General features: G+C 41.7%; 1 protein-coding gene across 4 annotated transcripts; it reads right to left on the bottom strand.

Moving 5' to 3' along the window:
• Positions 1-36,586: 36,586 nt before the first annotated feature.
• On the bottom strand, positions 36,587-67,427 carry Btbd3 (BTB (POZ) domain containing 3). 4 transcript variants are annotated; one of them, NM_001025431.1, is made up of 5 exons: positions 67,257-67,427; positions 44,754-45,045; positions 44,172-44,262; positions 43,520-43,638; positions 36,589-40,553 (listed from the first exon to the last, which is right to left on the bottom strand). In NM_001025431.1, the coding sequence occupies exons 2-5, from the start codon at positions 44,894-44,896 to the stop codon at positions 39,521-39,523; spliced, it is 1,386 nt and encodes a 461-aa protein (NP_001020602.1). In that variant the 5' UTR covers positions 44,897-45,045; positions 67,257-67,427; the 3' UTR covers positions 36,589-39,520. The 4 variants fall into 4 exon arrangements, with proteins under 4 accessions (XP_030106377.1, XP_006499357.1, NP_001020602.1 ...); XM_030250517.1 differs by lacking the exon at positions 44,172-44,262 and having other exon boundaries at positions 36,587-40,553; positions 67,257-67,341; NM_145534.2 differs by lacking the exon at positions 67,257-67,427 and having other exon boundaries at positions 44,754-45,518.
• Between the last annotated feature and the right edge of the window lie 4,662 nt (positions 67,428-72,089).

Here is a 72,089-nt window from a genome sequence, read left to right as displayed (position 1 = left end):
TGTGATTTGAATTTTACTATCACCTACATTTGAAAGGGTCTGCTACAGATTCTAGAAGATAGGAGCTATAACCTTTAGAATCTTCGTGGCTTACAGATAAGAAGAGTACCTTATGGATTCACTTCATGATGGCTGCATAACTTAATCTATTCAAAAAAGATGCTCCAATGGCTGAGCGTTTGGGAAAGTACCACAGTGAAAAATTTCTGTCACCTGGCATCTGACTGTGGAAGACTGCGTAGCAGGTGACACTCAGGCAAGGCCATTCTTATTCTGTTATTTTCCACCGTAGGTCTGGAGTTCTGATTCCAAGACGCTTTGAAGAAATATGACTCGGTTTACAAACTGACCTGTGATGAAAGAAAAGTCCTTGTTCCTGCAGTACATTCTGCTTTGTATGCTCTTTTCTGGCATTTTCAGAATGTTTGTGCACTGCCACCAGACTGGCCTATCTGTTGGGTCCTTTTCCTTTCCCTTACATGGTAGCTCTGCAGCTCCAATTCAGGCTCAGGTACCTGGTGGATTAGAGCTTCTCTAACTTTGATATAAACCCAGATCCCCTGGAAATGTTCTAGTATACAGATCCCAATGTGCTAGGTCAGAGACACACCTTGAATAGCAATCATCTAGCACTTTGATATTTCCTCACCCCAAACCACCATCTAGGCATTGAAAAATGACTATCTGACCACAATAATTCAAATGAGAGGGGCCGTGTGCTGTTTTGCTATTCTTAAGACTAGTTGCCATTTTACAAAACTAAAAATGCATTGCCAATGGAGATCTGGCATTTTAGAATCTAGAATCCTGGTGCTGGAAGCAGTTTCAATAGGCTCCAAGCAATGCACAAGCATGGAGCCAAGGGTACAGACATACAGCCCCATAACTGAGGTGAAGGAAGAGGGGAGATAAACACAGGGTAGATCTCGTCACACAGTGAAGTATTTGCATGTGTGCTGTCGATTCTGGGTCGGAACCATAGAGCAGGAAAGCATACCTAACCACCTGCTTTTGAAGCTTAGCTGACCATAACCAAGCCTCCTGTTACACCAGCTGCTGAAAAGACCTCCGTGCTCGGGTATGGGGTCATTAAACCCGTCCTACTCATGGTTTTATCATTCAAGGCAGCTGATGGGACACTGCCTATGAGGCTCCCCTCCCCTCTCTAAACTGTATTTTCTCTCTTGTTGTTCTTAAGGCTCTTTTTATTTATAGCTAGGAACAAATAATTACCTACAGCTGTGTTTCTCAATTGCAGGCACTTAAGACAGTTCTTCCTCCTACCCAGTCACCAGCCCAGTTCCTCATCCGAGGACTTCCTGGCATACTTCAGTTGCATGAGGACTTAAATTATCAGCCGATAACCACAGGGACCTCGGTGCGTTTTCTGAAATCATACGATTGATTTCTTTATTTAAGCTCACTACCATGGGATGGATTTAAGAGACAAAAGACTCCCCCACCGTTCTTTCTTATAGTGATGAGGGAGGCTTCAGAACGATTAGTTTCAAGGAGTACTCAGCAGCTAGAGTGGGAAATGCACTCGCCTTGGAATCCAGGTCTACAGGTTTCTTCAGCTCTGTTTCCTTTTGTGTTCAGTGTGGAGGAGAATAGCGCCAACCCCAGTGGTAGAAAAATTAAATCAGTCCAGGCAAAGAATGTACTTTCCTGTTAAAGCTGAGGAGGTACCCAATGGCTCGGGGCAAGTATTGGGAAAGGGTAGGAAATCAGAACTATAGAATGAAAAGGGGAGTTTCCCTGAGGGTCGTCTAGACTAGGAAAGGTTCACTGCAAAGGTCAGAGAGCATGAGCCTCGGTGGAAAGATCAGATTTGTCAGCTCCACTTGAAGATGATAGCATGAAAGAGATCACCAGAGCCATAGCATCCTTATCTCTAGGAAGCTCCCTAGGTGATACTCTCAGCATGAACCACATCACCTCCCTTCCTGATACTGCAATCATCCTTAGCCCGTTCCTTCTGTGAGATCCCTGGCCAGCACTAGCAGGCAACGCCGAAGATGAGGAAGGAAGGGAACAAGCCCTTGGTAGTGACCCATAGTGAGTCGTATGTGAGATTTCAATGTGTTACCTCATCCTCACAAAGAACTTGTGAGGTCACTCACTGACGTTGTTTCCGGTGTGTGTGTCTGTTGCTTGGTCGGTTTAAGATGGTGAAATTGAACCTATAGGCCACATAGAGACTATCACACAGCAGTGTTAAGGGGCTCAAATTTATGGCGAGGTAATGCCCAAGATCTGAGGCCTGAGATTGTTTTATCAGTGATGCAAATGGGAACCCCTACTCCACACCACTTTTCATTGTTGGTTGACTGGGAAAAGTTAAAATAGGTATTTATATTTATGCTGAGGTATAGTCTTTAACCACAAACTCACTAGCATTGGTGATCTCTTCTTAGATTTGATTAGAGTAATGATTTACTTGCTTCTAAGACCTTATAATGATTAGGCAAGTTCGAATCCAGACTGTGGGTGTAGTTGTAGGACTTTGATCGAGTTTCCAACTTCCCTATGCTTCTATTTTCTTAGCCTGTAATGAGGGCTAACATTATACCTTCATCAGAGCCTTGCAGGCAGGAGAAAACGAGCTAGGGCACGTACAGAATGACACAGCAACTTCAGCTTTGGCTACATGAGCTCTGTAAAGTCCTTTGTAACTACAGGTCTTAACAACCAGACCAGATCCCACAATGATATCAGACAGCACATGCAACCACATCTTTGTTTTCTCAGAAGTGTCTTTTCTAAAGTCTTGGCTGATGATGAGAGGGGACGGGTGAACAGAGTGTCAGCTGCACCTGTGTAAAATGTTAAAGCAAAGCAACTTCTGTTTCTTTGCCAAGGTGAGTGTACTGCACTTATTTTGAGGGAGAAACTCAGAGTTATTCAAGGTGAGGGATCTGCCCATGCATGCCCCAGCCAATGTGCTCCGAAAACTCCAGAAGAGTGAAGAGATGGGAAGATAGGAATTACTGTATCGTGAACAGGCAGGTAGCTTTTTATTCTTTGCCAAAGATAACCTTCAGGGACTGGGGCAGAGTTCAGTAGTAGAGTGCCTACATAGGAAGTCATCCCCAGCACATGCTCACCCATATCACTGAAAAAAAAAATATCAGAATTAAAGAACGAATCCAAAGAGTAGGACTAGGGAACACAAAATTAATTATACTTCCTGCTTCAGCTGCACTGACAGAAAAAGCTGAATTTCCCCTCTGCTCCCTATATCTCTACTCTGGGCAGAGTGACATTTCTGCCCTCCCCATCAAAAATGGAATCTGTTTCCTCAGCCTTGAATTTGAGGTTCCCTGTGTGACTTCACTTTGTTAACTGGAAACAGTGGAGCTGAAGCAAGAGCAGTATTGGGTGTGAGCCTGAGAGGCATACATCCTTCTTGGAACTTCATCAGAAATCATCATGGATAAGCCCAGGTCTTATGCTGCTAGGAGGGACACACACTTTAAGATAATCCATGGAGGCCATCCAAGGGCAGCAAGTCTTTGTGCAGATTCCCAGATAATTGTTGACTCAAGGTCTGTCTCCAAACAACAAAACCAGGTAGTTCATCTGTAATCTACAACCAAGATCATTGTTTTCTCTTTTTGAGGGTAGAGGATGCCTGTCGCACAGCCTGAACTAACTGTTACATCTGCACAGTTGATAAGAAGAAAACAGCAGTAACATTTAAAAATTCATTAAAAGCTAGGCATGTGGCACACACTTGTTTTCCTATAACTTAAAAGGCCATGGTAAAAGGACTGCAAATTCAAGATCAATATAGATAGCAAATTTTAAACACCAAAGTCAGTAATATTTATTTTTATTACTATTACTATTATTAATAATAATTAAAAGTTGTGTCATGTAGGCTAAAAACTTTATTAAGTATTTCTCAAAACTTAGGCACTATATTTTAAAGTTTTACAGCTCTATTTTATAATATGTAGTGTGCTATCTCTGTATAATATATATTATACTATTACATGTAATATATATTATCCCCATGATAAAAATGATCAAATATATCATGAATAAACTGCTGTTGAAGGAATGGGAAAAGGTCAGTAGCTAATGGGAAAAGCATATAAGCTTAGATAAAATTGGCTTCATTATACTGGTAAGAACAAGTAAGAGAGGCCATCCAATGGTAGCCATCCCCTGGCCAGTCCCTGTACTCACTATGACAGGAATATGGTAGTAATGACAATCACCAACATTAGCCAAGTACTAATAATATGATAATGCCATCATAATGTTCCAGGACCTTATCATACATTATCTGAGTGGATGAACCAACTCATACAAGCCTATGAAGAAGATTTGATTCATTCACACAAAAGCCAAAGCACTCTACAACACAGGAAGCTAACCAGAGTAAAACAGACATCCAATTGCTTGGTCAGAATTTGAATCATAGTCAACCACACAAGTGTCTTAAGGAAAGGAAGAAGGAATAGTAGAAATTGAAAATAGAGTTTTCCTAAGCACAACTCCAGTGATATTCTTGCATCTTTTAACATCTTCTTTATAATTTTTAGGTGCATTTGTTGCTATTATATGTGTTTGAGTGCTTCTCCTAGATAGATGTAAAGACACCATGTTCATACTTAGTGCCTACAGAGCTCAGAAGAGATTGTGAGATCCACTAGAACTGGAGGTAGGTATAGTTGTGAACTATCACGTGGCTGTTGTAATCTCAACCTGTGCCCCCTGCAAGAGTATAGAATGCTCCTAACCACCGAATCATCTCTCCATCACTTTTAACCTCTTGATAGATTTCTCTGGGTTGTTAGACTAAAGGTTTCTGGTTTTATAAGGTCTCTTTATTCACAAAAGGAGATCTACAGTCTTTCCTTATCCGTTTCCACATTCTCTTGTTTCCATTTGAGAAGCTAAGTTAACTTCCTCATGGAAACTTGGCAGACGAGTCTGTGGGGCCTCTGGAGAGTCTCTATAATTCTCTACAGAGACTGTCACTGAGCCTTGGGCTTTCCATTTTCAGCATCACAAGTTGGCATTAAGGCATAATCTTTACAAAGCTTAACATTGATTAAATTACATGAACTTAAGAGACAACAGATACCTTGAGAATACAATGGGTGTGACTTAACAGAGTACAGATGGGGTGGAATAAATTGACACACTGAATACTTGTCCTCTTTAAATATGGGCGATGGTGCTAAGTACTATAGAGCTGGTGCCATCGCTGTGACAGGTGTTTGTATTTTAGAAAAGAAGACAAACACCTAGATCCTTGTGAAGAAGGAAGGAAACTGTTGGGCAGGCTAGAACTGGCTCACAGGAGGCAGGTTTGGAGTCCTGAGTCCTGTGTCATGTTGTTAGTGTAGGATTACACCGAGGGAGGCTCCTGCCTTACAGATATCCTCATCGCCAAGGATCTGGTTGGGTTGCAGGATCTGAGTCATTGGAATTGTGACCCAGGTATCTAGGTTATCAATCCCTTCAGGAGATTTTTACCCATACCAAGATAAGACTGCACCGGAAGCAAAAAGAAGCAGCTGTGCAAAGTCCAGACAATGGGGGTCTGGTATGTGGCTGTGGCTAATGGACAAAATTGTCTCTAGTCCTCAGAGTCAGGAGGAGGAAAAGTACTGGTACTGACACAATGCAGGAAGGCCTTTGGGAGTACAAAGAGGACTGGTCCCTGAGATGTTCTGAGGGCCCTGCTCATTATCTTTGCTCCTCTTCTAAAGCCAACACACTGGACTCACCAAGCCAGTGGCCTCCTCCCATCCCAGACCTCCAGAGCACGATACTTTATCCCGTATTTGCAAAGCATCGTCAGCACTAAATCTGTTCAGAAGCGTATCTCCAAGTTGTCACCATTTATAGCTAATTAGTCAAAGACATCCATCTGCCTGGAGGCTCATCACACTTTTCATATTAATTTTTATGCAAATCCAGTGATTCTGGGAAGGAATGAAGTCAAGTAGGTCAGTAGCTACCTTACTCACGTCAGCATAGGATGTATCCTTAACAGGCAACCTGTAAAATCTCCAGGAAGATCACATTGTTCTAAGTCTTGGTATGGGGGCTCCCACACATTGAAAAATGACTTCAATTAAAATTATGAGCTATATCATCCATACATTTTGTGTGTGTGCATGTACAACATGTGTATATATGTGTGAACATGTGTGTGTCTGCTCTATGTAGTTTGAGTTGTGTAAGAAACTGCCCAGAAAGCCACTCCTTCAAAGTAGAGTTCAATTAATTTAATAATTCTTTCTTCTTTTATTATCTCTTAGTTTTTGCTTATTTAAATCTAATTTTTTTTCTATATTATGATATTTGCTGCCTTCTTTAGAAAGGAGCTGCATTATCTTTCAAGAGCAAATCTCATTGAAACGTCAAGGACATAGGACAAAAAATTAAAACCTAGAAGTAGTTTGAAATATTAACGATAATTTGAAGGAAGGGTCAATTGTCCAATATTAATTCAGTAATAACTGGAGAGACATTATTCTTATTGCTTCTTTCAAGAAAGAACTATTTGGAATCTCATGAAGATCATTGCCATGACAAAGGAGAATACAATAAAAGTTGAAGGAAACCATTCCTTAACCCAGTGATAAACCAACACTAAGATTCTGCCTGGAGATGACTTAAGCTAAAATTAGACCTGGATGCATGTAATCTCCTCTCTGTGTCTGCCCCGATGAGAAGGTGCTGCTAGTCTGTGACTGGCCAATGCTTAAACAGTCTAGAATGATTGTTCTTTCTATAGACCAGTTACCTACCTAGACCCTAAGTTTCAGAGTTCCCTGTTAAGATGTGATAGGAATTGTTACCACCCCAGACTCTCTAATGTCCCTTCTGCTGTCCCTAATTTAATGATACTTACTGCTCTCCTGCCCATGTCGCCCATCTTGTACCTTTCTCTTCGGTACTGAGAAGTGGAAGCACCTGACCTCCAGCCAAGATTATGAAAACCTAAATCCCTTATTTTGATGGGAATAAATTTTGGTGGCTAATTAATGCTCCAGAGACATCCAGGAGTCATATTGAAGCTAAGGAGTGTCCCAAACACATCTTTTGTTCAACCTTAAGCTTTCAACATTCTGTCCTCCCTACTCATTCTGAAAGCATGTTTCTTATAGACCATTAACTCAGGAACATTCATCTTAGAGTCTGATTTCAGCATTGTAAGCTAAGGAAGATTGTCTAACCCAGATGTTTCCAAGTAGCACAGACCAGATCTGATAATCTGTAATATATATATGCACAATATGTAATTACATATGTATATATTGCATATATACATATATAATATATTATGTAAAATATATTATATATAATATAAAATATATTGTTTTTTAATAAATAAAATCTCATGTGAACCTGGGTAAGGGAAGGGTGCACCAATGATCCTAGCACTTGGGAGGCGAGAGTTTTATGAGGTCCAGACTAATCTGAGTGCCATAGCAAGATCCTGTATCAAAAACAAGAAACAAAACCAATACCAATACAAAACAACAAAATCACACAAAGAAGAAATTCCTAGTTCCAAAAGGTTTTTCTTAAGAACAAACACTAACCTCACATGATTTTGTATGTGAAAAGACAAATATCTCCAGATGACAAGACACTGGTCAGCAGTCACTCAGCTAAGAGGATCAGGACAAATCCAGGAATTCTTCCATCTACTTCTGTTCAGTACAATCACTAAAAGCAGCTGAGCTTGCCTAAGAATCCACCGCATCTGGAAAGCTGGTGTGGAGGACAGCGCAGTACTTGGCTGTGGTACTGATTCTGACTTCTGCTGATCCTCTCCATTATCCACTCCCTCCTGTTCTCTTCTCCCCTCCTCTACCCCACAAGGTCTTCCTCCTCTCTCTGTCCCCCTCCCTCTCTCACCCACTACTCTCTTATCTGTAGCCTTTTCTCCTTCCCTCCCCATGCTATTTGCTTTTGCTCTCCTGACCTTCCACTATCTCCTGCCCTGCTCCTTCCTTCCCTTCCAATCCTTCCTTCTCTCATCTTTATCACCCTTCCATGAGTATCGCCCACAGCCTCTTTCCCCTGAATCTTTTCCCTCATACTCATTTCTGTTTATTTCACAAGTGAAGACTTGTGAGCCAGCAATTTGGCAAAATATGCAAGTTTGAACTGACAGTCGTGAGTTGGCTGCTCAGAGGCGTTTCCGTCAGCCGGAATGCCATCCTGGAGATTCATGGCCTGTGAAACAGGGAAACAGCAACAGAAGCCCCTTTCTAGCAGAGGAATTTTACTGGCAGTGCTGCTCACAGATCTGCAAGGCCTGATTTAGCGGATGGGAGATCAATGTGAAAATATTGTCAAGCTTCTGAAACCGGGAAGATATTTACATTACTTGACTCATGGGCATCATAGTTTTATAGTTGTGAAAGGAAAAAGAAGCAGTTGGATTATAAATTAGAAAAGCCTACACGAAAACCCCATCTTTTCCAAATTCAATCATTTACAACTCTTCTTCAAAAAGCTGAGCACTACAGTAAAGACTCGCCTTCAATTGCCCCCCCCCCACCCCTAGTAAATTCTTCTGGTCTTTCAACAGCTCTTTCCAAAGACGCTGCTTTCAGGTACTGGACAGGGCTCCCAGAGTTCTGCCCAACTATTACTGCCCCTCTGTTGCAGATTCCCTGCCTGAGGACAGCCAAGAAGTTCAACACATAACACCGATTGGGAGCTGGTGGAAGCAGAGGAAGTTAAATCTTCTCACTCTCTCTCTCTGTAGATAAGGAAAGTGGGGCCTAGGAGAGCATAGCTTACACGGAGAATCCAAGAGATAAACCAAGAGCCAGGATCCCATGATGGTGGGTAAGTTGTCCTAAAAGTTTGTTCATTTTCCTCAAGCCAACTACTTAACATTTTGTCAGTCAGAATCACTAAGGATAAAAAAATGTCCACAATTGCGTGTGCTTCCCTATATCCACGCTCTGCTCTGGGAGCTCCACTGTGTGTCCCACCAAAGGGTGGGTTCCACTTTCTGCTGTCACCTTAGGCAGCCTTCTAACTTGCTCTGATCAAAGGCAGGTAGCACCCGTGACACTGCCTATATCCTCAGAGCTGGCCTCAGACACTTGCACAGGAAAGATGCCTCTGTTGAAACCTGCTCGGTCATCTTGGTCTGGGCTGGCTTTTCAGAGGTGGGTTCCCCATGCTGGGAGGATAAACCATGTGGCTGTGGTCGCCCTATCCTGGTCACTCTCAATTGACCAGGATCTGCCCACAAATGCACAAATTTAGCACAGAGTGACGAAGCTGTCCTGCTACACCCATCCTAAATTTGTTAGCCACACTATCATGAGCTAAGTAAATCACTGTTATTTCAAGTCAGTGACATGGGATGGTTTGTTACGGAGCCAAGTTTAGCTAACAGAGTCAGTTCTTCATCTATTTGCAAAGATGATGGAAGATAGGTTTCTTATTTTAAGAATTCATTTGAAAGAACCACATTCACAGCAGTTTAAATCCTTCTGAGTTTCTGCAGGGTAGCCATGTGGCAAGTTACAAGGCTGGCTAAGAGGACAGTGTCAGAACATGGAACCCACCTTTTGACAGGACACACAGTAGAGTTCACTGCAGAGTGTGGGCAGACACAAACGGTAACATTTCCTTATCCTTGGGTAGCCATGTGGCTGCTGAAATGTAAACTTACCCATTACAAGGAAGGAAAGTCAGAGTTGAGTTCTCAGGGCTGGCGAAATGGCTCAGTAAGTAAAGTGCTTGCTCTGCAAGCAAGAGGTCCTGAGCTTGGATCCCAGCAATTATGTAAAAAGTTGATTGCAGGAGCACAAGTCTGTGATCCTGGACTGGGAAGGGAGAAACAGGCAGATCTCAGGGGCTTACAAGCCAGGTGGTGAGCTCAAGTTTCAATAGACTTAAAACATAAGCTGGAGAAAAATTGAGGAAGACACGTAACTATGACCTCTGGTTCCATCCACCTACACGAATACACATATGCACTCACTCATATAAACATATATACAAACATACATCAAACACATACACACATATGCACGCGCGCGCACACACACACACACACACACACGTACTCATGCACACGAAGGAAAAAGATGAGATGAGTTCTTTAGCCATACTAACCATGATTCAAGTTCATACCTGTCACTGGCCACTGCACATACTAGCACAGATACAATGGCAAGCCTACCAGCAAACAAAGATGTTGTCTCAGAGCCACCTGAGACTGCAAATCAAACACCCCAGAGTCACCACCTCCTTGGAAAATTTCAAACCGATATGGGATCCTCTATTTTACATAAAATAACTACATTACTGGGGAATGTTTGGACTGGCTGTAGATTCGATCAGTATTGCAGGAAGAGAGGGTGAGAGTGGGGCTGTTAATGAGTTGGGTTAGTCTTTTCCATGTTGAAGGAGATCTCCCTCCTTCAGGGGATTGCCCTACATTTTATTTTAAGCATTTTTTTATGTCGATAAGGTTGATATCTAACTTTATTTGAATTCAACCCCCTAAAAGAACCAATGGAATTTTTTTAAAGTTTGACAGCTGCTTCTTTCCAATTCTCTTTCCAATATTTTCTCCTCTCCCTCTTCAGTGCAGCCTTTGACTTCAAAGAACTAGAAAAGACTCAGAGGAAAATGGGTATCTGACCTAATTAAGCACATGGATTGAAATTTTCTCTTAACTGATGAAATATTCCCTTTTTCTCACCAGCCTCATTCGAATTTCCTGGAACAAGGGACCTCGAATACTGTCCCCTTGCTGCTCCATGAAAACCTACAGCCCCTGCCAGGAGCATCAGACAAGCAGGCAGCAAACAGGGGACAGCCCATGAGAAAGTAGAGGGGAAATTATACAGTGCTCTGGTCCCAGCCCAGCCACCTTCACCATATGGTCTAATGATTTAACTTCCCTGTGGCTATATCTCAAATTTTTTATTTTTGCATAACAACTTTCAATGACTGGCAAGGATTTAGTGGCAGAAAACAAGGGGAGCTGCAAACAAGGGAACAGTGGCCTGCACAGGGTAGAGCAAGGATTCTATTGTGTGAGAGTGCCAAATGGCAGGCTAATGCCTTAGTCAGGTCTCCAATGTATGATTTCTACATCCATCTTCAGTTCCTCTGATCTGTGTTGCTAAAAGATGTACCTACAGCCTGAAGCCTATCTTAAGGTCACCCATTTCACCTGCAAGGACAGGGGTCCAAGCTAGTGATGGTACAGAAGCCCTAAACCCCAGGGCTCTTTCAGGAAGACCAAGAGTAAACATACTCTAGAAGGCCCCATGGGTCTTCATCCTAGTGCTAGTTGATTTGAGTGTGTTTGGTGTGTTAATCTTCATCAGGCTAAAGTATCTTACATGATCCAAAATTATTGCTATGGTTTAACTAAAATTAATAAAATGAATAAGGAAAATGGAACCCTTGCTATGTCTGGACCTATGATGGTAACAGTATTAACAGAGGTGTGATAAGCCTGAGATAAAGAAAGAGTTAAACATTGAACCAAGTCCTCACTGGTCTTCATTGCCCCAAACATGACCTACTATATTCAGTACTTATTTTATGTACTCGTTTGAATTTGCCAGTTATTAAAACTTGTGTTATGAAGACCTGCTATGGAAATAACTTCTCTGATTATTGACAAATATTCAACCTGACCTCTAATTTTCTGGTTCCTTCTTTTTAAAGCTATTTTTGTTGTAACAATTGCCTCTTATCCACAGTGTGAAATAACAGGTCAACTGTCTAATGAGGAATCTGACTTCCCAGGTTCCCTTGTTTCCAGGTGTGACTATGTGATCAAGTTTCTCCAGTTGAAAGTTAGTGGAATGATGGTTGGCTCTCATCTTCTGGATTTGTGATGAGGAAGCAATTTCTTCTACTATTGATTTACAAAGATACCAGGGTCCTATGGTTGGTGGATGGACAGAGCATGGTGTCAGAAATGGACACGTGGTAAAAACACCATCAGCTCTTAGGAAGGCCAGAAAGCAAATCCCAGGTGGTGAATCAATAGTATCCTATTTGGGAAAGTTGCTGAAATATACTTGGTTCTACTGCTCACATTACAGTGATTAATATGTTTTCATCCTATGGTTATTCATGCATCCATGCATTTGATAAATATTTATGAAACTCTCATCTGCAAGGCACTGTGCCAGATTTCAGCCTTCAAGGATCTTATCTGCTGGCTTAAATGTGAGGACAGACAAGTAAGGCTTATGTGCCTTATTAGGTGGCTGGCCATGTATAAGTTACTTCATACACAGAATAACAGTCAACTATCACACTACACTATAGATGGTACAGCCTGAAATGATAAATCGGAAACCTGAAGCTTATGATATGCATGAGACAGGACTTTGCACTTAAACACGTATGCCTTTTCAGCCCATTATACTGCTTCCTATAATAGGGGTTAGATAAATATGTGAGAACTCTTAAACTAGTGAAGAATACATGACATACAATGAATAATGTTTATATGTTGACAGAGACGTCTATTTTGATAAAAATTTCATGCTTTACACAGGCAATTCTCTGCACGGAATCATCTTTCTGTCAGTGGCCTAATGGACTTCATCCTTGTCTTCTCCATTAGACAAAACACTCATCAGCATCATCACCACCATCATCATCATTGTATATGTATGGAATATAACCTGTATGGATGGTGGCATTCTGTATGCCATGACATATGTGTACAGGTGAAAGAGCCACTTTGTGGAGTCGTTTCTGCCCTTCTATCTAACTTACACAGACTCTGGAGCTTTAACTTAGGTTACTCGATCTACTCTGTAAGTGCCTTCACTCATTGAACCATCTTAGCAATGCCGTCTTTGATGTCTTAGATGGTTATGTTTGGGGGTTCAGCAAGATCCACAGACTTCTCCAAAGTTCATTGTTACATAAAGCATTGTAAAAAGAAGAACTTAGTGAATCAGGAACTTGCATATACTTGCTTCTCTATTCTACTTGAGTTTTAAAACTCGATTTTCTTACTCTACAAAGTAGCAGGGCTATACCCTCTTCCAGAGAATGAGGGCAGGGAGAGAGTGTGTAAAAAATGCTGAAGACCTTAAAAAGCATACATAAATCTTTTAGTTGTTCACATTTATTTTATAAACAATAATGTAATGTATCCTGTTTTCCTGTTCATATACATAAACTTTCTACATATCTTAGTTAATTTCAGGCACACTCTACCTAAGAACATATTCAGCATCCTAACTCAGCTGTAAAATCCAAGGCTTTTCATTTGCCTCAGATGTAAATGCCAGGGGGGGAAATCACAAACAGTTAAGAGCCCACAAAATCTTCAGATCTGACACGTTTCTCAGCAACTGGATGGGAGTCTGAGGGAAGTGGATGACCCACAGACTTCAAGGCTTCCTGTCTTAGTTAAAAGAGATACAAATTGCTTCCCCAGTGCACCTTCTCAGGGGAGCTTCCAGGATAAAGTGCTGATACTGCATGAATCCACCTTCAAGCAGAAACCTGAGGGAGATGCCATTATTTTTTTCATGTCTTTTTAATGGACCTGATTTCAAAAGACAGGGATGTGTTTGTGCTGGGTTCCCGGATCCTTTATCCTGGGCTCTGTGATGGCTCTTTATGATAGCACAGCAAGCAAACTGGGACCCTGTGCTTCTTAGACATTTAATAGGTACTACTCCCTCGGTGTAGTTACTCACCCTGCTCTTCTCTGCTTTCTACCTGGTTCAGAAACATGTTTGTTTGCTCTCAAGTCAACAAGCATTATGGGGCACCTGTTTTATTTGGTGCTTTCAGCAGAACCCTGAAAATATTCATGCCATGGAGCCATTGTCACCCTCTGTCTTGTAAAGGGCTCACTTCTGCGGCCACACTATACCCATGGTGCCACATACTTCAGTTATCAGTACATCTCTGAGAAAGGGCTCCTAGAGAGGCTGGCTTGTACTGCGGGACAGGTGCTCCATGAATGTGTATTGAATGAACACTGAAATGTTTGTCAGGATAGTTTACACACATATTATGAAAAAAAAAAAAAACTCTATTTCATACAAGCACCTCTCTTCCAGTATCTTCTAGAAACTTTTATTTTAGTTCTATAAGATAAACATCAATTCTTTTATTCATTGGACAGCTCTTTGTTGACCACTATGTGCTAATACTATCTTGGTCAATATAAGTAACTATAGTAGCAGAGCTACTCTAATTTTTAATAGGGAGAATAGGATATGAGAAAAAAATCAATCAATCAATCAATCAACCAGTAGACAATGCAATTTGGCCATACTAAGTAACAGATAAAATAATTAAATGATGTTTCCATTGCTACTTCAAGTCACCCCATAAGACCAAAAAAAAAAAAAAAATCACCTATTGCTTATAGATTACATAGCTGAAGAATTTGAACAAGGCACACTAGGGGAAGACTGTCCCCAGAGCATTACCCAGGACTTCAGCTTTAGGCTGCTGTGCTTGATAATGGGTGCTTGAGCTACATGGACACATCTGGTGGTAAAGTTTGCTGTTACCTGTGACATGTATTGAGTGGTGACTGGAATATCTCCATGTGGAATATCTCCATTTCCCCCAGCACGGCAGCCTCATGCCTCCTTACCATCACCCCCACTAGCTCAGAGTTCCAAAAGCAAATGTCCCAACAGGCAATGTGAAATCTCTATAACACTAATACCTTCCTAAGTAAACCTGGAGGCTGTGGTGTCCAAGATCAAATCACTGGAAAATTCAGAATACTGCTCGGAACTTGGAAAAATGTACCTGCTTACTGCGTTCTCCAGAGGGGAGTGATGACATGTGTTTTCATGGCAGAAGGACAAGAGGGCCAAAGGCTAAGTAACCCATCTTTAATGAGGACCAAAATTCCACTAATGAGGGAGGAGGAGCCCTCATGACCTAAGAAGTTTTTAATGGTCCTCTTTTAATACTATCACATTGGTCGTTATGTTTGAACACAAGAATTTTGAAAGGAATACATTAAAATCATAACACACAGCCTTAGCAATGAGCAGGTCCAGTAATGGCATAAACTCTGTGGGTGGCCTTTGTCAATTGGAAGGTCATATGGTGCCAGCTGCTACATCTTGTTCTCACAGAACATCTGTGCTGCCATCAGCATGCATCCAAAGGCCGCTTGGCAATGGATGCTTCACTGGCTGTGGTCCAGAAACAACCCATGGTAACTGCACTAGTTATCTATTGTTATATAACAAATGTAGATGCTTCTGACATCAAATAGCTGCTGTGGTTATCGATGAATCTATGGGTTCATTGAACTATTCTGTGATCTGGAGTCAGGTCACCTGATCTGGGCAGGGCTTGTTCATGCTTCCAAAGGTTAATATGGCAACTGGAAAGGCCTTAGCGGGATGTCTTTTCTCCTAACTTCATGTCTTTCAGATCCCTCCATCAAGGTGGCCTAGACTCATTCTTATAATAGGCATTACAGAGCAGAAGTAATAAGTTCAAGTTTCTGCTTGTGTCTTGTTAATATTTGGATTTAAAATGTCATACATAAACTTATATTTTAAAGCATTGGTCTCCAAGTTGGCACTATTTTAAGAAATTTTGGAAATCTTAGTAGGTGCGTCTGGGAGAAATCTGTCACTAGTGGTAGGTATTTTAAGAGTATAGTCTAACCATTGGTTCTTGTCATGCTCTCTGCTTCCTGGTATTCCATAATGGGATAGACTCTGCCACAAGTTTCCCACCATGAATGCCACCATGCCACCATGTCTTTCCCTACCCCAATGAACTAATACCCTTTAAACTGTGAACCAGAACAAAGCTTTCAACTACTTTCCATATTTCTATGGATCAAGTATATTTTTTCATGACGCAAAGGAAACACATAGATCACACACACACACACACACACACACACACACACACACACACCAGGATGGCTAGAAGTAGTTCAATAATTTGAGACAGCCAACAAGAGACAGAGTTACTGCATAAATAACTGCCCTCTCTAATCTCTCTCTGAAACACAGCTCCCAATCCCCTAAGTGTGAACTCTACAGATAATATGATGATGGAGTAAGACACTGTCTGCCCCAATGCTTACAGATATGTCTTAGGTTAGGGTTAGGTTAAGAGACACCAAGACCAGGACAACTCTTATAAAGAAAAAATATTTAATTGGGGTTGAATAACAGTTCAGAAGTTTAGTCCATTATCATCATGGTGAAAAACATGGTGGCATGCAGGCAAACATGGTGATGAAGAGATAGCAGAGAGTATTACATCTGGATCTCCAGAAAGCAGGAAGTGATTGACACACTGGACATGGCTTGAGCATCTGAGACCTTAAAGCCCACTTCCAGTGACCACTTCCTTCAACAAGGCCACATTTACTCTAACAAGGCCACATCTCCTAATAGTGTCACTTCTTGTGAGCCTAGGGGATCTCTTTTCATTCAAATCACCATAATATCCTATTCCAGACTTGGCTCTGTTGAAAATCCTCTGTGACATGTCTGAGAGGGTTTTTTTGTTGAAGACACTGTGACCCAGGTTCTAGGCTAGTTTGATTTAAATTATTTAATATTTTCAGATTAAATGTCTTTAAAATTTGGGATCCAGGAAAGCTATAACTACCTTGAAAGAGACTGTGAAGATAGTAAGGCCATTTGCACAGTGTGGAGTAGTGAGAAAATAATAAGTTAGAGCATTTACTATTATATCTGAGGACAACACATATTTTCCCTAAAAGTTGACAGTGTAAGGAAGGCATATGTGGAGACTCCATCACAGTGATGGGTGTCCATAAAACCTCTACATAGACAGTAGAAAGGCTGCTATCTGTGAAGAAAGCATTTCTCAAGAAAAGGAAGAATCATGTTTGGCTGGTGATAGCTCCTGAGAAACAACCAAAACAACCGACTGGATAAAGTGAGGTGAATACTACCTCTTTCCTTTCCAGCCATAGTCATTCTCCTGGGAGAGGCTTGATGCAAAATAAACAGGGGCACTCTCAATAAGTGACTCTAGGCCCACATTTTTTCTTAGTAAGAAATGCTTTGTATTAGTTACTTCCCAGTTGCTTTGATAAATCATCATGACCAAAACCAATTATTATGAAGAAAGAGCTTTTTTTTTTTTTTGCTTAGATTCCCAGACAGAGAATCCATATTGGTGCGAGAGGTTTGGCAGCAGGCAGCTGGAGCAGAAAGATGAGAGATCCAGTCTCCAACCACAAACACAAAGAGGAGACAGGAAACTGGAAGAGGTCTGAGGCTATGAACTCTCAAATCCTTCTTCAATGATGTATATTCTCCAGCAAGGCCATTAAACCTCCCCAAACAGCACTACTAACAGGGGACCAAGTGTTCAAATATTTGACCATATGGGGAACATTTCTCATCCAAACCATCACAATCTTAGAACAAAGGACTGAAGCATAAGATACACAGAGCTTATTAAACTTGACAGCATTTCTAAGCAGTTGTTTAACAAATAACACAAGGGATGTTAATACACAGCTACCACACATAGGCTGATTATACACTGTGTCCATACAAGTGCAGGGAGATTCATTTACTTCACAGTCTATATGACCAGTGCTTTTGATATTGTGCAGTGTATATACAACACTGATGTGCAATACAGTGATGTATGTGGTTATTCTGCTTAAGCCAAACATTCTACATCATTGAGCTGAGATGGAAATTCTCAGACGTTCACTGTTACTCAGTCTTTATATTTGAAATATTTACAAACGCTTTCTAGACTAGACCTAACTCAAGCTTGATAAAAATTTGTTCACAACTTTTCTTCCTGATACTTAGATCTAAAATTGTGTATGACTTCCTATGTTCTATCACCACATTTCCATCCATGTTTGACCTCTTATCATAGTAGATTGAGAATGCCTCCTCCGTCTTCAGAGCTGAACCATGTAATATTATTGCTTCTAGTGATGTTGAATGTTGAAGCTTGATACATTTACTTATTGTTAAAATGAGTAAAGCGTGACTAACAGAAGCCATGAATACTTTGCAAAGATGTGTTTCATTGTTCTCCGTGAATCTACAGCATTTAACAATTGACTACTGGGGCTGGGTATAGTGGCACACAATTTCTGCACCCGAGAGGTAGATGCAAGTAGCTCTCACTGTGTTTGAAATTTAGTCTACATAGCAAGTTCCAGGCTATCTAGTGCTGTCTCAAAACAAGTGAAAATTTTAACTACTGAAAATATGTGTGTGTATTTGTGTGTGTGTGTCTGTGTGTGTGTGTGTGTGTGTGTGTGTGTGAGAGAGAGAGAGAGAGAGAGAGAGAGAGAGAGAGAGTTTAATTCTTACAAAAAAGTATTTAAGAATCTTAAAGGAATGGAAAGTAAGTTCGTGGCAAGTACACTTAGTATATGAATAACATTTATGGATATAAATACATATTTAACAGAAATCTTGACTGGAGGAAATATGGAGAAAATAAACTGAAGGAACATTTCAGAAGATGTAAATTAAAAAGAGCTCGAGTAACTGTCTACTGAAACGTGTAATTTCTCCCATAAGAGACAGTAAATTATATCTGAAAATTTAAGTGACCCTTTCAGCCTGTTGAATATTCCATAATGCAGGATTAGAGTCACTGATATGAGTTTCTTTGGAGTAAGCTCTCCTGCTATTCAGTCCTAAGATGCTGATTTTCTTATTAGTCACTGCCTTCGACAATCCTGTACACTCTCTTCACTTCCACAGAAGGTCCTCGGTTTTCGTGGGTGGGGAGGCACTACTTTAAAGAGAAGTGAAGTATTCCTTCACTGAATTATGGGACCATTTGTGTGTCTGTGTTCTAAAAATAAAACACCAATCCCACAGGCCCGGATAATGTCAGAATTGACTAGTGTTATCTGTAAGATCCAAGGAGGGATATGGGTTGTTGGCCAATACTCAGGAGTAAACAATATCATGGGAGCTTCAGTACTTTCCTCTTGTGCGTCTTGCCTTATTTCTCACTGTGTGTTGGCTTGGTCCTTTGGCTGGCTTCCCTCCTAGTAGGAGTGAAGATGCCAGCAACACTGGGGGCTCACATCTACTTTCTTTATATCCAGCAGTGAGACAAAGAGAGTCAATCTTCATATTGACATTTATCTTGACTCTGGAAGACTGCTTGCAGAAATGTCTCCAATTTTCAACACTTCTCTGAAGTTATAACCTTTATAATAATAACCTTATGGTTTCTATCGGCACAAAGTACAACCTCTTTCCTTACCTTTTGAAGTTTTCTGGTCTTACAGCTTATACTAGCCAACACAGGATGGCAGATGTGCTAAAGTGATTATTTGGAGCTTAAGCTTCAAGAGAACTTCATAGTCACTGTCTCAAAGTGCTTACTACCTTGAATATGAGGACAAACTAAAGCTATCCTGATGGGATGTGAGAGGTCACATGAAACAGAGATAAGTCACATCAACTGGGCCCAACCCAGACCAACCTATAGACAGCCCACCCTCAAACACAAGAGAGTGTCCTTCCTGGACTGCTGTCCACAGGCACACAGGAAAGGTCAGCTGAGAAGAGCTGAATAACACATTTATGGAGGTATGACTTATAACAAACCCTAAGTGTTTAAAATGGGGGTTCTCAACCTGTGGGTTGCAACCCCCTTTAGAGTCGCATATCAGATATCCTGCATATCAGATATTTACATTACAGTTCACAACAGTAGAAAAATTACAGTTGTGAAGTAGTAATGAAGTCATTTTATGTTTGGGGGTCACCAGAGCATGAGAAATTGTGTTAAAGTGTCACAGCATCAGAAAATTTGAGAACTATCAATTTGAAACATCTGAATACTGTGGTAGTTTGTTACCTGGCAACAGTTAACTGATTCATAGATTTTCTTAAGACAGTCTTGACTGCATGTTAAATCCTAGATTCTTCTGCAACCAATAAGACAGTGGACCCAATCCATATGATGTCATCTACCTGGAAGTGTAATGCCAAAGAAGAAATGAAGGCCTTAATGAACAGCGGGGAACACTCAGCAGGGTGTAGGAGAAATGTGGGGAGAGTAGATTATGCAGTCTTTGAGTGGATATTGTTTGTCCTCTTCCATCATGGCTTCACCAGACTTCCCAGGTGGATGAGGATGGAAGGAGATAGGTGTGTCTGAACAGCTCCACTGGACTGAGGGCCTCTAACTCAAAACACAGCATCCCTAGAACCTCAGAGGAAATGCTTGCTTCAACAAAACTGACAATCACTGGCTCTGAAGGCTCAAGTTACTGAAAATTCTTATCTACATCTCCTGGTACCATTTGTTAAAGTACTGACAGGTTCTCACACTCCGTGTGAAAACAGGCCAAATCTCACACCTTTGGAGCTCACAAAGCCTTCCGAGAAGAAAGATGCCATACTTCCTATGAATATCCAACAACATACAAGGCCACTACCACCCATGGTACTTTTTCTGGAAGGTTCTATAACAGATCAACCTCCTGTAATGGCAAGCAATGCAAGGAAACCTCTAGACAACTTTACTTCAAAACACTGTCAAGTGTTGCTTCAGTCTGTTTCCTAGTGTTTATGTACTATTGTGTTTCCTTTTAATACACTGGAAATAGATTAAAATAAGTTTAAAACCATTAAATAAAAATATAAAAAGCAGGAATATACATTAGATTCATTGTATCCTGGCAGGTAGAAAATGTTGTCTAAACACAACTCAGTATGAAATCACTTCTGGAGGCTCCATTTCAAAGGGCAGACATTGACCAGGAACTGAGGGGACAGAGGCACCTTCTAGTACAGAGAAAAATAATTGTGGGTTTCTGGTAGCAGGTGGTTTTCATCTTTGTTTCTCAGTGCTGCTCTTAGAAGCAAGCAGGAAGGAACTTGTGTGTGTTAGAAAAGTAGATTACAGCTCTAAGACAACGGTGTAATGGAATTTTTTTTTAAATCATATTTGTAAGTACTCAGATTTTATTAGCAGGTAGCACATCAAAACTTATGGAGAGTGTAGCAAGAAAACAACTCCAAGAGATTTTGATATGAATATTGGTGGGATGGACTGTTAAGGACTTTAAACATTATATGTACGGATTTGTTGATTGAAAATGAAAGAAAATTAATGATGGAGATATGGTTCTGCACTTAAGAACACTGGCTATTTTTCCAGAGGACCTGGGTTTAATTCCCAGAGCCCACATGATAGCTCACACCTATCTGCAAATCTATGCCCAATGCCCTCTTTCTGGGGTACAGAGACATACATGAAGACAAAGCATAAATACACATTAAAATAAACTTTAAATATTATAAATAGTAGAATAAATTAAATTGGATTTAACATCTATAGAAATTAAACAGTATCGATAACCCTAGTGTCTCAATTGCCCGCATCATGCCCTTGTGTATCTTTACCTCACCAGATGACTACATTTGGTCTTTTATTTTAAACAATGGGACAGTAATACATTTGACACAAGTAGAGGATTGAAAAGTGTGTACAGTTTCCTCCTCCTGTCTTAGACTCCTCTTGCCATATTTATGAACATAGCCTTTTATAGCCTCCTGAAGCAGAACTCAGTCATCTCAGCCTACTGGAATTTAAACCAATAAAAAAAATATGGAATTCATAGAATCTGGGAGAAGGCACATCCTGTCTGAGTTTATTTGGGTTACAAGGTCTGTATTGGTTATCCCCAACTGGTTGTCTTACTGTTGTAGGGGCTTAAATATTACAAGTTTATTACCCCCATACACTTTATTTGGGTCACAAATCCGGGTCAGGCTTAGCAGGGAAGTTCTTCTTGGGTCTCACACTAAGATATAGGCTAGGTGTGAGCTGAAGGTCTGACTGGGATAGAAAGGCTCTGCTTCTATGATGACTCACTCAAGAAGCTGGTAACAACTGCTGTTAACTGATAGCAAAAAAGTCACCTTGGTCCCTAGGTGAGGTGCCCTAGGGTTATAGATACTTCCCCTAGAACACCTTTTCAGATAAAGAATCAGAGAGAGACTTGAAGGAAGGTTAAGCAAGCTTTAAGGAAAGGGGAGAGCAGTAAGAGAGCAGAATATCAAAGAGCAAGGCAGGTTAGACCAGGAAAAGAAATTAAAGCCAGTTGTAACCAGTCTTCATCCATTCATCCCCAGAACCTTTTACTGAGGTGGGCATAAAGATGGCACACTGCCCTGGATGGCATGAGTGATAGGCAGGAAAACTGCTTCAGCCCTTCGACCAATCACGGAAGAAACGGTCAAAAGTATTAACACTGGTCTAACCATTTTGATCGGTTAAGAGTTTGTGGCCACAAACTCAAGATGAATGTCTGCAATACACTTCTCCTTATGAATTTATCTTTCAGTTTTACGTAGCTGTGAGTTAGGATGGCACGGCGAGTTTGATGGCCTGGATGTGGTTTACCCATCATCTTTGGGGGCTAGTTTAGGGCCCCAAGCTGCTGGTTTGCTTTAGTTCTAACTAAGCAACAATAAGCAACTTAAGGACTATTTGTCAAAATATTAGCATTTCAAAATTTTACACTGTGTCGTTGAGAAGCTGTCTTCTCTCCCAACTCCTGAAAGCCTTGCCTGGCCAACAACCTCACATGCTTTCTGGCTATTGGAAGAGGTTTCAATTCCAAACTATTTGCATCTTTTCACAGGAAAATTACCTTAGTCCTTTTGTGAGGATGGCTGTTGGCTTTCCAGAAGTGTGAATGCCGCCAAAATACAAATCACATGTTATGGTATCTCTTCTTACAGTTGCTAATGCAGCAGCATCCTATGACAGCCTATTAATGCAGACCATTCAGTGTGCAGGAAATCACATGGCAGTTTGAGTCCAGTGACACAAGAATCATCCCCTGCACACCATGTAGGGGGAGGGGACTGCTGGAATATCTTCTACATTTAGGCCTACACCTTAAACCTGAAAACTTTGTGTTTTCTTCTATATGAGTCTCCAATATTGCCTGAAATAAATGCTCCAGAACTTACACATTTATTTGGCAGGGACTGCTACTTTGATACCTTGTTCTGGATGCTACAGATTCAGTGGCTACCACACACAAATGACAGGATTCAGATCTTTCCTTTCTTGCAATTTCTAGCACTCACTCGATTTGTCAGAGGCTGGTGTCTCCTGTAAAGCTCTTTGTAACTTCTCCCTCAGCAATAGTTGCCTCTCATGCCTCACTGGCCCACATGGCTATTATTGGATAGCCCCTCCATGGGCTCTTCTTTCTAATGATATGGTTTCATTGGTATCTGAACTTGTGCCCCGCCCCAAATCCTCAAGTGGCCAAAGGGGTCATTCTGTCAGTGCCCAAGTCCTCCCTCAAGCTCTGATATGAATGAAAGGAGTGTTTCTTCACACATGTGCATGTGTGTTGTTGTTGTTGTTGTTGTTGTTGTTGTTGTTGTTGTTGTTGAAGTACTTTCCTAGGAAGACTCTAATAGGAAAAAAAAAATCATCTATTTAACCTATGGGAAGAACAGGAATCCTTCAGTGTGTGAAGTCCTGAGTGGGTGTGTGGCTTTAACAGGAGCTGACCATGTCAAAAACCTTCCTCCAGCCTCCAGCCTTCAGCCTCCAGCCTGAGTGCAAATGTTGCTAGTGTGTGTTGAAAATGTCTACTGTCGTTCCCTCATGCCTTCATATTGGAAAATGTATGCCCGAAATGCTACACACCTAGAGCTGCTTCCCCTACAGAGACTGCTCCCATTGAGATTATAAAAACCTTCCTACCTGATTCAGCTGTATCCCATCAACCCTGTCTCCTTCTTCAGAAGTTGGCAACAACCCCAGCTCGCTGGTCAACTCAGCATATATAACAACCTGAGCTTCTGGGTCGCCATGGCTTCTCTATCAGAGTGCTCTGGCCACTTGATCCCAGCTTTTCTGTGCCCACATTTCTGTTGTTTTTATTAAACATCTATCCTTTCTTTATTTCCTTGCCACCTCTAGACAAGGTTCCAAGACCCGCGGAGCCATGTAAGGCTGTGACATCACCTCAAATAGAGAAGGAGCTGGCAGATCAAAGAAAGAGCTCCTTCCAGTTCAGAGTGGCAAGTAAAGAAGGCTCCGGGACTCTTTCCAGGACCGTGGCTGACTCCCGAACAGTAGCACTGCTGACAGGTCCCTAACTCAGTCTAATTTCGTTCTCTTAGGCACTTCAACATTTTTAAGATCATGCTTAACTAGGAAAAGGGGTCTAGACTAGAATCTGGGGTGATGGGCTCAGTCTGTCTTCTTTCCATCCACAAGGGAGAGTGTCATTTCCATGGTCACACACTGAGCTGCCTAGTATGTATTGCTTATTTTGCTCTCATGACTGCAGACCAAGGTCTCCTATAAGTCATTACATCATCTTAGCTTCAAAATGGCTGCATATTATCAAGCTTTGGGGAAACATACACTAAAATAAGTGTGTGTGTGTATTTGTGTATGTGTGGACTTCTGTGCTCATGCATGTGTGTGGGCATTTGTGTGTGTGTGTGTGTGTGTGTGTGTGTGTGTGTGTGTGTGTGCTCAAGTATACATACTACTCTATTTTCTTTTCTGGTCATACATATTTTGTATGTGATCACAGGTTTGCTGTTTTAGTTTTTCTAGTTCCATGCCTAAGATTTATTACTATTAAAGGACTGCGGAAGTGTGGAGCAATTATGTGTACACCCATTCACTGAGCTGTACTGTCCAAACCTAGGGATCCTGGTGTACATTTCTTGGGTGCTGAATGAAAAGCATTCTCTGGATGTCAGGAGAGTTGTTCCAGCTAAGAGACAGTGCCAGGAGAGCTTGCATGCAGGTAGAGAAGATGTGGAGAAATGCACAGACTGGAGATCTATTTTTATTAAGGAAACAGCAGGATTTACTAATAGATTAGATATGGCCAGTGGTAGAAAAAGAGCCTTGCAACTCGATTGGGAGTCATGGCATTTACTGAAAGTCTAAACAGAAGCAGGTACATTCTGGTGGTGATGGTGGTGGTTTGTTTTGTTGTTTGGTCCAGGAGTAGAAGAAATCAATAATTCCCCTGGAAATTGATTTTGAGATGACCATTTGGACACTCAAATGAAGTAGCAAGAGGCATCTGAATGCACTAAATTGAATCTGAAGTGCTGAGCTCAGCATCAATGTAGGGGCTATTATTCGGCATTTCTCAAAACTTAGTGCAAGGAACACTGATGTCCTTGTCTGTTCAGAACTCTGTGAATTCATATTGGACAGAGTAAAAATATATGATGATCTCTGTTTCCTGATATCTGACCATTCAGCTGAGGAGTAACTTGTGGGGAGCCGCCCTCACATTCACTGTTACAAGATGGCACTGACATCCTGTGTTCTAAGTAGTATACAAATAATCTGCCCATGTGCCAGGGGTAGTTCTTCACTCCATGTGCTCTGCCTTCCCCGTGACGACAACTCGGCCAATGGGCTGCAGCCAATCAGGGAGCGACACGTCCTAGGCAGAGGATAATTCTCCTTAAAAGGGACGGGGTTTTGCCATTTTCTCTCTTGCTCCTGAAGAAGTAAGCAATAAAGCTTTTGCCGCAGAAGATTCTGGTTGTCCTGAGCGTGTTCTTGCCGGTGGGAACAAAAGCTCGGGCAATAGTAACTGGAATGGCTGGGACAGTAACATCTTGAAAGTAGAGAACCCACTTTCAAGCTGTCTTCTTGTCCATGTCTTGTTACTGCCCTAAAGGATGGAGTATATAACTGAATATAACATGTAGCTGCTCCCCACGCCCAACATAAACAACTGTCTCATCGTAGTTGTCTACCCCATTATCACTAATAGTTCTGTGGGTGTCTGAGGTCGACAGTGATCAAGACCTTTGATATGGTCTTCAAAGTCACAGAGCATCGCCATTACTTCTGTTGGATACTATGAACCAGCAAAGTTCAAAGGAGTAGAAAATGATGCTGCTTCATACTGACAGAGCAGCAAACAATTCGAGATCATATTTAAAACTGACACATCTCATTCATCATATCCTCTCGCTAGAATGTAAGTTCTGTAATAAAGGAATTTTTGCCTGTCTTGTCCACTCATATTTGTATTTCCATTCATAGACACTGTTCTTCAGATGAACAAGAGGGCTTATTGTTGAAATTGAATCATGTAATATTAGAAGTCAAAAAGTAAGCTGGAGGCCAATAAAGCCACTAGTATAATTCAGTCCAGGTCTTAAGGCTTAGAAGATGGGGCCACTGTTATAAGTACCTTATGGACACAATATGAATGCCTGAGGATACTGGCAGTAAGGATGACATGACCATGGATAGAGTGGTCAAGGACAGAAGAATGTGGGCATCTTAACTCAAGGAGAGAGGTTTTGCCCTTCCCCTCCCCTTTATTCTTTTTAGAGCTTTCAGTGTATTAACTGATCCATATTAGTGAGGGTGGATAGTGGGTCAGATTTTTAATGTTATTGTTTATTTAGTTTTATTTTACAATTTGATCTATTGGTTCAATGATAATAATTCCTTCCAGAAATACTCTCACAGATGTACCTAGAAATAAAATTTTATCACGTATCTGGGTATCCCTTAGGCTACTCAAATTGATACATGAAATTATCCACTATACCTTGGTAGCAAGAAAGATGCATATCTATTGAAAAAGAGAAAAACAAAGGCTATAATTATTAGGTATAAAATAAGAAGTCTATGAGGCTTGATAACAAGCCTGATGAACACTTAGCCTTTAAGAGTAACAAAAGAGAACGGAACAACATTTTCCCCACAGTGCCTCTAAGCCTCTTAATCAGGGAAGCATGACCACCTAGAACCCATGTGTCAAACCTCCGCAGCAGGTGGTATGTGGACTCCGTTTTCTGAGTCCCAATGGCATCGAGTTACTTTCCTCTTAAGGGCAGGTCATAGCACCAGGATGTTCTCACATAGGTGGCAGAGATTGTTCTTGGGCTATAGTGGACCAATCTCAACGTATGGGTAGTGGAAACCATGAATGAGTAACATGACGTCTGTTCTTCTAGGCAGAAACAAAATGGCTACAAGCTCGGCACATGGGCCCAGGATCCCTTAACCACATTCCTAGGTACAGAGCACTGCGGGGCCAAGAATTTGAAACTTGAACCTGACCTCTAGGCTGTTACAAAGAATGGTCAAAATGGAGTTATAAGGCATGTTTTGCTCAGCCGAGCATATGATAGTTTGTAAGCTTAACTAAGAATTCATGTTTACACATAGAGTGTACAGACAAGCATTTGTATGACTGTCCAGAGCACTGTAACTGTGAGGCACAGCTAAACAGAGTCTGTGCTGGAAGGCACTGAGCATCGCATTCAGAAACCAGAGGATCTGAGACTCATCTCAGATGCTCATAAACCTTTGCTGCACTTGCAATTAAGATTTGCTAAAATTAGATTATGTTGCCACCAGGGGAGCTGTGCAAATGCCCTAATGAAGTCATGATCTCAACTTCCAGGCTTCTCCTAAATATGATTAACAAAGATCAAGAATTTAGAATGCTTCTCTATTTAATTAGGAATTTTATGAACTGGGAACCCTCATTTTTAGCAGCTGAGCAAAAGTATCAATCCATACACTTAGGATATATTAGTTAAGCTTTAAAATTCAGGAGTATGGAAATCTAGTCTATATTACACAGTGCTGTAGTTGTGGGCTTTCCTATCTATTCATAAGTTCCCCAAAATAATGACTCTGAGACTTCTTCTATATGGATAAATACCTAGGTCAATAGCTTTGGCTCATTTCCACTAGCTCATAACTCAATTATCCCTTTTAAAATAATCTAAGCCATGACACGTGGCTGGTTACCTGGTCCTCAGTTTTATGTGACTATCTTCCTCTGTGTCTGAGTGAATCGTCTATCATGTGACTCAGTCCCAGAATTCCTCTCTCTCCTACTAGTCCCACCTCAGCTCCTTGGCCAATCAGCATTTTACTGATAGGTCAATACTTTTCCACAGTGCACAAGAGATTATCTCTACATATTGCCCCAGAAGAGTTGACCACAAGGCCCCTTTGTCCACACAAGAGTCTACAACAAGCCGGGTTCCCTCTGAAATCGTGTGTTTAGTTCAAGTTGTTTAGAGCACATCCTTTTAGAACCACAAATTAAATGTAATGAATAAGTTACCTCTGCCCAGGAAGTGCAACTTATTTATTAGCTCTGAGAACCTAAGCCTTCCTTGGTTTTAAATAATTTTTTATAATGGAAACTTCCAAATGCACAATGGTGGATTTTACAGTGAGGTGCACATCCTCTTGGGGAAGTTCAGGCTGTAAACCTTTGCTTCCGTTTGTTTTGTTTGGTGGTAACAAGTCAGGCCTCAGGAAAAACTTCCTCTGCTGTGGAAACAAGCAGGGGACGCATTTCTTAGTTTGTGTTTGCTTCTCTGCTTTTGTCTTGGTACCTGAATGAGATTCATGGTTCCACCATCCTGAATGATGGAAATATGCTCTCTTGAAGGACATCTCTAGATGATAAATAAACAGTCCTCTCTCAGTTAGAGGTTTCCCAGTGCATGCAGGGTTACTCTTGTCCACTGATGACTGCACAATGTTTTCACTGTGAACCAGAAAGAAAAGTGCTTGGGGAAGAAAGGGGACCAGTGACATCAATTTTATACAGACTTTCAGGGTTAGCACAAAATGATAGGTCAGCAGGGATTGGTCAAATGGTTTTCCTTGACCAAAAAAAAATCCAATGATTTTGAGAGCTGCTTACAATCAGGCATGATGTTGAGGAGACAACTCTAATAATGTCCAATGAGGGACTGGGTTCTGGCTGTACACAGTGATATGTCTGTCTACCTAGGATGCTGAAACAGGAGACTGGGAGACTAAATGTTCCTCATGTAATAGAAGTCATATATGACAAGACTCAGCAACTAGACCATTCTGTTTATTTAGGTTCTAAGAAGCCATTTGATAGATCTGGTGACACACACTAGCACCACAGCCTAATTCTTACCATTGTCCCAACAGGGCCACTGTAGCCTTTTCTATCAATCTGGCCCTTCTTTATGCTTCTACTTCTGTGAAGTGACCATTTGATTTTGAGGTATTAATGTTTTTTTTTTTTTCACGAAAGGAAGTTTCCTTAATCTTAAATTTTTGCTAATGACTGAGGTGAGGGCCAAGCAGGGCATGGCATTAACTGGCCAAGGTCAAGAATTAGAGCTGGCTTGAGCTGAAGTCATTGAGAAAAGAAGGAAAGTCATAATAGAAGATGTGGGGACACAAAAGGACCTCTGGCTTCCTGTGTGAGGCTGATGACAGTCCGCCAGGGGCAGAGCTAGTAAGAGCAGTAAGGAGATTTCAAGTGTCTGCTGGCCTCAGGGTATACTTGAGGCTGTCAGGGTCAAGGCCTGGCTCTTCCTGGTGATCAGGAAGCTCACGAAGCTCACGCATCTTTTCAGTCTCAATGTGTCTGCAGGGCAGGATTCTGTCATAACCTGTCAGAAATGGCCTTATTTCTTGCCTCATCCCTTGGCCCTGAATGGGTCATGGGTTTGGCTTGCACTTTGGACTCCCTTGGAAGTCCAGAAGAGAAAAACAACACCAGGCAAATGCCTGGAAAAGGTCATCCATTCAACTGTAAGCCAAAGGCTGAGCAAACCCACAAACAAATCCTTACAGGCTTTGGGAGCCAGGGCAAGAAGACCTAATAGAACCACTTTCAGTAATCTTCATAGTATGGCTCTAGGCCAGAGCCATGCCTGCCGCCAAGGAACCTGAGCCATTCTTTCATCCTTCCAAAGTCTTCCCATTTAGGAGGATAGTGTGCCATGTTGTCTAAAATCTCTCCCTCCTTCCCCCTTTTACTTCCCTACCATCTCTATCCTCCCCATTTTACTTGGTGTTGGTATCCTGAAGACTCCCCTGCTTATTTTTGGAACTTTGCTACATCAGAAGCCAAAGAAAGTTGCTTATATGGATGGATAGAATATATGCATCTAGTCATTGTTCAACTGAGAAGGTGGGCATTTCTTTTGAGCTCTGGGGAAGAGCTTAGTTAATTTGTATTGTCCTTTTGCACCATGCCTTCAAAATGAGACATTAAAGACATTAAAGAGTGATGAGGAAACCTACTATAAATGTTTAATAAAATAAACGCTTATACAGTTTTCTTGCCCATCTAGTTAATTTGTATATTGGAATATTAGAATAACCATTAGAGCTTAGTATAGTGGTCCCTGCCTTTAATCCCAGCCTATGCAGGCAGAGACAAGCCTTGTCTACACAGTGAGTTCTAGGACAGCCAGAGACACACAGTGAGACCCTGCCTAAACACAAACAAACAAATAAACAAACAATAAATTCTACTAGAATAGATGTCGTTTCCTCTGCTTGGCTAGATTGTTTTGAACCATGATCATTATGAGGAGGCATTTTCTTCCTGTGCAGAGAAGATAGCTAAAATGGAAACGGGAGCTTTACCGTTCTACAGCTAGGAAGGTTTCACCTGGTGTTCAGCTGTGGCCCCAGTTCCTCCATCACCAGTGAATAACTTTTGGAAGCCACCGGCTATGTGGGGTTCTCATTCAGCTCAAATGCTATTTTCAACCAAACCAATACCTACAGCCCTGGGCTTCTAATAAAGAGTGACAATACTCATTAAATATCAACAAGCTCTACATCATTGTTCTATTTTGGTGTTGAACATGACCCTAAGTACCCATCACAGAGCTTTCCATGTTGGACACTGTGGCTCAGGCAGGAAGTCCTGAGGAAATCAAGAAATGGGTACAAGAAGCGGCAGCTAAGCTATACAAGGCTTCATGGTAAGTAGAGTCCCTAACTTCTCCCTCCCCAGGCCCAACCTTTGCCCAGCTCCTTCTTACAGCAATTGGGTGGGCTGTTAAGGAAAGCACAACTCCCTTCCTTCTGACTCTCTTGAGTCAGAACTGAGTGCGTCCTCATTATTCTGTACCTGGACGAAGCCTAGGAACATGGGAGATCTTCAGAGAGCAATGCTGTCACTAAAGATGGGCAGAGAAACACAACAAAACTCCAATTTGTTTTCACATCTTCTTATTTTGGCTTCTTAAGGAAGACGGAACAGTGGGGTCCACAGGATTACAGTTGAAAGTCAAGCTGTGACTAGGAAAAAATAAATATGTCTGAGGTGTTCATGGGCTCCAGGTAAAATAGGGATCTGAGAGTGATGGAAAACTTCGCCTGGAGGGCAAGAACTGAGAAGGATGGCTTAGCAGAGCCCTGTGGAGAGACAAAGCTGCCACACCTGTATTGGGGAACTGAAGTCATGGTGGAGACTTTACCTTTCCCCTATCAATTCTTCACCATTGGTGATTTTAGTAGGTAACTCTATGTGAATCTAGTATTAGAATCAGAAAGACCATAAAATCTATTCATAGGCCTATGTCAAACCAGGTGGTGGTGGTGCATGCCTTTAATCCCCGGTAATCGGGAGACAGGGGCAGGTGAGTCTGAGTTATGATCAGCCTGGTCTTCAGAGGTAGTTCTAGGATAGCCAAAGCTACACAGAGAAACCCTGTCTCCAAAAACAAAACAAACAAACAAAAGACCTAGGTCAAATGCTACGTCCTGGTGACTGTGCTCATGGCCCAATCAGTCACCCTGTTCTGAATCCATGACCCTAGTCTTGTATCTCTGAAGCATTCCTCAGTAAGGGGTAAGGCACTTAACTCCCCACATGTAGCTGAGTGGCCTTGTGACCAGCTTTGACCAACAGAATGCTGTAGAAATGATGATTTCCAATGTAAGTCTTGAGAGATGAGAAATGGTCCTTCCTGTTGTGGGTCATTTTCTGGTGCCATGAGAATGATCCCCCAGGAGGATGAGAGACAAAGTAGAGCTGCCTCAGCGCAAGCAACCCACTTCAGGGGCTCTCTGCTTGTCAGCTGCTCTGGGATTCCGACCACTCCTCTCAGTACCACATAAATCAGATGCGCTCCGTCCACCTTCTAAATACAAATCTCTGGAGAATGAATTCCTTCAAGGATTCTTCTAGAAAAGAGCAGAGAATCTAATCTGAAGGAACAAAAATGGGAGGGAGGGGGCTCATTTCCAGATGTCAGTACCCTTGCGAAAGAGGTCTGGCTCTGGCTGGCTGGAGTGTAGACATAGAAGGAATGGAGGCACTCCCAGGCAAGGTAGACATTATTGCCAACAACTGTGGGGCCAGGCTAGAATTGCCAGAATTACTGAGACACCTGTGGTTACTCAAATGAATGTAACTCACCATTAAAATTCTGATACCATTCATATCCATCTCGGTAAAAGTCAAACCTGCTGCCAACAACGAACAATAGCAATGCTACAACTAGTTTTAATCACATAATGTTTGCAGGAGTCATATCCCAAATCCTCCAAGACTGCATTATGAGAAGAGATTATTTTAATTAATAAAGAATTAAAATAAAAACCTTCAAAACAGACTTGTGTTGGAAAATGCCTAAAGAATCCTTTATAGCACCCTCCTCCAGCTTTTACAGTCATCTGAAGAATCCTAGCAGAGAAGGCATCTGATGTGTCAGAACCATCCACACCAGAATAAATCATTTCTGTATCTCATTAACATGATAAAATTAAAGTTCGTATTAGAAAGCTAATTAGAGTATGAGAATTCCTCAACAATACAGCCCATTGTAGCTTTACAAACTAGGTGGCTACTGAGTGGGAGGATTTAAAACGGCAGCACCAAGGCTTTGTCCAACTCTCTACATTGACAACTCGCTAAAGGAATGTGTAAATTGAAAGTGCATATGCACACATGAGGAACACTTATGGTTTACTCTGTGACTTTTCATCTCTGGTTTTGCTGAGCACTTATAGGTGTATTTTCTGTTCAACAAGCATTGCCACAGGAGTGTTGGGATATTGTCATCGCCTATCTCTTCTAGGAAGGGATTATCGCCATTTTCCTGGAAATATGAGGTTTAGAGGCAGAGCAACTTGCTTCAGGTACCATGCAGATTTAGTCAAAGTCTAAATGTGGATGACAATCCAGTTTCAGGTTGAGCCACTAGCTGCTATATCACCTCTACATTTTATTTCAGTTTCTTTAAAGAATGGAAGGGGAGAATCTCAAAGGGTTTCTCTAAGACAACTACTTAGTTAATGCAAAACTCCCTAAGAATAAATGTAAGGCAAGAGGTTTCTCCATCTTCATTAAGTTGCTTTATAACGGTTATTTCAAAACTCAGCCATACCCTGGGGATCTCTCTATGCTTTCAAATATTCATCCTTTTAACCATTTCCTAGCTGTTTTAGTCTTCACTTACATTATTCTTTCAACCCAACATTCTCCTGGCCTCCAGCCTGATCCAGTCTCTCCTGCCCAGAGATCTGTGCCTAAAAGAAAAGCTTGTCCTATCTATTCTCAATCCTCTTCGGTATCATTACCTTATTTTGACTAAAAAGCCAGATAAATGAGTCTTACCCATAGAATGCTTGCTTCCTGCTCCTGCTAGGTCAATGTCCTATTCCAAACCCAGCACACAGGCTGTGGCTTTATTCTACATGGACCCTTTACTGTTGGCACACTGGGATGTCTCAGTATTTTTGTTGTGGGATTTCTTCTGTAATAGTCCACACTACAATTGACTATTTATGCTAGCAATCATTTTCTCTTCCAGGCAGAAGGTAATGCTAATCCATGTTAATGATTTGCTAGGAGTTCCAGCCTTCCTCTCAGCTCTGCTGCTTCGTACTCACATAGCCCTTTGTGGGTCAGCGATACTTGGTGCTATCTGCAGACAGCAGCAGTAGCATTGGGAGGAAGCCTGTTGGATATAGTCACTTGGACACCATTTTGGACTGACATCAGAACTTCTGAGGGAACTGGGTTCAGTCACCCATGATTCTTCTATATCCAACATTAGAGCATCCTTGACTTCAACCACAAGTTCCCAAAACAATGTAGCACTCATCTTCCTGGCCTGCCTGCCTGTACCTCTGACTGCTTGTGATTAAGCAAAGGACCAATAAAAGATCAATGACTGAATGAGCAGTGGGTTAATCCTCTGAATGACTCATTAAACCTTCTGTGTCTTATTGGAGCCAGAAAGACATTGATCTCCAGTCCACTACTGTCTATAACTATTCTTAGAAGTGGAATTTTTCCTTAAGAGTAAAGATTGATGATGACTTTCAATTTCAAATTAGTTAAGGATTCATGCAGTTTCAACACTGTAATAAAAGATGCTGAAATACTTTAAGGTTTACAGTTTGGGAAGCACAAAAATAAGAATTCCATTAGATGCATAGAATGTCTCAAAAGAACATTCTCAGGCATTCTGCAGGATAACAGAAGGTGGTACTCTCTTTGAAGGGTATTCACATACCCTTAAATAGTCATTACCATTCTTTTGAGAGGAAGGCAAATGCAAATTGGATAGCTCTTGTAAAGACTGGCATATATCAAAATATCTTAGATTATTCTGGTTTCACACAAGCCTTCATGTTAAAATTAACAAGGTCACTCAGATGACTTGTTTTTATTTAGCTTTTTTTGTCAAAAGTTCTTTCTTCTAAAATGACAGATGAAGTAGTTGACATAAAAGGAAGTCTCTTAAATATAAAACTTTCCTCAAAATAATAAAAACCAAAGAATGTCCTAACTTAAGTCACTTTTTATACTACTATGGCCTTAGTGAAGGAAGAACTCCCATAAACCTTTAACAAACCACTCTGCTCATCACCAGCAGCTCAGAGAGATGTGTAAAGAGCCCTACAGAAGGCCGGGCGGCCTTTAATCCCAGCACTTGGGAGGCAGAGGCAGGTGGATCTACAGAGTGAGTTCAGGGACAGCCAGGGCTATACAGAGAAACCCTGTCTCAAAAAACCAAAAAAAAAAAAAAAAAAAAAAAAAAAAGTCCTACCGAGGGACCCAAAAAAGCAGATATGGCAGGTCTGTTCAACTTAGCTCGAGATTTGGGGCTTTTTAGACTTAAGAGCATTAAACAGTCTTTGAGCAAAAATGCTTTCCACTGGACATCCAGTTAACAGACAACTAGACAGTAATCACAAGGACAGAGCCTGCATAGTGGAAATCATCACTAGTCCACTAGAAAGGCTCAGAAGAGGCAACCGAGGGAAGAGGTTGATGTGAAGGAAACAGGGCCCGATCCTCAGATGCCCCATGGCAGCAGCCAGCAGCATGCACTCAGCACCGTGGCATCCTCAGAGTGGCAGTCTCAATCCACTTTTACAGTTTCATCTGGGTACAGATTCATTGGGTACAATGCTGGCCCATTTTCAGCTGGGAACCTTCCCACTCACCACTGTTGGTTATGGAAATAAACGCATAACCTCTGTTTTGAAAGAAAATTCCCCAGAAGTGGTTTTATTGGAATATATATTATAAAAGGTAGAGGGAAGAGTTTAAAACAAGAAAAACAATTGGTCAGTAAGCGGAAGATGCTGCTGCGAAGACCATAGGAACGTCATACCTGGAAATGCAAAGGTGTGATGAGCTTCCACTGAAGCTTCTCAAAGACTCAGCAGATCCTTATAGCCCTAGCTTCTATGGGCCCCTACATTTTATACTAGTTTACTTTGCAGTTTTCTCTCAAGTTTTGGTCCAAAGTCTTCCAAGGCAATGGAGTCAACCCAGAGGGTGTAATTTAAGTGCCATGGTAATCTTGGGTCCCAATGATGACTCTGGATCTTTCCCAAAGGTCTTGGGATAATGAAACCAAACCTGCGGATTAACTTTAACTAGCAGCAAAGAAGAGATAAAAGCTGAGACTTTGGTGGATTAAAGATCTTTGCAATTCAGGTTGTAGCTGTGGTTAAGCAGTTGAGGATGGGGTGGGGTGGGGTGGGGTGGGGTGGGGTGGGGTGGGGGGTTCTAGTTCTCATACTTAGGAGTAATTCCAAAAATCTTTTGAGCAAGTACATAGTACAGACTGAACCTGGATAGGTGAAAGATTCATAATAAAGTCTACAGAACAATTATTGGAAAGGTACAAAGAAAATATGTATGTGCATAACTATGTATATAATTACGAATGGTTATATGGCTGTGTTATGAGCGAGATATACGTGACACAGGGATATACATCTGATTGTTATCCAAAAGGCCAAAGAGCCCTAAGGCTGGGAAGCAGTATGGGAAATGAAGTGAGTATATAACAACTACACTAAAACTCTTATTTGGGAGTTTATTTTATTTCTGGATCCAATTAAGACCTTGGCAAACAGCAATGCAGGTCCTGTCAGAAGCCAGATGAGGTTCAGTACAGTACTCTCTTAGTACAGTGGGTACATAGAGAGAACTATGGCGACTACAGCTCCGAATGCCAGCCAACCAGGAACTCCATGACAGAAATATGCACGCATCCACTCACTCACTCACTCACTCACTCACTCACTCACTCACTCACTCAATCACTCACTCACTCACTCACTCACTCTTATTTACTGAGCAGTCAGGCTTCGAACAATACAATTGATTAACACATTCATTGTCCTCTCATGCTTTTGCCTCAAACTACACCTTCTTTAGGAATCAAAGATATTGAACACTTTGCAAACAAATGTTCCCATGAAACAATCGTAAATGCAGTGGCACCAAAAGTGACAGAATTAATTACTATTTCAAGGGCAACAAAAATACTAAAAAAGCAAATCTATGAACCAGTTTTATTTTATTTGCATTTAACATGATTATACACATTCATGTGTCTAACAAGATCTGCACTGTTACATTAAAAATACAGTACAATAACATTCAACATGAGGTACTTCATATTTATATTTTCCTTCATAAATAATGCGGTAAGCTGCTAAAGTCAAGCACACTGATGCACGGTTGGATGCAGTGTCCTGAATTAGCTGAGCTTATTTAAACACCTTAAAAAAAAAAAAAAAAGACAGTTCAGTGCAATAATTATGTAGAAATTAGACCATTTACTTAAATACTATCTTAAGATATGATTAAAGAATGTTGCATTAGAACTGCTAGCCTAGTTACCCTTATCCCCAGTATGAACAATGATGAAAACTGCCAGGTATGCTGGGCAAAGCATCTACAGCGTTTTCTGCTTAATGAAGTTGTGTTTATACACTAGAGCTGCCAGCCCTGTCAGAACAATGATTTTTATTCTTACAAACTACAAGTTCAAAATTACCAAAGAAAACCAAAGCAAGCGCATTATCTTTCAGTTTGCTGAAAATGCATACAGGAGAATAGGTTCAGAACCTAAAATTTCTTACGTTAGGTACAGCTTTTCAATCTTACCCACAGTTCTTGGCATAGGCCAAGTCAGAAAGTGGATATATCTTTTTGGAAACATAATAATGATTAATAGAAAGTTAAGTTCTTCCATCCTCAGTGAACTGCACTTGCCCAGCCACATGGAGGGTGGCTCAGTCACAGTAAGAGTGAGTTGGGGATAGACACTGCCCCTTTAAGGCTATCACACCCAGCCCAACTATCTTACAGGATGCAATCTGTGCTAAACAAAGTTCCTTCTCCTCTGGCTTAAAAGTAAGTGCCTTCTAGTCACTCTGCATGTACCATACCAATTTGTATGGTAGCTATGAGTTACTGAAATGTTTAACCATAATTGTAAAGCAAAAACCTTTGTTGAAGTAATTTTAATTGACAATGTACCTTTATCTCATTGATGCTTTGCCAAAACTACAACCTGTCATCCCCTTTATTAGGAAGCAATTAAGAGATAATTTTGGAAAGTTGTCATCAATAACAGCTTTTGGTCAACTATGTTAACAGATGTATGTAATGGCAAAATGATTAAAACATTTCCCATAATCCAGTGCTCTCCTCCACCAGGGAAGCTGGCCAAAGGCCACAAGCCCATATCTCCAAGGGAAGAAATGGCCCAGAAGCCCAGAGAGTAAAAGCAGTCACTTCACTGGGCATTGCTGGTACCGGCAGGGGGTGTGTAGGTTAGTTCTGACACACCCACCACTAGCCAGGCAGGGAGGAGGCAGTTCCTGAGTTGGCAAGCACATTTGCATGCACATATTGCGCAGGCACACACACCCCAGGACTAGCCCCTGCTCCAGATAAGTCAACTTTGGCTTACAGAGCAGGAGAAGGAGGCGGCCAGGGACCACACTCTGGGTGGCAGGGAGCCATCTCAGGATCACACTGAGCAGAAAAGCTGCCCAGAAACACATGGATATTTCAGCTTCAAGTGACTACACTGGACACTACCAGGGCCACAGGCACTAAGCCAACAGGAGCCATCATGGAAAAGGAGAAGTTGTCTGCGAGCTTTTCCCTCTTGGCGTATGGTATCATGGACAAATAAGAACTGCATGTGATGCTGATGAGGTGAATACTCGGTATAACCCAGTGTCACTCCGAACCATTTTTCAAAAACCCTGCAGTCATATATTGGCACTTTAAGATGGCCAGAGGCCAGGTTCTAGCAGTCCAGAAGCTTGTTCATAATCAACAAATAAGATCGTCTATGGTCAAACATCAGATAAAGAATGTTTCGATTTAAAAGAAAAAGCATAAAAAGTACTTTATCACACTGACAAGTAGTGCTACAAAACCGTTACTCCATACCATACCTCTAAAGAACTGTTTGGTCCTCTTTTAACAGGGGAGGGGGGAGGAGAAACGGGAGTCCTATGCAGTAAGACTTAAGAACAAACCAATAGTGTGTGTGTGAGTGTGTATTTGTGGGGGGTCCAAAACTACCAGGCCAGAGTGGCTTTTCTGAATTGTATATCCTTCTTTCTCACTGGTAAACTGACTGCTGGTTGTATAGGCATTTTCAGGCTTCCCTTTTACCCATTAGAGTACAAATTAGCAAGTTTGCAACCTTTCTTTCTATCAACAATGACATTTTCCAATTGCATCACTTCTGAAGGAAGCGGTCTGCATTCTGGTATCTTGTCTTCTAACCTGAAAGAATATAAGTCTGCTTTGTAGTTGGAATCATGGCCTAAACAAATATCTAATTCCTTACATCAAGAGTCTGAACTGTTTAGTGAGTAACACATATATGAACTTGAAATACAAAGACTATAAAAGCAAGGCCCAGAAATAACGAATGTAAAAGAACAGCAGCAAACTTGACTACTGGCCTAGTGTTTACTTTCTAAGTTTACTTGGTACAAAGCAAATATTCTTTCAAATTCGTACACTGAGGTTTACCTGTTCTTTGTTTTTGCTTTTATTTATTTATTGAGAGAAAGGGGTTCTGTTTAAAAATAATGATACTACTTTAGGATACATAATTCCATTCATCAAAGGAAATTCAAGTTGATCCAAAATTTTCTTCAGAGGTACAGAAGTAGGAGGTTGGTGGGCACTTGGAAAAGCACACGATCTCCCTAGGCGTACAGACGCAACTCGAAACCCACAAAGCCTGAGTAAGAACTTGGCTCTTCTAAGCATAGAGTTAAAAGCGGAATGTTGCATTTTAGCCTGTACATAATTAAAAGGTTCAAAGACATTAGAAACTGCCTACTGCTTCATTCATTACAAATTACCTGTGCTGACCACATATCTGCAGATGAGCTAAGCGTCAGGCAAGGAGGGCCCATGTGGGCACCTCATGCTGCATAAAAGAAGAAAAGTTCAGGCGTAGAATATGAGTTCGGGGATCTGCCCTCCCTGTACACCAGTGCCATTGGTGCTGTCTGAGGAGCACTGGAACTGGACAGTCACCTTGCCACACTGAACTTCCGTCATGCCTTCCTGCCCAAAGTAGCTGAGTTCATTGCCGTCCAGCACTACACTGGCTGTGTAGAAGGTGTCCGGCTCAATCTGCACTGGATACTCAAACCACACAGGGAAGGTATTGCTGGATCCGTCTGAGAAGTACTTGCTCAAGTTCTGGCCCAGGACAACGCCCTGCCGTTTGAGTTCGATCTTTGCGCTGTACTCGGCAGAGCCACAGCTGGAGCCGTACAGCCCAAAGCCTGCGATGAACACCCTCTTATCAACAGCAAACTGGATGCTGTCACAGCGACCCCGATAGCGCCACTGGTTGCTCCGATAGGCACATGACTGAAATCGGTGGCAACGCTGGGGGACCAGGCCCTTGCGGGCTTTACTCACAAACTGCAGCTCTGGTTTTTTGGATGCAGTGTACCAGAGGAAGATGTCATTGGTCTCATTGAGAGTCAATACCCCAGACTGTGCAGCACCATTTGCAAAGTCATCCAGGGCCATGGTAGGGATGCGGATCAAGTACAGGGCCTTTCCTAGGACCTTGCGTTTATTTTCAATGCTCAGGGCCAGATCTTGCCGCTGGCATTCTACCTCAGCCCAGTTCAGGGCTGCCTCAAAAACCACTATTTCTTTGGCATTCAGAGTTTCCCTGCGGAGGATACTTTCGAGTGTCTGGAAGTCGATGTCACAGAATCCCTCAGACTTGAGCGCTAACTCGGCCTGGGCATCAATCACCTCCCAGCAACGCTGTGTCAGGTCCGGCTCCTCAAACAGGCAGCTCTGGGAGAGGAGTACGCAGGCGTTCTTGGCGCTTAGGCTGGTCTCCAGGAAATTAACACAGGCTCTGGCGAGGTGAGGAACTATGTACTTTTTGGCAGCATACAGTGTGGCCAGCACTGTGTCTGCAGCCAAGTCAATTTCATCACAATAGATGTATCTGAAAGAAAGTAGTCAACATGTAAGCAGGTTTCCACACAACGAGCATGAGGAGCAAGGAAGGAAGCCACTGCTTTCAAGCCTGTCCAAGAACATACTTTCATGTGACAGCTACTACAAACATGCTAAAGAAGCCTCTGAAATACAGTCATAAGGTATTAGGATTTCAGCTCATCAGTAAGCTTATATAATTAAATGGATTAACTGTGTTGCTATTCATCTTCTATCTTATAAAGACAAATTCAGTATATTTTCAACAAAATAAGAGATACTCCAATTATCTAAAAGATTACTGTATATCAGAGATAAGATTACAAAAACACAGAAAAAGTCTATTATACTGTATTAAATGTTAAAGCACTGACATTCCCAATCCTATAGCTTAAAAATTATTTATTAAAAAATTATTATTAAAAAATTATATATGTGTGCCTGCGTGTATGTTTGGGCACCTGGGTACTCCAGGAGTCCAGAAGAGGGCACTGGCTCCCTGGAACTGGAGTTATGGGCAGCCGTGAGTCACCTGAGAAGGTGCTAGGACCCGAATCCTGGACCTCTGTAGAAGCTGCACTCCTAACCCCTGAGCCATCTCTCTCTTCAGCACCAGCAGAGTTTAAAGTAGACATATATAGCTCTATTCCACTTTCTGTTTCAATAAAAACAAATGTCTTTTGAAACTATAAGGTCAAAGTTAAAAATCTTAATGATTTGGGACTTTTCTAAAACACAAAATAAAACCTGATATTAAATATTTCTGAAGTGGTTCCAAGTTTAAGAAATCACCACATAAACTTCACTACTACCTTTTCAGCGAACTCCACAAATCTTGTGAGTATTAAAGTTCTAAACTCCTATTTGTCCTATTTTCAGAACTAAAGCAAACATTACTTTCCCCTGTATCTATTCAGAGACAAAGCAGAGAGCTCACACGCACACTGATTCAGTGCGTTAGGGAGCTGTACCTATCTTAGGAGATGAAATACTTCTTGTTGTTTGGGGGAATGGTGGGAGTTTCTTGAGACAGTGAAGGTGGAACCGACCTGCAATCTTATATTACAGGACAAAAGGATAATCAGTGACAACTCTGCCCATGACAACACTGAGAAAATTTATCAAAGTTTTTAAGCTAAAGCAGTGGGTACTTTGATTTTTTTTATAGTAATTTTATTTCATGTTTGTAAAACATACCTAACTTAAGAAACCAAGATTAGCTTTCGCAAGGAAAAAAAGAAAACATAAACACACATAAACAAGCCAAAAGGTTCCTCAGTAATAAACACTTTCTTCCAGGAAACTGTCTTCTCTATAGGCTAAGCCGGTTACACCGGCAAGACCACTCGACAACACAGCTGCAGTACAGTTGTGCTTTGCCTAGGGCCAGGACTAGGAGAGCATCCAGAATATGGGCTGGATTTGTAGCCTCACCCTGGAACTCAGGGAGCTGCCACTCCTTTTCTGAGTACAGCTACTCCCCTAGGACACAGGAGGGGAAGCCTCAGTTCCTACTGCTGTTCCCAACAAGGCAAATGGAACCTCACTCACGCCCTGTTCTTTCCACCCCGCCTGACTCCATAATTTTTAAAAACTGCACTAATATGCTCTAGGTAATACATCTATTTACAAGAGAAGATATTTGGCAAACAATCAAGATGTAACTTTCCGACATTCCTGCTCCTGTTTCCTGACTGTACATGTGTCTGGGAAACAACACCCTACTGGACTTCAGTGAGGCCAAGTTGCTAACTAGGGCTGCATTCTACCAACAACAGATGGCACTGTCACACGCAGAGCGGACTTCACAGGCAGTGAGGAAGGGCATGGATCCAAGCAGGTAGAGAGGTTTCTCGGTGGTGTCTCTAATGGACTGATGCTGAAGGTTAAGAAGTGACGAAGCAGTTACTGTTATGGTCACTCACACGCTCACTGCCTTTAACCTCCCTGCTCCCGCTCCCCACTGGGAACGGTCTAGTTCAATTAGGCTTCAATGTCATTACAGGACCAGGGAATTACATACTTAAAAACTCTGAAACGGACTAGAACTTATTTTTCAGTAAGCAGTAAATAAAAAATAATGATTGTTTTAAAAATTGTAAGAATATTGTCAAACTTTTTGACCCACTTGGCAATTTTTCTTCAAAAACATTGTTTTTTAAATTTATTCCGATGAAATGAAATTCCCAGATCAAAATATAGCCTTGAACAGTTAAGAAAAACCTTATAAATACAACTTATAATAACTAGGCTTAATCTCACTGTTTAGCATTAGACCCTGGTAAAGATGATTCCCAGGACCCGATTAACATGCAGTAGAGTCTGTAAAGTATCTATAAGATATGAAAAATTTTAAGTAAATATGTGACTACCCCAATCTTTTTTACGTTTTTATATTACTAATTTAAAATTGCTTGTATTAATCTACAGACAACTATAGGAAACAATCCCTTCAAAAATCTCTTCATCAAAAATTTGCATGTCCAATTTTGTGGGTAAAATATATGTAGTCAAAGATGAGATACTAAGTTCCACTTCTGGTGGCATTAGACAACACAGAAGGCATGTGTCGTCCTAGTGTTGCTAGCTAAACAAGGTACATCACTGCTCTCATTGTGAAGTAAAGGTCTATTTCTCTGAAGCCTCCTTAAAGTGTCCTGCTTTCAGAAGGAGAACATCCCTATTAAACAGTGTTTATTCCAGAAAGCTATTTTTCTTTTAAAATGTCCCTAAAAGCAGCTCACCACGTGAGCTCTTTGCCCCTAGGCTCTAGGCTAAGGAATGGCTCTAACTGCCTGCGACATTCCATAGGACTTCCCCGAGCACAGAAGAGCGGTTCTAAGACCATTTACAAGGCAAGCAGCACCCCCTCTCTTTAGAATCTCTCGCTTACAGGAAACTCAGATCTGACTGAGAGGCCAGCAGAGCAGGAACACAGCACAAGAAACTCTTTCCAAACACACACATCATGCTTACTTCAGCATGGCGAGGAAGGCAGCAGGTTCGACGTCTGGGATTCGGATTTCATCTTTGTCCTCAGCGAGTTCTCCGTAAAACATTGCATGGAACACTGAGCTCCCGACAGCGAGGACGTACTGTGGAGAAAGGGAGAGCTCCCTTCACACACTACACTGAAAGCATTTGCAGAGTCAATCCCCAAAACCACTAGCCACTGAGGGCCGGGGGCACGTAAGGTACATAGCCCACCGTCGTAAACAGCCAGGCTATGGTGCACTGGACAGGGAGCATGAGACTGTCACACAAAGTGGGCTCTCCATCAATATCTCAAAGCTTTGACATTAATATACACCCCCACCCCACTGGGAAATAAATCAAACCATGGGCTCTTTATCGGATTTCTATAGGTACAGTAAACAGAGGACTTTCCAAGCCAGTTACAACATTTCCTAGCCCTGGAGAGTGAGAAGCGCACATTTCTGGGTGATATATACAACCGTGTAGAAGGAAACAAAGACAAAATGAAGTGTGGCCAAAGGTCTATATTCTCTGTAACTGGGCGAACCATGCAGTGGCTGCCGGCGGGCTGCCTGCCCACACCAAGCTCTGTGCTGACAGGGTCCCTCTATGTAAATCTCAGGACTAAACCGGTAATGCAGCTGTTGCTTACTTTGTGTCCTGGCAACCGCTGAGTCCCACCTGGTGGCCCAACCACAAAATGTACGTCTGCCATCAAGTCATTATTGAACATCACCGCATTTCTACAAACAAGAGGCGAGTCATTAATTCACAACAGCCTGTATTCTTAGCAGCCCTTTCCCCAACATGCAAAACTTCAGAGTTAAGCTAAGCAACAACAGCTCAGCGTTCCACTCCCAGCTAAAGAGCATACAAAGGGTCCAGCCACACCACTGCCTGAAACCACTGCAGACACATGGCAAGGAACTCAAGTTTTAAAAGTTAACTAAACTTTTACAGGGCTTAGGACAAATGAAGGGTTTCCTGTCTCTGTGCTCCACAGACACAAAGCTGCTGCTTAAATGTTACAGCTTGCAAAAATATTTTTATCTAAGAGGAAAACAGCTGTACTGCTTTGGAAAAGATACAAGGCAGCTTTCCATTACCAGTAGAGCCTCTGGGGAAGAGGAGCAGGGATTCGTGGTAAACTGCATTACAGTCATGAAAAAGCAGAGACTTCACCACCGGCAAACTTTGAGAGTAAACACGCTAGCCTGCCAGCAAGGGCGCTTACCTTTCTCGGATGGTGGGATAAAGACCCTGCCAGTTGGGGGCCGGGATGAGGTTGTTGTTACAGAGGTTGTGCTGGTGTTGCTGCTGGACAGTGGTGCTGCTGGAGTTGGCTGGCTTCTTACGGGGGAATATATCAGCAGCCATCTTCTTCTTCTTTTTAGTCTTCAAGGTAATTATTTCATAACAAACTGGGGGCAACTTGCTGCTCCCACTGCCAACGCTGCCGCCGCCGCCGCCGCCACCGCTGCTGTTGGCTTTCTTTGAACCTTTTTTGGACCTGTTCTTTACTGTCTCTGGAAGCATCAAGAAGAAGGTGAGACATTTCATGTTCTTTTCTTTATCATCTACCATGAGTACAGGATGTCTCTCTTTAGAGCTAGATCTCGCAAAACTGCTCAAACATCAAGGCAAAGAGGCTAGCCGGAGCTAAGATGTTAACAGAGACCGGCAGGCTGCTTTCTTCCTGCTTTTCCCAGCCAGGCAAGGTGACCTTTTCACTATGTTGAAGAGAAACTGGCTTTAAGTTTTATCCAGGACCGGATCTGTTAAATACATTCCCATCATGATTCCTGGTTTTCTTACTTGCGCATAAAACCAGCCGTTCTCTGGATCACCTGCAAAGCTGAGCAAAGGAGGCAGGCAGAGAGAGAGCTGAGGCGCTTGCTTTCTGAATTAGGTTAGCAAGATGTGGCGAGCCCAGCGAGTCAGTACGGCCGCGGCCGGCCGGTGAAGTTGTGTGGTGAATGGATCGGGAGAGGAGAGTAGGTATTACAGCCCTGCAGACGGAGTCAGACAGCCAGAGCTCCGAGCCAATAGCTGAAGCCACCAATCAGGATTGGATGAAGCCAAACAGTGACACCTATTGTAGCATGCACAGCTCTGATATTAAAGGAGCAGCAGTTACATTCTCTTTTCTACTGTATATTTAATTAAGATAAACAGCAAATGAAAGACATTTGCAAACAGGAAGGGAGGGGTTTATTTCTCTTTAGTACAGGAACATTTTCATTTCAACCAAAACAAGCAAAAGCCATTAACAAAGAATGGGAACACATATGTCTAATCTCTCTTCCTGGCAACAATCTTCCTCCTAGCAGCATTTACTTGCAAGTATTTTGAACAGGATCTCCTAGACTATAAAGCCAAAGGGAACCAACGTACTGAAATTAAACCAAACACATTTAAGCCCAGCCACGGCAGGGGAGGGGAGGGGTCTTTTTTTAGTCTCTGGATGTTTTGCTAAGGCTCTGCATTTAGCTTGCTTCCAATGTTTTCTAGCTCGGCACTGATTTTGGACCTGTGTCCCAGGTCACAAAACACAGTTAATTACGATGAGCTTCCACCAGCACACTTAGCTGTACTCAAGCATAAGGCAGACTGTAGATATGACAATAGCATTCATTCAAATGAGACAACTCTGATAATTAGTGCTTAAACCCTGTGATTCACTGCAGATAAGTCAGATAGGGCACTGCTCAGGATCTCAAAATCCAACTCAACTCTTAAGGCTACATTTAATCTTGTCATACAAATTTTAAAGAATCCGTAAGCTCTAGCACAGCACCAGTAGAAGGGCTATTTAAAATGATCAAAGTCTCCTATTAACTAGTTAAAAGGCAAAAGATCTCTTTGCTTTAGATGAGAATAAGGCTTCCCCGGCAGCTGCCAGTAAAACAGCATCTACTGGAGCTTCATAGTTTGTAAAGGCAGACTAATGACTAGAGTGACTCCCGCCCCATCTATGGGATTACTCGGGTTTGTTCAAAGTAGAGAGGCTATCTGCTGCCTCTGGTCCCTGATCCTTCAGAGTCCTAGCCCTGTGTGCTATGTAACATTCGCCTGCATGGAGACTCCTCAGCAAATGAGAACACTGTTACTATAACTAACAGTATTGCATACCAGAATAAATTTTTAAATCCCCTAGCATCTTAGTCCTAAATCATTCCAAAGGCGTTCCTTTGTATTGTCATTATTTAAAGCCATTTGAAAGCCTCTGCGAGCACAGAGTATGAGACACAGGCAAGGTTACCTATCCCCATTGTTGATGGAACCAAGTTGCTGCTTATTTATGACAATTATTGTATTCTAGACTGCAGGGCTAAGACACTGCACATCAATACCCTTGCAAATCACCTTCAGCTGTACTTTGAGGATAATGTTAGAGATATGATAACCTGTTATATGATAACCTGTTGGAAAGCATCTAGAAGGCCAGGGAGTGAGTAAAGAACTTGTAATACAAGAATGGAAACCAGTGTTTGGATCCCCAGCACAGGAAGGAAGGAAGGAAGGAAGGAAGGAAGGAAGGAAGGAAGGAAGGAAGGAAGGCGAAGCCCAGCCCAGCAGCCTGTACCTATAACCCTAACTCTAGCAGTAGGTAAGGGTTATTAGTAAGGCCTTGGTAGCCAGTTAGCCTTAGCTCATTGGTGAGCTACAGATAAATGAATAGACTTTGTCTCAAAAAATAACAGAGAGCAGTGGAAGGTCAACCTCTGCCTCCCACCACACACACACACAAACTCGTGCACGTCTATATACATTACATATATACATCACACACCACACAAACATACAGATACAAACATCCACACCCACTACACTCACATATCACACCACATACAAACATCCCACATATCATACACATAACACACAAACACCTATGCCCAACATACACACACACTCTCATAGAGAGACAGGCAGGCAGGCAGACAGACAGACAGACAGACTCTCACTCACCCGCACAGAACACCGAGGAAAAGGCACTAAGAAAACCAGTAGCCCCTGAGTAAGCTGCCTACCAGGAACAGACGGCCTCTCTACTGGCTGCTCAAGTTCTCAATCATACCTGTCTGCAAAGCCCTTCTGATAAGAGGCACTTCTGAGCATAAATCCCAAACATATTTCTAACAGACCCCGTATCTGGCTTCTCAGGTCAGAACTAATCAATTAGAATGGAAGAGGAAACCAGCTGTTTTGAGGCCATCATTATTAACTGGCAACAGAAGAAGACTAAACAGAAGAAGCAAAAGAACAACATGTAAGGATTTGTCTTTACTTATCTTACATAAGGCTATGGCTAACACCACAAAAAGCCTCCAAAACTACAGCTTCTGCATCACTAAGGAGAAGAGGGAAAGTGCATGTAGTAGTTTGAGAAAGGAAATTACATAAGGCTTTAGAAAACCCTCTTTTGAGCCTAAAGAACCCAGGTATTTGGAAAGAACAAGCTTTGTAGAAAAGCTTGAAAAATGAAAAGTAAGAGAAGGAGAACTGAGTTCTATGGACGCCCTAGAACAGTGCTTGCTGTAGAAGGCCACTCTTGGCTGGTTAGGTGGCTGTTAAAAGATACACACACACACACACACACACACACACACACACACACACACACACTCAGAGCTGCCTCTCCTCCTCTGAAGACATGCCACACACTGCTGCTAAACCTGCAGTCCCAGGGCCAAAAGCAGCATGTCCCAGGAGCCTTCAGGGAATTTGGAATCATAAGATTCGGGATCACAACTGCATTTTCACAAGTTTTCCACAGTGTGCACAGCACTGAGTTTGAGAAAGACTTCCCCAAAGATCCGGGTTCTAGGCCTGCCAACATAGTATCTTCAAACAGATGCCCAAACAACTCAAGATAATTTATTCTAGTTTGAACCAAGAATTTAACCTCTCCTATCTTGTTCTAAAATTCTTCTGTTCTGAGTAATGGCACCATTCTAAGATCCAGGTGAGCGGCCAGGCAAGTCAGAGTCTATAGTGTAAGGTTGTCTGGAAGAGATCTAGTCCAGATCCTCAGATGTAAACAGCAGGTTTCAAAAATACCAAGCAGATGAAACAGCCAACCCTTAAATAATCAACTCCCTAATTCTGTCTCAGAAAGCTAGCTGTGCACACTGGCATCAGCAGCAACCAAGAAACTGTTCCATTTTGGCTAAGCCACTTAACTGCCAGAGCACGGGAAGGGGGCTCTGAAATCCAATCAGTCTCTAAGGGACCCAGTTTTCTCAGCTGAACAGTGAGGTTTGTTTGGAAAAGCGTTTCTCCAACCAACGATGCTTAATCCAGTTAGAATCATATTTTATATTCTGACTTAGAGCAGAGCATACATATAAGAGTTGAAAATATAAAGTTCAAGCTGATTTTTTTCTATTTTATTCTTTATGTTTTGATGTTGCTCTTGATACAGTCAAGCCTTTTAAAGACTGATTTGAGAAAGTGAATTATTTTCTGGGGTACTTAAAGCTTTATATCCAGGGCTCCTTCCCATCAATAACTGAAGACTAGGGACTTTCAGAAAGAAAAGATGGTTAGATCCCATGTACTTAACAGAGTGCTCACGAAATCCACCAAACTGCATGCATGTGCGGATGATGTTTCTGGAAGGACAACAGCTGTCAGCTGCCTTTCAGAGTAATGCATAACCCAAGATACAGGAAAACAGAGCCACGGCCCTTTAAGGTACTTCCTCATGCTGTGGTGACCCCAACCTACAAGTATTTCCATTGCTACTTCATAACTGTGATTTCACAACTGTTGTGAATCTTCATGTGAAATCTGTGCTTTCCAATGGTCTCAGGCAACCCCTGTGAAAGGGTCATCCAATTCTCAAAGGGGTCATGGCAGGTTGAAAATAACACCAGTAAAATGTTATGAGGGAAAACCAAACAAGCTAGCATGAATCCCTACATATGTGTACTCTGCTTCTGTTTCTACTTTGCTACATTAAATACGTTACACCCCCTCATATAGATATAAACAGAATCTCATCTACTTACTCTCCAATCCAGACACAGCACCAACAGTTTGGAAAACTCATCGACAACCTCGTCACTACTAGCATTGTTTCACTTGCTCCAAGACTTTCTCATTTGTAGAGCATTTTTGAGTCATAGTTAATCTCCCTTAGTGAGGTAACTAGGTCAAGAAGCCCTCCAACCTTTAAAGAAAGCATTTCCAAAATACACAGTGCAGAGCCTGCACTGTACTAGGGAGGAGCAGAAACCTGGGTCCAAAGGTTAGCGAATCACAGCGGGGTTTCTATTGATTTTATAATTGTTAGAAAGTTGAATCACCATTATCTATCTTCACTGGATTCTGAATTAATGAGAAAATTATCAGCAGAGCTTAGACTCTCGTAGATCATGCTTTCTTCACAGGGGAACTCCCAGTTGGCTCATCTCAGTGCAACTTCCATAGGCAGCTTGGGAAAGCGACTCTTGGAATCCCGGAGAGCAGCAGTCTAACTGACAGACCACTTGCATTACAGAAGTGTGAGGGATTTGTAAAGAAAGGTTCACAGTAAACAGGAGGGAGACACCTGGGCTGCAAGGCAGGACTGCTGGCCATATTCCTTCTGTCCCACACAACCCACTGTATCACTTACAGCAACCACACCACACATAATCCTCTGTTTGTATTTCTAATCTACTATAAGAGAAAAATATATGTGCAGAGTTCACAAAGACAAAAGCCAATAACACACATGGTTCACACCCCAGTTGGGCATTTCAGGCAAGAAATGGACAGGATCTAGAAAGTCCTTTCATGGGAAGGAAGAGCCTTGGGGAAGTTGCTGATATTCAGGAGGCTCTCCACGTAAACCTAAGGTCAGAAAACCAGATACTCCAGGTTAACATGGGATTTTGTGTCCGCAACAACAACACTGGCAACTCTAGTTTAGCTTGTTCTAACTCTAGTCTCGTTGTCTGGACTTGTACGTACGTGGCTTACTACAGGACAGGTAAAAACCAAGGCAGTGTGGTAGACTGAGAGAGTGTCACTCTCAACCCCGAGTCACAGGACGTAACAGGAAACACTTCAACCTGATGAGTTGGGCTAGAATGCTGCCTGGGATTGGCTTATGTGTCCTTTCAGTACCAAGCAAGCATTATGCTTGTGGTCTGGGAGGTTAGAGAGATAAGTGGCAAAATGCCGGCCATCTCTAAAGATGGCAGCAGCTGCCAGAAAACATGGGACATGCTTTCTAATTTTGGAGATAAATGAAGAGCCGACCAAGACAGCATGAATAGTGAAAAAGCTAAAAGCCATCAACAAGTGACTTGAAGGTTGGTTACTTAGTATCTGAGAGCCTCATTTTCCTCATCTGCCAAATAGAATAATTACATACGGCTCAGCCCCCTCACATTTACTGTGAAGTCAAAATTACATGTTTGTGAAAACACTTTGATAAATGTTAAAGTGGTCTACAAAGGTAAGCTCTCACGGTAAGTGGCAATTGGACTCACGCAGAAAGCACCAGTTAGAGTAAACTCAACCAGAACATAAGGCTCTGCCTTACCATCCTCGCAGCGTCTTCAAGCAGCATAGCTGCGGACATTTCATCCTCCAGGCGTGTTCTGGCCCCACCTGTGGTTCCAAGTTACTTTATAGCTTGCTCTGATTTTCAAGTCTGGATAATCATGACTGTGAACTATGTGTTTAGAACAGGGCCTCAGCAATCTCAGAATCCTGCATGGCTACCACCAAATCTACACCTGGAGCCAACACCGCAAGCCACAAACAAGGAGGTGGCCAATGCTGGCGGCTAGTGCCCTGCTGTACCTACAACAAAGCCAGAATCTGCAAGCAGTCATCTAGCCTCCTGACCAGCAATGCTCACAGGAGCCATCTCTAACTGGAATCTTTCAATGAGCCATTCTGAGCTCTAGCACCACAGTGATGATACCTAATACAAGCCTTTGGGCAAGGCATCCCTCAGTTGTCTGGAAGGGTAAGCAAGGCTGATGGTGAGTTTACTAAGTCGCCTCCTTTACTGCAAACAACTCCAGCTAACCTTGAAATCAGGTGGGAAGCATTCAAACTCAGAACACATCAATTGTCAGTAGGCATGAATAATTAATTCTTTAAAAAAGCCTTTGTAGTATTTTATATACCCAATAATTACAGCTCTGTAACACACTGTACCTCAGTACACACCTTGTTTAGAATACTAAACAACTCATTTAAATCTCAAATTATTCATCCAGACAGTAAATGAGATGATCTTGAAAGGGAGTATTTAAGATTTATCAAGTGATACTCAATACATAGCTATCTAAGGTTTAGATACCCTGATAAAAGTATTTTAGATTTTTAAATATTTAGATGAAAAATTTTATGTACCCTAAATCATCTTATAAATAATTTCCTCTCTGGGATTTTTTAATTTAAAAAAAAAATCTACTTCTGGCCTGGCACGTATGGGCATATACAAAGACATGTATATAAACACATAGTTTAACACTATGATTATACATAAATGTGTATACAATGCTTTACTAAGTTCTCCCACAAACTAAGACTTTAATCTGGACTGTAATGATTCTAAGACATCTAATGTTTGTAACCATTAGTTTTCTTGTACTCTATAAAATAATGGGATAAATGGTATAAAATAATGAAGTCAGTGAAATAATCCAACTCAACTCAAAGAAAGAAAGCCATCTTTTTCTCTAGGTTGCTTAACTATTACTCACTGAGGCAGACAAGATGAGGACTTAGAATTCTGGCTGACCCGCATTAGAGCAACAGCACTTCCATCATGCAGGCATCTGATAAAGTATATCATCACAATTCTCAACTAAGGGTGCTACTATGACAACCGTCGACATGGTAGAAAATGTAGGTGGAAATCCTGAGAATGTCCATTGCCAGCCTCAGCAAAGCATCCCACTTCCGTGATTTTTCTTACTGCACAGGTAAACGTGTAAGGAAAAGAAATGAGTAGAGACCAGTAACTCTCTGAGTAATAGCTGCTAGAGAGATTTATCAAAGACTAACTCTAACAACTGTGTAAAATAAAACTGGGGGCCGGGGGTGGGGAACAAGTCCTTGAAGGATGCTCAGTTACACTGCTCAGAGGTTAAGAGCACTGTCTGTTTTTACAGAGATACCGAGTTCAATTCCCAGCAACCACATGGTAGTTCATAACCATCTATAATGAGATCTGGTGCCTTCTCTGGCCTGAATGCATACATGCAGTCAGATCGCTGTATATAAAATAAATAAATCTATCTTTAGCAAACAAACAAAGATGATGTGTATGGGCTAGAGAGATAGCACAACCCTTAAAGGCTAGGCCCAAGACCAAAAAGATACTGTGTATATTCAGACAAATAGAATAACGTATATTAACATCTTAGTTTAAAAGTGAGAAACATGATTATAATGAACACATACCCTCTCCCATATGACTTAGGATATACTTAAAAACAATGAATCCAAAGAAAGTTCAGGCCCTGAGATCTCTTTGGAAGATCTCTGAAGGGAAGCTGCTTTGATCCAACAGGGAACTCTAATCCTACTGGGAATGGCCACAGTGGAACAACTCCAAACCATTACTGTGACCTTTTCTAGATCATCTGTTTGCTTTAGATGACAGAGACAGAAAATTAATGTGCTTTGGTAAATTATAAAAAGAAACAAAACAGCACATAAGTGTACCACAAAGATGGTGGTTTATTTTGGTGGACTCAACCCTTATTACCCATATTAGGAGGAGAATCACCAAGAACATCACAATCAGATCAGATCACAAAATCTGAAACACTTGTCACTCACAAACTTAAATTACGAACATCTTACTCTACTGGGAAAGTGATCCTGCTCCAATGAGCACACAGAATGGGAACAAAGAATCCAGCTGAGTCCCAAACCACTTGAGATTTATTCTGCACCGCTTTTGATCATTAGTGGGATTCCAAATCTGTCACAGACAAAATGATACGGCACTCGTAACTCTTAATGAAACGCTTCTAAAAAGTAAGTACCCTAAACAAATGCTACCCAAATATCTGATGTTCCCCTATGGAAATAACCCTTTATTTACCACTATCTGGTCACACCAAAACACTTCATCAATAAAGATTATCAAGACCTTTTCAATTTTATTCTTTAATGTGCCTGATTAGTATTATAAGGATACTATTACTGGAATTGAATTTTTGTTCCAATACCTTATTTTCATATAGAAAATTCTGTGTTTGGATTCACCACTATACATACATCCATATGGTATCAGTTAACTACTACTTAATGAGGCTTCTTTCTTCATTTTTATAATACATATAATTAGAATAAAATATAATTTCCATTAATTGATTATGATACAAAGCTGAAGGGTTGGATGCTCAGGGAAGTCTAGGAAACAACAAGAAAACAGCAGTGACTGAGATGACAGAGCTCCTTCACAGCCTTCTCTTGCATGCTTGCCTGCCTGCCTGCCTTCCTTCCTTCCTTCCTTCCTTCCTTCCTTCCTTCCTTCCTTCCTTCCTTTCTTCCAATGGGGTCTTGCTACATGGATTGGCTATTCTCAAACTCAGAGGAATCCCAGTGCCTCAGTCTCTAGGTACTAGGATCTGAAGTTTGTAACCCCCATGCTTGGTTCTAACATACCTTCTCTGAAATATACACTTTCAAATGAAAGTTTAAGAAGATATATGCATTACCAAAATTATTAACAACTTTCCTTGCAAAAGAAGCCTATGATGGGGATACTGTAAAAACTAACTTCCAGCAAAATCTCTTCTAAGTTCAAATTAAACATGGCTTATGCTACTTTTAATTAATTTTAAGAACTCTCTCTCTCTCTCTCTCTCTCTCTCTCTCTCTCTCTCTCTCTCTGTGTGTGTGTGTGTGTGTGTGTGTGTGTGTGTATCCATGTGTCTACATGAGCTTATGTGCACCAAATGCATGCAGTTACTCATGCATGCCAGAGGATGGCACTGGATCTGCTGGCACTAAAGTTACAGGCAGTATAGCAAGCTGTCATGTGGTTGCAGGGACTGAACCCATACCTTCTGCAAAAGCAGTATGCACTCTCAACACCAACTGCATCTCTCCTGGCCTGGGTTTTTAATTAGCTTTAAACTGCAATTCCTTAGGTGTGATGTGAAAGATGTTATGAAGGTACAGTGTACTGTAAATTTTTGTTTAACCTTAATGACATCAACACCAAGAAACATTGAGAGACCCTCCATTTGCCACAGGAAACAGAGTGGCACTGGTAAAGCATTCCTTTGTTGCCCCCTTCTCTTGCTGTTGTAAAATGAACAAATGTTGAGGAATGTCTACACTTACCCTGGGTTCTTATAATAGAACAAGAAAATAAGGTATTGAAACACAAGTTCAATTCCAGTAATATGCTCAGTAACTTTTATTTTTTTTGTCATAAGGTTACTATTTAAGTAGGTCAGTGCTTGTATTACTCACAGGTAAAAATAAAATAATCTAACGGCTCTTAAAATGTGACTCTTTTCTCAAAAACCTGTTATTAAATCTGGATTTCCCAATATACGTCACACAATGCTCAGACACAGCATGTGCTGTGGCCCTTAACTGTCACTGAAGTTAGCATACATCTTTAGAGGGGGTAACTCTTAACTCTTCTTAATAACACATGTTGACACAGTTTACAGCTGTGTGGTCTCATAGGATATCCACGTCAGTGTGATGACAACTGGGATCAGAGCAAAGCCAACCTTAGGCTCCAAAGACAGAACATAATTTATATCTAAGTCAGCTAGTTCTCTTTACATAGGCAGCTGTGGGCATGTCATGGAACTAGTAAGGATTCACTATTTGTGTACACTAATATCCTCTAGTAAAATTTAAAATAACATCAATCAGAGAGAGAGAGAGAGAGAGAGAGAGAGAGAGAGAGAAGAGAAGAGAAGAGAAGAGAAGAGAAGAGAAGAGAAGAGAAGAGAAGAGAAGAGAAGAGAAAGAGGTTTATTAAATGGCAGGTGGCCAAATATGAGCTGTACTGAGATACTCTCCATCAAAAAACAAAAAACAAAAAAACCAAACAACCCTATCACAACACAATGGGAATGGACTCTGCTGCACTCCAGGAGAATACACAAATATCTACGCAGGCAAAAGTGGCCCTATCTTGCTTTCACAATCAGGAAAAAGCCACAGGACTCACAATGTGCTCTGGGTCTCTATGACCCCAGTGTGACTCCCTCACTAGAGCTCTCCTGACTTGTCCTCTTTTTTTTTTTTTTCTCGTAGTACAGATGCTCTGCTGCACCTTGTCACTCTCACAGCTCCCCTTTCTCATGGGCTGATTACAAGCAAGCCCCTTCCTTCACTCTGCAGTCCAGGACTCCTTGGCATTTTGACTTTCCACATCCAACTGCACTCCCTTGCTTTATGTACCAGAGGAGAGTGCATTCTCTGGGGCTGCATCTCATATCTCTATGGAGAGCTAACAGGCCACACCCACACACCTGGCATTCTCTGGTTACATAAGAGCAAAGTTCAAGCTCAACAAGTCCAAGTCCAGTTAGCAGCCTATATTAAATGTAAGCAGTGCAACTGATCCGAAGGTAAAATGGCCTGAGACTGGGGTCTAAGTGTTTCCAAGCGTCTGTGGTGCAAGCTTAGACTAGGTGCAGTGGCAAAGAACCTAGAGCCATTAAACGTATCCCGAGGCTCTCCCAAGCAAGTCCCAGCACACATGCAGTTTATAATACTACATTTTGCTTGTAGCTAAAGCAACTGAAAATACTAAAGCTTAACCTAAAGCAAGTCCCTACATGCGTGTAAAGTAGGGCTCTGGTGCACTAGAAGCCTAACATCTAATGCATGCAGACATCCACAGACAAGTGTGGGTTAACCAGGGGCAAGCTCACTTACCAGGACAAAGCTGCTTTCAACCAAACTCAATTCATGGTTGCGCATATTTATTTATAGCACCAGTAGAGAGTTTTAGTGATGTAATGAACTGGAAAGGATGATAAGTTCTGTGATCCACATGAAAAAAGCAAGGCAGTCATATGAATAACTCAAAAAATTCTAATTAAAAAGACTTTTCTGCGGCTCTGAGAGATTTTTCATCTGTATTTAACATTGAATGGATGAATTTCCACTACGTTAGACAAACCCTATCTTTAAACGTATCAGTAAAACAGGTGCGTGTGAATAGGGCAGCCCAAAGCCTCATGCCTTCCCAGCAAGCCACTACCAGCACACACCTAGGTTTGGATCACTTCCTAACAGAGGAACGGTGCGCTGCTTACATCTGTTGTGTCTTGTTCTAGGCCCTTGTGTCAATCTGTCAGCCATGTGAATGGGGATCAAGGCAGATCTACAACAGTTCAGCTCTCATCTACACATTCCCTCACAAGACTGGGATAAAATGGACTTTATTCTGGTGAATAAAAAAAAAGAAAAAGAAAAAGAAATCAATAGTAAATTCTCCTGGCTATAAAAAAGTAAGTATTTCTGGGAGGTGGTATAATGTAAATATATTCTGTGTGGACCTGTTTAATTAAAAGTATCATGTATCTTAAAGACTTCTGGACAGCACTGCTTGGGGAAGTAGCTAGAGAGGCACCGGCGAGAGTCTCCCAGAGCAGCATCTGGCAGTAGTGATGCAGAACTCAAATTCTCCACAGGAGAGCTCTGTGCCACAAACAGAAAAGGAAGGGATCTTCTTCCCAAAGTCAAGGGAAAGGACTGCTCCACAGCCTGACTTTTTTCACTGCCATGCAAAGCCCGAGGAAGGCCACCCCAGCGGATGCTCGCTAGTGTGCAGAAGACTTACTGAAGGAGGACTATCACTTTCCTTCCTCATTCCCCCAGCCACACCAATAACGGGGCATTTACACAACTGGTGAGCAGCCCGCAGGACTGAGGAATAGCCCATCTCCACACTCCTTAGCTGTCACCCAAGTCATGTCTCACAGCACCTAAGAGAAGCCGCAGAAAAGCAACATCTGCCTTAGTAAGCCCAACGCTTGAGTATACACCTTAAGAACCAAGAAGCCCGTACAAGGCATTTCTGATGAAACGGAAAGAGAATGGTTGCCTCAAGTGAAGCTTTTGTGGAATTTGTGTGAGTCAAACCTGCAGCATTTGTAAGCTATTGCTACCTGAGAGAATTAGCAAGGTGTGCTTATCAAGACTCTTGATAGACAGTTCCTCAAAAGAAGGTAAGCCTGGCCTTTCAAGAGAAATGGACAATGTTTACCGCCGGTGGTGCACTTCAAGCCTCTCAGGAAAAAAAATCAGAAATTTTGGAAACCATGATAACGAAGTCAGAAAATTTCCCAGTACTTTACATTAACACTGTTCTGATGAAAGCGGCTATAGTATTATCTGACTTCTTGATACTGTATAATGAAAAGTGCCAACATTTGAAAGGTTCACACATCTCAGTGAACCAGTGTTTTCTAATCACAATGCTCAGAATCACACACTGCATAAAAAAATGAAACATATATCAACAAAACCGTACACTGATAAAAAAAAAAAAATCCATCCAAAGTACAAGAAGATCTAACAGCTTTTAGCATGACAGAGGTACAAAAAGGTCACCAATACCGTTTTGGAAATCTACATGGCAATTAACCTTTAAAAAAAAAAAGTCACAGCCACATCCTGCCTGATGGTGACCTTGAGGCCATGCCAGAGCCATTTGCTAACAGGGCCCAGGACAGACGCAGGCTGTGCGGAGATGCTCATTGGCAACATGATGGAAAGAAACCAGCTAGAGACTTCAGGGGAGACATGAACGGATCTCACACAAACACTTCGTGAATGGGAAGTGACAAATTAACTGGAACTTATACTCAAATAAAGCAGCTATATGCATTTACTAATTATGTGCTGGCGTCCTGTGGCGTCATGTGGGGATGGCTCGACTGCACACCCTTCTCTCCACTCCTGGCCCCGTTGAGAACAGTTCATTTCCAAGACACTGCAGCACTTCAAGCACGCAAGAGTCTTGCGGCCCTGATCTACCAGGGAGGGCGAGGGGAAGCAGCAGCTCTCAACCCAGTCTTCACAGCAGGACAGGAAGCAAGGGGAAGGGCAGTGGCTGACATTCGCCAGCTGCCATCAGCTCCTTGAAGCCTGAACCCTCCTCCTAAGAAGGTGCTTCTGGGAACCTTCTCCACATTTGCACTGTTGATAGTGAGATTAAGAACTTGGTGGATTTCCAGGCTATTTAGGCAGGTAGCTCAGCCTAAGTCAGATTCAAAGCATTTGACTTTAAACTACTTACATTTTCCTTTAACAAACATTAAAAAAGTGGGAGGTGGTTTTTATTAGAAACCCTTCTCTATGCAGAGACTTAAAATATAACAGCAGCCAAGGTCCAGAGTTAGTCCCTCAGTAACGAACAGGAATATGACATAAAAACAAAACAAAACAGAACAGAACAAAAACAGCTGATACAGAGAAGTGAGATAGCAATTCAAAACAGACAAAACAAAACAAATAAATGAGTACATTAAAAAATAATAAAACCAAAGATTTTCACAGGGCTTAGGAAAGAGCAAACAACCTAAAGGAGACCCTCAACAAGGTAGAAAAGGGTGTATTTTTCTAAGGCATGCCTATTAATGGCTGAACCTACAGGAAACAGGATTCACCATCCAGGAGGTCAAGCCTTTCTTTCCTTTTGGTTACTGACTACTGAGAACTCAATATAAAATGAGTTGAAACTGTGCTATTAAGTTTTCCTAATAACAAACTGTGGATCCAGTGAGCTTCAAAGACAAGGCAAGTGCATGAGAACAATGCTTCGCTAGCATGCAGTCTCTGTGTGCAGATCATGGCTGAAATGTTTACACTATGCAGCTCAACATGCAGGTTACTCTTACCCATAAAATCCATACACATAAGGAACTAAATACAGAGTGAGAGAAAGATTAAAAAAAATAGAAAAAATCCTTAATTTTGGATTTAGATATGAGAGCTACTGGTTTCATGTATGTCTAGAGAGCACCATCATGATTTAAAATTAGTCTCTCTCTCTCTCTCTCTCTCTTTCTCTCTCTCTCTCTCTCTCTCTCTGTGTGTGTGTGTGTGTTTGTGTGTGTGTGTGTGTGTGTGTGTTTCATCGGATGAATCTGAAAGTCAGAGGATACTGTCTTCCCATAGAAAAAGGAAAGGGGGTGAGTTTTTATTGCATTTTTAGAGTTGAAGGACCCAAATAGAGGCTACAAACTAAGCAAAGTAAAATGACAACTAGTGACTAAAGCAGAAGGACAGCAATGCCCCTTCTCTGGAAAACTCAAGGTAAACAAATGAGACCCTCTGCTTTTGTAGATTTAATATTACATCTACTAATGTGCCTCTGAATGGCTCTGCAGGGACAAAATCATGTCACTGAAGAGATTTCAGAAAGAGCATCAGATTTAAGGGACACATAAAAGATGCTCTGATACCAAAATCTCCAGTTGGAGAGAGAGAGAGAGAGAGAGAGAGAGAGAGAGAGAGAGAGAGAGAGAGAGAGAGAAGGAAGTGGGTCTATCTTAACTTTAGAAGCAGACACAGATGGGTAAAGAACCAAGCAGAGGGAAAGAACATCACTGAGAGCTACCAAGGCACTCAAGCACGTTTTAAAAAGATGTCTTAGGCAGTGCTACTGCCTACCTTACAAGACTGACATCCAGAGATTCTAGAACCTACATAATAAGATGGGAATAGGGAGGCCAAGGCAGCTTTCCTGACAGCTAAATGACCTGGTCTCACACATGTGTACGATTTACTACTTCACAGGTAATAATCCCATTTACTCCTCCGAGCCATTCTGCATTACAGCTCACCCTAAGCTACAAGTTCTAGAACTTCATCCTTGCTGGTAGGATGGTCAACCATCAGTGTTAGGCCCACAAGTGCCAAAGGGTTATGAAAATACTATTTTCTTAGAAATGCACTGGAAAAAAGGAAGTAAGAAGACTATACTTACAAAAATATCTACTGTAATCCTCTATAGAACAGCCATTTGGGACAGTCAACAAACTTCAATCTCACCCCCCCCCCCCGGAGCCCCAAGAGTATAACAGGAATGGGGGGGAGAAGCAATTCACAAAGTCAAAATAATATCTTATACGTAATTTCTAAGGTAAGTTATGCTATAGAAAAGGCACATGCTGCAAGGAGTGTACCTCTTACCGTTATGTTCGGGTTAGCGCTCGCTAAGAAAGGTGGAAGGGTTCGGAGACTTAAAGGAGTCGAGGAGCTCATGGAGGGATCTGCATGGCGGGAGTGTGTAATATTACAGGCAGAGGGAGGGAAAGTCCAGCACGTAGACTTAACATGGGAATGTGCCTACGGTGTTCAAGGGTTAGCAAGGAAGGATGGACAGCTACAGTGGAGAGTAGGAGAGGACAAACGAGAGGCAAGGTTAGAGTTAACGGGACAGGATTGTGTAATCGATGTGAATCGGAAGGAACTGGCTTGTGCGACACAGAGGGCTCTGGAGAGTTTTAAGCCTATGCGGATTTAAAATTTGAAAAGACCATTTTGGTGTGGAGGAAATAGATCAGTGGTAGACAGAGCAGTTTTCTGGCAAGAGCAGAGCCCTGGGTACAACAACTAGGAAAAGTAGACGAGGTGACAGCAGAGGCAAAGCAGGAGAGAAGAGAGAAACCATTCTGGTAGTTACGCTGATAGGAGCAAGTGAAGGAGAGGAGTCCAGTTTTCCCTTGGAAGGCCACTGCAATAACACCAGCAGGGACTGATAGGAAAGAGATGCTAAGAGGAGAGGAGAGGAAAGGGCTACTTTCTGGTTGAAGGCACAGTTCTGAGTAACCCCAGATGTAGGTCTAGGAGAGAAAAGGTAAGGTCACATCCAGGGTTTTAGAATGAATAGCCCTAGAAAGGATCAGGGTTACAGAGAAAGACCATTCGGTGGTGGGCTTGTTGAGACTGTCTTATAAAGCAATTTAGTGAAAAAAGTATTTGGAGCTGTCTGAGCAGGTAGCAACATACATTGGGAAACTGCAGGGAGATGCACTATACTATATTAAAATACTGTGAGTACCGCATCAAGGCTGGGAGGAAGCAAGCTTTGGTCTAGTTCAAAGTAGCAGGTAGGTAAAAAAGAGAAAATGAGCACGCATCAAGAAAATTTGAGTTAAAAAATCAAAAGCCTATACAAATCAACCACAGAAGTGACTCAAGAAGAGATGGCTGATTATTTCCAAAGCTGTCAACAAACGAAGGGAGAGTTCAGTAAGCAGGAATATTTTCTTCCTAAGAACCCAGAGTAAATCGACTCCTGTCCCACATCACAGAAAGCACGATTGTGATTGACTATGCTACAATTCAGTCTTCTGGTGAATTCAACTTTCTAAAGAATTATGCAGAAATGGAATGGATCCAAACTGATAACTTGAAGCTCAAATCAGTTCAATACTTTAAGAAATGCCAGTGGTAAGTGACAAATGCCAATGGCCATTTGCTAACGTTCAAATACCATTCTTTCAAATATTAAAACGTCTTAAATGTAAATCAAATAGGATAAATTCCCTTGTCCTGATATGATACCATGACAAACCAGAAGTCAAACTGTTCTCCTCTTCTGTCTATCAAAATAAAACACAAGTTCATACAGGAACAGTTACTACTGATCATGGCCCAGAACCATTTTATAAGACTGCAAAATGCCAGTGCAACTCACCATAAGGTAAAATTTTGAAATGTAATTATTATGAAACAGCAAATACAAGTGTCATTATCTGCAGCCAAGAGAATACGAGGCAATGCTTTTGGAGTAACAAGCAATCATAAAATGCATATGCAAAACCACCATGCCTTATACTGGCCAGCCAGTTTGATAGATAGAATACAAGAGGAACAAACGAAGAGCTCCAGCAGAGAGGTCAGGGCCTTGTTGAAGAAACTGAATTCTGCTGAGGCAAATGGGAGGTCTGAAGAGCCGCCTTTCCTGTCTCCCAACAGGAACACTGACCACTCTACAGGTGCATGGGGCTTGCCAAATGCAACAGTGATTTCTAGTTCTCAAGATTCATCGAATCACGTCCTTCCCATATACACTAAAGCAGCAGCAGAGAGGCCTTTCTCCAAAGCACAGATGCCCTCCCCACCTCCTCACTGTGCGACACTGAGAGTTCTAGAACCCAACGGTACGGACGTGTTCTTCAACAAGTAAAGTAAACACACTTATGAAACTACGCAAAGAGGATGCTGAGAGTCAGCCAAATTCCTCCATAAATTCTAGACCCTCCTTCAGTGGAGGTCATGGAAAGACTATTCTGGTCAGTCCAAGAAGAACACCTGGCAAGTAGAGTCCTGGAAATATGCAGGAAAAAGCAACAGCCCAAACTGGTTGCTGTCTGGTCTCAAAGAAACCTGGAACAAGTCTCACTCAGTACCTGGGCAGTTCCCAGCTCTTCTCACTCTGTCCCCAATCCTAAAACTCAGATCGTCATTCTGGCCACATGGTTTCCTGGCTCCTCTCTTGGTTCCCACATGCTCTTTTGATCCTCTCTTCTCTCCCTGTGGATCTCTCCCCAACTTTCTCCTCTCACGGGCCACTTTGCTGGCCCAGTTCACTCCGGACCCTTCCAGATGCTTCTTGTCTATGCTCTCCCTCATATCTATAGTAAACCCTTCCCCCCAACTATACCCGGGAGGAGTCAAGCTCTTATTTTCATTCGGTTACCACTTGGGAGACAGAATACCAGACTGGGATAGAAGGCCACAGATACAACAAGTCTGGGAGACCTTTACAACTCTACAGATTAATTTAAATCTAGCATCTTTATCTGAAAGGACAGGTAAATAAACGAATTTCTTAAATCACGTGACCTGGCCTACTCAATTTCTATGTGTTCTAAATGTAAGACTTTGGCATAAAGGTCTGGATTGGTGTACTGATGAAAAAAGGGCCAACAGATTCAAGTCTCCAAAGTTTTTGCTTAGTTCACTTTACCCCAGACTTGTGAAACACGACCTTTTAACAGGAAAAATCATAAAGGACAAAGAGACAATTGGACTTAAAAGCATGGAAGTATAAAATTGTGATAATAATGTACAGTGCATTATAATATAAAATGGGTTAAATATTATTTTAAAGAAATGGAAGTATTTTGTTGTCTGGAAAATATTATAACATAAATCACCAATGAGTAATTAAGAGACTGGGAAGAGCCCATGTTAATACCTGCAAATAAGCCTTTCTTCCTGAGTATCTCTCCTCTTAAACCTTGTTCTTAAAATCTATATGCAGTTTTCAATAAATCTCAACTCCACTTCAAAAGACCCAAAGCCAAAACAAGTAATGAATAATTAAAAAATTATATATCATGTATTTAACTCACTTTAAAAAAATCACCATTTAAAAGCAAAGCAGGACTGGTACTAGTACAGACAACTCCCAGCAGCAGTAAATCACCAACTTCAATAGATATAAAGCATATTAAAACTAAATCAATCTTTACAGAAGACCAGAATGGACTAAACACGTGGGTGCTGGAACATCTGAGCACAGTGTAGGTCAGGAAGGGACAGGTCACTGCAAAAGCCAAGTTAACAAGCTCAGGAGCCATAAAGAAGTTCACCTAGTTCTTGGGCTGTAAATCTTGCCCAACAAATCATAGACGCTAGGACTTCCACACAGGGCACTGACCGAAGTTGTGCCTGTTTCCTGGACTGTACTGAGCCCATAGGCTCTGCCACCACACTGCTCTCCCTGATCCTTCATTCCATTTCCCCAAAGCTCCACACCACAGTTGTCCTTATCCTAAGAAAAGATATTTAAACAGTAAACAATTAAGACCACCCAGCAAGTAGCCAATCTAGGCTTTACAACAGTATATTCTGGGAGTTGAAACTAGAAGCACTATTTAAAAAACAGAACAAAAAAAAAAAAAAAAAAAAAAAACCTCTAAATAAATAAGACTCAAACAAATGGACCTATTCATCATAAAAACCTTTGTTCATATGATTTAAAGGCAGAGGAGACAAGTGTGATATAATGCTAATTAAAATGTTCTATTTAAAAGCACATAAAGCCAGGTATGGTGACACATGCCTATAATCGCAGTACTCAGGAAACTGAGGCAAGAGGATGGTTGGAATACACAGTGAGCTCCAGGCAAGCCTGGGCTATACAGTGAGACTGTTTTGAGTAAGCAAACAGAAACTTTAAAAAGCCAACTTGTGTCTGACCTTTTATAGGAAAGCACAAAAAGCCAAATAGAAGGGAGAAGCAGTTAACAGATGGTGACGGCCAAGGGATGTGACTATGATTTTAATTTCCTTACTATCTGTTGCAGTAAGCCCCCAAAGTCTGAAATAAAGGTAAATGCTATTTGCTTTAAGATGCTTTAAAAACCCTGGAAATGGCAGAAATACTCAGCTATAGCTGCAACTAATTTTTCAAAACAACCTATCAATGAAGGCATATTAATACCTGTTCTCGGGGATCTTTTATTGTTCTAGACTGGGGTTGGTAGTTATTTTAATGTGTGGGGAGAAAAGCTGTAATTGGGTTAAAAAAATATAAAAATCTTGGTCCAGACTACAGATCCCCAGCAACATTTCCTTCCCACAGTGCAACGGTGCAAGCTTAGGTTAATAGCAAGTTAACAGAAACTGTATCAGCACACAAAAACAAAAGAGGGCCAATACATGCTCAAATCACTGCACACTTGAATCCACAACACCCATTACTTACAGTGAAGTCTTAAACGCATCGGCAACATATGTCTAGCCTGCTTTATTGGGGTCTTGGTGGCTTGTTTTGTTTTGTTTTTAAAAAGCAAAAAAAAACAAAAAACAAAAAACCTTTGACTGTGTGTTGCTAGAAGGAAGGAGTTCCGAGCCTCTCTCCCTTTGCCATTTTTAAAGTATTATATTACAAGTGGTTTTGAGTTTTGTAAATAGTCTTGGAAAACACCTTCTAGGAGTGAAAACAACGTAAAAACGCTGACAGTGGCATTTTCCCCTCACAAATTGTTAAGAGAGTCATTTTCCTTTTTTCAGTTTCCTTTTTAACTTTGCCTGGCTGTAGGATATTTCATGTTTATAAATTGGTAAAACATATATATTTTTTTAAGTGCTTTAAAAAACATTGTTCACAATTCACAGGTTTGTATGTGTGTGGAAGGAAAAGCGTTAGGAACTTGGAACTTTGCTTAATAAATCAAGTGTGGACAGATGAGTGTCTGTGAAAGGGGTGAGGACCACTCAACTCTGAGAAGTATCCTTCCATGGAAATCTCTAATTATCTCAGAGACAAAAACCTGGAATCGGACAACCTCATCTTTACCTGCAATGAGGCTGAAGAACTTACAATGGGGAATGAAAAGGAAGAGTCCTGCTTAGAACCCAATGGTAGCAGGTCCCGCCCACTTCCCCTAGAGGACCCGTTGCTATGGAAACCCACAGTAACCCTTTAGATTCAAGAAGCCTAAGAAGGGATATTCTCCCAGAGACTGAGTTATATTAAATATGAGGCCCTGTTAGAGGGTTGGGAGGAAAGGTTAAACTGAGATAGATAGCCTCATGGCTGTAACAAGGGGCCAAGCGGGAGGCAAGGGGAGAACCGTAGTTCCAACAGGAATTTAAAATGCCAGAGTCATATAGTTTAGCTCAACTTTGACTTTGACTGTTAGGAAGTTTTTTCCCTCCTCTGCTGAATACAAACCACTTTTGTGCATTTTCAGTCGCCCCCCCCCCCCGCCCCCCTCAGTGGGAGACAAACCGCTGTTCTGTGTTCCGGACAAGGAGATTCATCCCAGCAATTACAAACCGAATGCTACTACTTTGTAAAACCTAAAGACCTGACTTTCTCTTACCAAACCAGTGTCTCTGAACTTCGAATTGCATGCAGATAGTTTTCCAAATAAATGCCTTGGGTTTGAATTAGTCAATGGGAGCACGTGAGATTTAAAACTCTCCGGGGAACCTCCCGCACAGACAACTATCCTAGAGCAGGAACTACGGAGGAGGCGGGAGTATTTCGAAAAGAAAAAGCCCACTTATCTCCACCGGCCTTCTTTAAAAATAAATAAATAAATGAGCAAATAGAATGAGCTAGTCTTCTGCACGCGCACATGGGACAATAGGTTGCTTGACACACAGACTATGAAGCACGCCCTAACAATACTTTCTTTGAGATAAAGGCAGTAAGAGTCTTTCCTTCCCGAGGCAACGAACAACCAAGAACAACCAAGCCACCAAACTTCAACCTCTAGGTTAGAGCGAATGGGCCCTGCAAGGCACTGGGAACTTGGAGGATGCACTTCTGCAGCAACAGGACCCCGGCGAGGGCGCACCTGCAGGGATCGGGGCGGAAAAGGCAGGGCGTGGATCCCCAGGATCCCCAGCCCCCGACCCCGACGGCCACGCCCCAATAAGTTTCTTGGGAGAAGTTTGCTCGGGCCCCTAGGTGCTCTCGGTGCGCTCGGGACGGACTCGGCCTTGCACGATGCAAGTGGCCGCCACCCCGTCCCGGACCTCCGCCCCCACCGAGGTGGTTTGGCCCACGTCGTCTGCCCGGTCGCGGCCAGGTTCGCCTCGCCCCGTAGGGTCCCGTGGGCCGTCCTGCTCCGCACGCACGGCCCTGTAACCCGCACGAAGCTCGGGTATCTCGTCGCCCCCCACGCCCCCGCGCCCCTCGCCTGCAGCCTCCCGAGCCCCCTCGTTCGGCCACTCCCGCCTCCGGGCGCGCGCCCACGCCTCGGCCCACGCCGCGCACGCGCGCAGCTAGCAGCCACTCGCCAGCACTCACCGTCAGCTTTCTGCGTGGCCACGGACGCTACCGCCTCTCGCAGCTCCGACCAGGTGCCCGCTCCGCAGGCCCGGTCCAGGAACTCAGGGATCCAGAGCCCGGCGGGCGAGGCGGGCACCCGCACGCAGGGCACGCTCCCCGGGACCGTGAACGCACACCCGAGCGCCAGGAGGGGCCGGGAGGCGCTCCCGGAGGCTGCCCTGGATACGGGGCATGCGCAGAGCCCTCCCCTTCCCGGGCCCTGAGAGTAGTGGGCGGGGACTCTGGAAGACTGGCTGGGAAAACTGGAGAGGCGCTTTAGAGGGAATCTTACTGGAGCTCTCTGTGTCCTTGTCCCACAAATTGCAAACTTCCTCCTCTAGTTCACTCATTACATCAGATAGAAAATATTTATGGAGCATCTATTTTGCAGACTCCAGAGCAGTCTTCGGGAGTAATAGGCACGTTGCCTTTGAGTTTAGAACTCCCTTTAGACTGATGAGACAGGCATTTGAAAGAGCAAACATTAACTACAATCTTTAATGGTAGAAGGAAGGAGAATGGCTGGAGTGCTAAAGAAAGCTTAGTTGGGAGATGTAGAAACAGGCAGCGCTGAGGTGAAAAGACAAACTCACCTGCTAGAGAAGATAAACATAAAGGCAGAAGCTTTGAAGGGAACTATGAGCTTGTGAACACTCAGAGGCAAGAATACTCTGGATGCTGCTTGGAGAGTCAAAGTGGCAGCTGGAAATGTAGTTGAAACTCCTCTAGAAATAATCTTTAACCCTTAGTCCAAGATTCCAGTAGTGAATAAGTGGGAATTGCTTAAGATGGGAGACAGAGGAATCCTGTGTTGGCCTTTTGAGGTACAATGTCTGAAATGCTTAGCTATCGCCTGTGGAAGAAGTAGTGGGATCTTGAGTTACTGGTCAGCAAGGTAAAGTAATACAGACAATTGTTGTTCTGTTGTTTGCTGAAGAAACCACACCTGCTTTGGTTACAAAACATAAAGAAACCAAGCTGGACTATACCAGTACAGGCTGCTGAGGGAGAAGTGTCATGACCAGTCTTACTTAGTTGTGGAGCCTGCATGCTACATCACTAACTTCCCAGGCAAGATGAACTCACTGGTGCAGTACTGGCAAATCTGTTAGGGGGATAACCAACCCCTTCTGGTCTTTTGTTTGTTTGTTTGTTTGTTTGTTTGTTTGTTTTTAATCTGGGGCTTGCTTCCCAGGAAGAAATCTTTATCTTCGATCATAGACTTGGTCAAAAAACTGTGGCTAGAAGATCATGGGCCCATTCTGCTAACTGGATGCGATGTGTCATACCTGTCAAGTTGCTTTCTGAATATTGTTTTATGTCCATAGATTGATGCTATTGTCAGCTTTGGTCAAAAAGACTTGTTTGGGTCAGTAAGCAGCCATTACTTCAGACTCATAACTGTTGAACATGCTGAGAATAACTGTTGAAAGCTGAACTCTAAATGGAACATCTGTATCATTCTCCCAGAGGGCTCAGGAACATTATGAAGTAAATCCAAGAAGACTATAAGAGATGAGGAAGGAGTAACTTATTATAGAATGTGGCATGGTCTCACATCCTTGACTTGTTAGTTACTATGGTTATCAGCACAAGTCCTGCTCAAGGCTGGAGCCATCAACACTCTGTCACGAAGCAGGAAAGAGCTCAGCAGGCCTCACAACTCCCTGAGGTTATGAATTAATTCCTGGTTGCTAGGGGATGGAGAGACCTTCCTTCAGTGATATAGTCATTGGTACAAGGCTATTCCAGGAAATAACCCTTACCCATGCTCCTGTGAACAACCCTAACTGAACTTCAGGGATCACAAGGAAAGGAAAGGAAAGGAAAGGAAAGGAAAGGAAAGGAAAGGAAAGGAAAGGAAAGGAAAGGACAAGACAAAGAGGCGTGTGGCAATGGAAGCAATTAGCCAAGAAAGGATTTTGGTTGCTAAATATGATTAAAATGCATTATGTATGTGTACAAAAATGCCATGCCCACTAGTATGTATAATTAATATAGGAAAAATAAAGAGAAAGAATGTAAAGTACAGATGGAAAAGTTCCAAAGATTATAAGAGACAGAATGTCTTCTAGCTTTGCTTAGTTCCTCTTTGAAGTAGAGACATATTTATCAAGGCAGGCAAGTTCCATATAGCACTGGACCAGTATCATCCTTGGCAAAGGTTGATCAGCAGAAAATGACACCCAAAAGATATACAGACATAGGTGCTAAGTGCTCATTTCAGTGTGAGTTTGGCCCTGTGAAAAAAAAATTTTTTGTTTATTTGAAAAACATTAATATGAAAAGGATGTATATAAGAAAAACAGTTGGGCTTTCCAAATCAAAACCCTTCAAATAGAATGCACATGTCATAATAAACAGCTTGCTAGTGCCCCAATCACTTAATGTCTCTGAGCCTTACCATCCCCATCTGTGATATGGGATTATAATTGTTATCTGAACGTAGTTTTATTGTGGACTTTCTTGGCATAAGTTCTCGACTGTAGTTATTTTTCTAAATGGTTCAGATAGGGTGTGTCTGAGATGTCATTAACACGTTTGTAGCTTTGAGAAAAGAACTTTACTATTCACTGTTGTGACTCTCATCCAATCAGCTGAAAAACCTCAATACAAAATCTGACTTTCCATAATCAAAAACAATTTTACCATCAGACAGCCTTAGGCAGTCCTTCCCAGGGTCTCTCTCCCTCTCTTTTTCTCTCTCTCATCTCTGTGAGTGCTGCTGTCTCTATCTCTTTCTTTCCTCTTGCTCTATATCAAACTCTAGTATATGTGTGTCTATACTTGTGTTTTGTTTAGTATGTACACATATAAGCTGCATATCTAACATAGACAAATACATGAAATTTTTTTTAAAAAGTGGAAAATTTAAAGTTGAGTCATTCATAAAAAAGTTTCACATCCCCAAATCAAAACAGACAGAGCTCTTTACAAGTAAGATCAGATCTTTCGACAAATAGGGATAGAAATGATGACTACATCCCCGTAAGCTAGCAAATTAACAAATCTGTGCTATATCTTTATAATAAAAATGTCCTTGAAGCACGCAAACTTCTATTTGTTTCTCGGCCCATCTTTCTTCCATCTCTTCTGCCTGTAAAATTCGCATTCTTTGTTTAACTCACTGAAACAACTCTCGGTTTCATAGACTGGATACTGCTTGGTTCATGGACAAAAGCCAAATGCAAGCCAATGGACGCACTTTAAGCTTTGTGCTTTGGCTGACATAAATAACACACATGCACATACACTCACAGTACTCACCCTATTGGGTCTGTGTCTTCAGACAACTCTGGCTAATACAATTTTTAACTTTCTCAAGAATATTAAGTAAATTAATTTTAATTAAAAACCAAGCATTATTATCTTTAGCTTGCTACTCTGTGAAAAATCAAATTTAGGTATGTAAAAGCCCAATACATAGTAAAAGATGATTAAGTGACAATTGCTATCATCTGTTAATGAGTATCAAACATAAAATAAAAGCAGGAGGGGTGGATATTTGCACCATGAAAATACCTTTTTCCATTCACTGGGTAATAAATTCTTAAAAGCCAGATTTATGAGGTGAAAGAAAAAGATTGATATCCATAGTTCCAACACAGGAAAGGGGGTATATATATATATATATATATATATATATATATATACATATATGTATATATATATATATATATAATTAAAAATTTTCCTAAACAGATACTGATAAGAAATGGATGCTAGGTATATGATAAAACACCAGACTTACAAAGATAGACATAGAAGACTACATTGGCACATTTTACTTTAATTTCTGTTCTGGTTCTATTCTTTCTGCTTGCTCCTAGGATGGGAAAAACCCAGGAGCTTACTTCTGACAAAATTCCCAACTTCCCAGAGTGGCTGCATGCTGTAGCGCTCAATCTATATCAGCGTTTTTATTGATTTCTTTTTGGAGAGTCCAACAGCTGAGGGAGCATGCAAAAATGATTAAAATATTCCATTTAGTCTACAAATAGCACAATTTGTTATTCTAGGCAATGCCTCTATCTTGAGGGAATTTATTAAATAGTCCAGGAAAAAGAATCCTGACTATAATTTAGAAGAATGTGACAGGTACCTTAAGAGGAAATGAGTGATTTAGCCAATTATGCTTCATCAGATAGTTAATGCCAGGGGCTTTCTTTCCTCATGCTGGCCTCACCATGGTTCCTAACTTTCCATTTCAGGTTGGTAAAGCCAATGAGGGATGACAGAATAGTTTAAATAGGTTTCATTTGAGGATGATAAGTCTTAGATAACTTAATATTCTCATTTCACTGATTCTCAGCTTCTCAGATGACAGGACACTGGAAGGTGGGGTGAATCTGAAGTACAGCTTATTTAGGTCTAAAACTGCTTTCTTTTATCTTTTCTTGTTGTCTTGATTACTTTTTTAAAAAGGAGAATGCAAGTGTAAAGTATAAAATAATAATTCTCCTGGCAGAATGGAAATTTGTAACTCAAGTACATGAAAAGCAAGTATAACAAAAGGTTTGGTTTGGGCTGCTAATGGGGCAGTGGGTTGCTCGCTATTATAAGGTGGAGCAGGATGATGTTGTCATACTTCTGTGACCAGCCAGCCACATTATGAGCTAGCTAGCATTCTTTTCCTTTTCAGCAAAGCATAAAATATTACTCTATGAAGTACTTCAACACCCGAACTCACAAAAACAAATGATCAGGGGAAAAAATGTTTAAATCATCAGGATATGTTCTTAGGAGAATTTGTGAATACCTTCATTTTGTGAGCATGTCACAACAATTGGAAATAAATTAATCTGGACAATC

This window comes from Mus musculus, chromosome 2, assembly GCF_000001635.26.
Source record: "Mus musculus strain C57BL/6J chromosome 2, GRCm38.p6 C57BL/6J".
NCBI classification, from domain to species: domain Eukaryota; kingdom Metazoa; phylum Chordata; class Mammalia; order Rodentia; family Muridae; genus Mus; species Mus musculus.
Note: the sequence above shows the minus strand (reverse complement) of the source record. Positions and strands in the feature narration are given on the sequence as shown.

What these genes read in the sequence shown, in the direction of transcription:
- Btbd3 (NM_145534.2), bottom strand. Translation starts at nt 45,103, where the DNA reads ATGGTAGATGATAAAGAAAAGAACATGAAATGTCTCACCTTCTTCTTG. An exon ending in TATCCCACCATCCGAGAAAG is followed by an intron (nt 44,263 to 44,753) that starts GTAAGCGCCCTT and finishes TCTTGTTTGTAG; the next exon opens with AAATGCGGTGATGTTCAATA. An exon ending in AGCGGTTGCCAGGACACAAA is followed by an intron (nt 43,639 to 44,171) that starts GTAAGCAACAGC and finishes CTTTCTCCACAG; the next exon opens with TACGTCCTCGCTGTCGGGAG.